General features: G+C 38.3%; 1 protein-coding gene and 1 long non-coding RNA gene across 2 annotated transcripts; both read left to right on the top strand.

The window, feature by feature from the left end:
- Nucleotides 1-36,017: 36,017 nt before the first annotated feature.
- MRPS30 (mitochondrial ribosomal protein S30) lies at nt 36,018-40,762 on the top strand. The gene is made up of 5 exons (XM_071425445.1): nt 36,018-36,753; nt 36,993-37,138; nt 38,174-38,276; nt 38,753-38,929; nt 40,305-40,762. The coding sequence occupies exons 1-5, from the start codon at nt 36,051-36,053 to the stop codon at nt 40,571-40,573; spliced, it is 1,398 nt and encodes a 465-aa protein (XP_071281546.1). The 5' UTR covers nt 36,018-36,050; the 3' UTR covers nt 40,574-40,762.
- Nucleotides 40,763-42,389: 1,627 nt separating this feature from the next.
- On the top strand, nt 42,390-54,418 carry LOC139589230 (uncharacterized). The gene is made up of 2 exons (XR_011678977.1): nt 42,390-52,585; nt 52,697-54,418. It is a non-coding gene; the product is annotated as an uncharacterized lncRNA (long non-coding RNA).
- The last annotated feature ends 17,671 nt before the right edge of the window (nt 54,419-72,089 follow it).

The raw sequence follows: 72,089 nt of genomic DNA, 5'->3' as shown, positions 1-72,089 counted from the left end.
CAAGTTCTGTGATTGTACAGTACCAAAGCAGAAGAAAGAGAGGGAAGAATTATTAATAGAATAAGACATGGAAAGGCTGGAAATCCCTGAACTATGAATCAGAAACATCTATTGATAGATCCCTGCATGACATAAGCCCATTGAGACCCAAAACTCAGTTTGATGGAAACAAACAAACCTTGTTGAGTCATCTGCAAGAGATTCCTGAGAGCACAGTTATACAGTTGCCTGTGCAATGTGAGGTAAATCTGATTCAAAGAAAGGAGAGATGTGGAATAATAATCTCTTATTTAACATGAGTGACTATCTCATATTTTTTCCAAAATTGTGCTTCAGGCAGTTATTTACTCAGATCATTTCTATTTGCCACTACAGGTTAGGTCTGCTGGTATAAATAAGGGATTCCTTTTGTTTGCCCTGGAACAACAGTGAGTCACTCTACAGATACTGTCACACGAAAGAGTAGTTTCCTTAAACCACATACGTTAGATCAGGCTGTCAATGCCCAAAGACACAGAAGAACCCTTGTGCCTGACCAGCCTGTGTCCTGTTACGGGAACCCCACTGAACAGCCAGATGTATCAGAGGGTGTTTCTGGGGTGTGCACTGACTGCCTATCAGAGTAAAATCCTTTATATCAGTTTAGAAACAGAGGCCACTTTCTGGATTTCACCACTCTTAGTCGGCACATTATCAGTTTTGTCAAGTTGTTGACTGTCAGTGGCTGCTAGAGCCCTTGATGAAGGACTTGTACTAAATAGTTTACAGAATAACAGATTTTAGTAACAAATGCAGTGATAATAGTAAACTGTGATAGATTGAAAGATTGATGTTGATAGTATACTGACTGGCAAAAATGCATTTGAGGCAATATACAGACAAGTTCTAATGCCCAATGAAAGCCAGCTCAAGGTAATTATTTAGCATGCATATAATAAGGCTCTTACCCTACAAATGTCCGTGTGGAGGGAGAAGACAGGTACAGCTTGTCAGCGATACCAGAAGTTACAATGGAGTCTCTTTTGACCTCCCTTCCCTAAGCTATATTTATATTATTTTCTTCAAGGGAGGGCAAAGGTAAAGTTACAGTTGATGTATTTTCATGTTTAGGTGGATTTTGAGTGACTTTAGTCATTAGTATTTGTAGAAGCATGAAAATTAATATGTATTTTCAAGTTAATGAAGCAAAGTTCAGCTTTCATTGACCACCTGGCACATTCCTTTGGCTTTGTTCCCATTAGGTACATTGTTTTCAACAGAGCATGATCACAACCCCATTGTGTTGCTCCATTCTCTGTGTCATATGGGCATTGATTTCAACAGAGCATGACCACAGAACCTCTGTGCCACTTCATCCTTTGTTTCATGTCTCCCTTAGAGCAGCACACCAAGCTTCCTGAGTGTTCCTGCTTCAAAGCTGTGTAGACAACTTGCCCCTGGCAATCTATAGCCAATGTGTACACTCCTTCTTGCTGAACTTTGCTTTTCAGTATTTTCCAAACAGTTGAGACACTTTAATTTTCATCATCCTTCTCATTGTTTCAGCGAATGTGGACTAGCTGGCCATGGAAGATTAGCAGTGCACATTAAGAATTGTGTGTCTGCTGGGCACATCTATAAAATGATGTACTGAAAATGAATGACTGAAGGTAAGAGATCAGTGGTGCACCTAACACATAATGAGCTGCTCTGAGAAAGGAGAAGCTTTCTTTTGGTTTGGATCTATGAAAATAAGGCAGGAAGAGATGTCCAAAATAATCTAGCCCTTTGAAGTGGAGGTTTACTATACAAAAAAATAAAAAAGGTTGTTACTGTCTGAGTAACAGATATAGTACTAGTACTGTCTGGTATAGAGATAGTATTTTTACACAGATGACTCCAAATGAGAAGGGCAGCATATGATGGCCTGGCTCCAAAATCCAAAGAGTGTATTTAAATCTGTATGTGTGCAAAGCATATGCCTGTACATGTGAGTACATTCATACAACATGTTTCCACCTCAGCTTCAAAGTCTGAGTGATGCTCTAGTGAAGGTAACTCATGCTTTGCTTATGTTGGTCTGTATTTGAAGACGTTCTATGTGTGCAAAAAATTACACTGGGCATTTTGTTTGAATGTATGGATGAATGCAGATTATAGGAACAACTTCTAAGCTTATGAATCTGAACAAAACAATTTTGGCCTATTATCAGCAGATCAGACCTAGAAATACATATCTCTATATGATGTACTAAACTTCAGATTATTACATGGAAACTTTTTTCCTTTGCTGTTAAACAGCCATGGGATTCAGAACATCAGTTCTTGGAGATTCCTCTCTCCAGGAGCCAATTAATCACTCTCTTTTGCCCACTCACTGAAAGCACTGTATCCTGCTACCCATTAAACTATTCATGCCAAGGAGATATAGCATTAGACATTGAACAAATTCTCCCAGTGCCCCCAAAATCTGATTAGGTGAGGAACAGACAAATCAGCAAGCAATCCATGCCTAGCACTACAGAGGAAGACAGAAAGTCTTGCCTGGCAATTAATTCCTTCACAGTTGTAAAACTAGTAATCTAATTTTGAATGTGTGAGCAGAAGGTGTTGACCAGATGTCCCAGAGAAAGACTTTTTTGCATTGCCTGAGACTAGCAAGTAAGTTAGCAAGTGCTAAAGAAGACAGAAGAAGCTTATTGTAATGTAATCACTTTTAAAAACACCAGAGAAAATACATCTACTCTAATCTTACCAGCTAATGAATGACACCTTAAAGGCTGAGACTTCACTAATTTATTGTTTCCAGGCTCCTTCATGAAACAAGGGTTAAAGTGTGGGGTTTAGTGTATCCAAGCTCAAATATGACTGTGCAGACCAACTCCTTACCCTCCAGAGCCACCAAACTTCTCACAAAAATTTAATGTAAACATGCTTAAGAAAGATTTATATAATAATAAAATCTCCATGAACTGGTGACTTCATCTCCTCTCCTTTTATTCCAACTTCAATTATTTCTGCTGTCTTTCATATTCTGATTAAATTAAAATCTTACTCAGTATCCTACTGATCTGACCATGAGTTTTTTTTCAGCCAGAATGAACAAACCAACCTTCTGGAAACAGATGTGCAAGAACGTATAGTCAAAATTCAGATAATCCCTTAACTGTATGTTTGATGCTCTAGATATACTAAATATCATTATGATAATGACTGTTTTCAAGTTTCTTTAACATTGATTTTTATGTTGTTCTTTTCTTCCCTTACATCTTTAACATTTCTATATTTAAATTAGAGTACCAGGTCTAGAAATGGCACTAATGTCCTAATTTTGATTGAATATTATGACAAGAATTCCTGTTTCTATTGCACAGTTTTATCTTTAAGTACCCAAATATCAATGGAATAAAATTCTCAAATATGACAGCACAAGACATGTCCAAATCAGTTTTATTTACATCAGATTCTCTTTCTTTGTAGATACAAATTGTTGACTTCATGTATGTTGTCTTGCATTGGTATATAGTTAGAAACAATTTAAAAATCTGATCCATTTGAAATTAGTCTCCCAAATAATTATAAATCACATTCATTCAGTTCTTCTGCCCAGAAATTGAATTATTCCAAATCACTATGCTATTTTGAAAATTCTGGGCAACAAAAATTTTTGCCTTTCATCATACATAAAACCTTTTAGAATATCTGAAATAAGGACAGAAACCAGACTTAAAGTTCAGTGGGGCCATTTTTCCCCCATTATTTAATGTCTTTGACCTAATTCTGAGTGGGAATCCCAATAGATGTCAGTACCCCACATCTGTCAGCCGCTCATCTCTGGTGTCTCACCTTTCCTAGTACCTGCTCATGGGAAAAATGTTCTTAAATGTGGGAGCAGGGAGAGAAGCAAAAAGCCCTAGGTTTGCTCCCTCATAAATCTCAATTTCAAGTCATGTTTGTATCCATCCATTTCAAACTTCATTCTCCAATCTTTGGAGAAGCAAAGACTTTGCTCATTTTAAAAACAGGACCATTAGTTCTAACAGAATTTTTTTGTTTTACCTCCTTACTCTTTTGTTGCTAATATCTCTTTGGACCACCCAACATAACTCAGCTATCTTTCCCTCGCATTCAGGCACTCAGAATCCTTGCAAATGTTGTCCCTATTAGTCATTGCTTGGCCCAGCTACAACTGGCATAGTGAGGTTTTCGGAGTATATTTTTAATTTTCGGTCAGCTCCTTTTGACTCTTGGACGTGAGACCAAAGACAGGATATCATACACTAAATCAGTGTAATAATTATCTTGATATATGCTTCTTAATTAGTATAATTGTGATTGGCAAAAAACTCATGTTTTCATGAAACAGGGGTTAATGATATACATAAATAATGGTGATGCTGTCCCATTAGTTGGAGTCCCAAAGCCATCCTTGTGCAGGGCATATATAGCACAGCTATAATTCTCCCAGTGGTCCAGCTCTATGGTGGAGTTCTAGGATGTCAGTAACTTGCAAGAGCCTGGGTGGCCCAAAGTCACCATTTGGGTGGCCCCTGGAGCAGAATTTCACTGTTCTGAGTAGTCATGGTGTGTTTAGACTGACAATGTAAATGAACAAAAGTCCATCACCCCCTAGGTGGGAGCAAGGCACAGAAGATTGGGATAGCATGAATGGAAGGCGCATTGCTCCTCCAGGATTTAAAAACTTCCAATTTAGTACATTGTCTACTTCTAATCCTGAACACAGATGGCGTCAGAAGTATTTGTGCTTAAATTAGAACCAAGACAAGATGTACAAGCTAAGTTAAGGCTCCTGCAGTCATCCTCCATTCAGGGTTGTGGACAGACAGAACTAAATGCATGTGGTTCTATTTCTGCCTCTTCCCTTTGCTAGCTGAAACCCATATGTGAATCACAGTGTGCTTGAGATGTTCTGCTAGTATATATCATTGTTCAAAGTGCCATGTGTACACTTACTTCATTTAAATCTCTGTGTTCATTTAAAAGTTGAGAGAGATAAGCTCCTCCTAAATGTGATCTGTTCAGGTATTTCCAGATGGACTGGCAGAAATGGTAAGCATTTTGATGAAACCTGAAGTCCAGCACAGGCTGCTAGAAGCCAAGCAGATGATTTTCAACTTATCAATGAAATTTGGATCAGACCCTTCATGAAAGACAAACATGCTGTGTTGGTTCCTGGTGGTACTAAAGAACATAGATGTGTTTCTGGAATGATCAAGTAATGCTAAATCAGAACTGGCATTTTGTGCAGAATGGAAATAAGACAACAGGAGATCATTATTAAAAGCAAAGTATTTCTGGCCATTTTCTAGTTTTCAATTGCTGTTGAAAGTAGGAGTATGCTGTTATAAATATGCTCAATTCCTTCCTTCATGTCCTACATATTTAGCATTTTCCAGGAAATGTGGCTTCTCTTGATTTATTAAATTCAAGGCTCCACAGACAATCTCTTTGCTTGGAGAGGACCATTTACTTCCCTTGGTAAAACACATGTCTCCAGAGGACAAAAATCGGTGAAAAATTAAAACTGACAAGCATCATTTATCCATCATGAACTTTTCCTCTGAGGTTACTACAGAGCAAACCAAGCCGTATGCTTGGTTTTTTTGTTGTTTTTATTGTACTGTTTTTCAAAAGCTGTGAATTTTCAGCATAATTGTCTGTGGTATAGTTCTCATTGCAGCAACCCAAAAGATCTGTTAAAAAAAGAAATGAAAGCCAACTAGGCAATGTACTTAAAATTGGGTTCCTATGACTGTGTGGGGTCTTTGAAGTGTTTTAGAAATGGCAAAATGGCAACATAACTGTGTTTCTATGACTGTATATAGGCATTGGCTCCAATTCACAAATCCCAGATTCCACCCAGTTCTCTGTGCCTGGTGTTTTCTGTTGGCAGGGTACTTTCTACAGCCTAGATCAAATCAACAGGAAATATTAGGGCTTGGATGGATTTAAGATGCCTAAATCTGGAATGTACTTTTGTTGAAATTCTTGACCCAGATAACCTGCCTTTCAGTCTCAGGTGTGAACCAGAAATCCATTCAATTCTGTCCCTACCACTCCTGTCTTCTATCTCCTCTTCCTCATTTAGCATACAATTGACTTCCTTCCATGGAAGAACAGCAAGCTGGAGGGCAGTGATTGATATAGGACCACATATAAATGGTGGTCAAGAACATAATAATAACTTTGCTGCTGCTATCAAGAGACTGAGCCAATTAAATGCCATATTTTAATATAAACTTTTGCCAGGACTGTATTTGCTTTATTGGAGTTTCTAACAAGCCTTTAATGTTGCTACAACAGGATATTACTTTTTCTTCAGAGAAAATATAAATGTTCTGCTAAAAAAGGAGTAAAAACCGTGCTATAAGGTTATGTATTAAACAATTTCTGCATACTTCCAAGCACTGTAACTTAATCTTAACATACTAGGGGCACAGGTTTGCTATGGTGCAAGATGTGAAATGTTTACACAAACCACAGTTAAAAGAATTTCTAGGCTCAGTTCAAGAGTTTACACTTTCAAAGTCATTCCACCAGGGCATCCATCATGATCACACAATTGCTTTGTCTGAGTTCTTTAATTCTTTCACCCCTCTGAAACTGTGTATTTAAAAACCTATCACAGGATTCCTAAACAGACAAGGTCAGCTAGGTGTTGTAATCACATCTCTTCACTAAAAAAGCCATATGTAATCAGCTGAGCTTTGGCTCCAAACTGCTGTAAACTACCAACTCATAAGAGTATTACTGGGAAGAGACCTAGTGAAAATGTCTGTGATATCTACTATCTATCTGTGTAATAAACAGAGTTATGTCTATCATTAGCACTCAAGCAAATAAATGCTGGTGTTTTTATGGTACCTAAACAGCTTTTCTCCAGTGGTGGTCAGACCTGTTATCTTGGCCACTGATCAAAGGGCTTGGATATTCTCAGCCCTCGTGTCTGGAGGTGGGTGCTGGGAGAGCAGGAGTGATGCCTTCTCTCCTACAGCATTTAATGTGTTGGGTTTGAGAGGCCAGCTTTGGTAGCAAAGGGGCTGCAGGGGTGGTTTCTGTGAGAAGATGCTGGAAACTGCCTCCATATCTGACAGAGCCAGCTCCAAGACAGACATGCTGCTGGCCAAACAACCAAGTGACAATGTTGGCATGCCTCTGAGACAACATACTCAAGAAAGGTTGAGAACTGCTGTACAAGACCAGTCATAAGAAAGAAGTGAGAGCATGTGAGAGAAAAAGTCCTGTAGATATCAAGATCAGTGAAGGAGGAGTAGAGGAGGCACTCCAGAGTTTCTCCTGATCCCATAATGATGATGATGCTGAGACAGACTGTCCCTTCAACTCCGAGGATCAGCCCAAGGTCTGTGTGTTATTAAAGTCTGAGGTAAAAAAAAAAAAAAACCACCACTGAATGGCTTCACTTTTTCTTCATCCTGATTTGCCAGGTGATCGTCTTCAGCAAATATCCTCCTAACCTTTTCCTAAGACCTCCTTTAAGGACTTTCTCAATGTCTAACACAATGCTGGCAAATCTCAACTCTTAATTGAGCTTTGGCATTTCATGTCTTCTCCCTGAACATTTGAACCACAGCTCGTTAACTTTCCATCAAAAATTCAAAAATTTCCTTCCTGTCCTTACTTCCATATACATAATTTCTTTTCCCTCTTGAGTTTCAACCTGAGTTCCTTGTTCAGCCTGACACTGGACACAGTCGAATTGCCTGACCCTGTGTTTTAAAATGTGCTTCTTAAGAACTGACTGGCACTCATGGACCTATAAGCCCTCAGAGATTCCATTGGGACACTGTGAAGTAGATTGAAGATTGTCCTCTTGAAATCCAGGGTAACCACTCTGATTACTTCTTTTTCTCATACACTGAAAAGTTTCAAATCAACCATTTTGCCATCATTTTGGTGAAGACAGCCACTGATCATTGCAGCCCCCATAAGTCCTGCTTTTATTCAGAAATAGCAAGTTTAGGAGGGCAGCATTCCTACTTGGGTCTCTGGGTGCCTGGGACATAAACTTCAGGAATCTGCCAGACTAGTCACAAAAGTGTGGTATTTGCAGTAGATGTCTGGGAAGTCAAAATCTCTGATAAGAGTTTCTGATTAGAAATTTATCATGATTCTAAAGAACACATCAAAAGATGAGAGAATATCTATTCCCTCCCGAGTATGGAATCAGAAAATCACAAAATGTGTACCTGAAGGAGGAAGTGGTTAACAAAGTTAGAGGAGCTCACCAGGAGTGTTCAGCAGGGCCTATGGCCCTGGAACAGTCACTGTGTGGGATCCCCAGCACCCTACAGCAGGGCAGAGGGGAGAGGAGCACGGGAAGGGGTGGCCTTAGCTCAGCACCCAGAGCTGCTGATCTCCTCAAAGCCAAGACTCAAGCCCAAGCCCAGGGTGTTGCTCAGGTGTGCACACAGTGGGTGTACCCTTGGGAGCCCTGAGCACAGTGTGAGGGTGGAGGCAGTTATGGTACAGGGTGCCCCTTCTCTCTGAGCGTGCCCTGTGGCTGTGCCAGGTTTGCAGTCCTTCCACACCTGTGGTGGAGCCGTGTCATGCTTTAACCCCTGGCCAGGAATTCCATGCCATGCTGCTGCTCACTCACTGCTTGGAGAGGACTGAAGGGTTCATGGTGAGACAACTTGTAGCTTGCAGTTTAAGAAGGAAAGCAAAAGCCACACATGCAATGCTAGCCCCACCCGTACTTCCACACGCACTGCCACCGCTGCTGCAGTGGCCTCCTCTTTCTCTCTCCTGCCTAGTCCCACCTCTCATTGAGGACAACAACAACCCCCAGGGGAGAAAGGTCCCGCTTTGCAGGATGCTGGCTGCTGTCGCACAGCCGTGCCTTGTGGTGGGGTTGGGCTTAAAGCACAGGCTCCTGTGATCATAGGCTGGTGGCCTGAGCAGAAGGGCCTGATGGTGGGAAGTGTCTGTGGTGGGAAACCCCCAGAGACGACAGAACACTTAATGCTGTTGGGGACCTGTGGAGATTCTGATCCAAAATCATTGCAGAATCAGGACTGCCTACAGCTGCTTGCCCAGCCACTTGCTCACGACTGTGAGCCAACATTTTTTAAGTTCTTCGTGCTTGGTGACTCCACAACTTCTCAGCAACCTATGGCAATGCTCAGTCACTCTTCTCATTAACAAATCTTTCCTGCGGTTCATTTGGAATCTCTTGTTTCAATATTTGACCACTACCTTTTGCCCTTGCCCAATGGACACCTCTGGAAAGAGTTTGGCTCCATTATTTCTACATCCTTCCTTCAGACATTTGTAAATCATGATGCAATCTGCCCTGGGCTTGCTTTCCTCTAGACTGAACAGTCCCAGCTTTCTCAGACTTTTCTTTTAGAGAAGGTTCTCCAGTCCATTAATAATCATTGAGTTTCTTTGCTGGATTTCACCTTCAGTCTATCTCCATCTCTCTGGGAAATCCAGCACTGGATTCAGCACTCTTGAGGTCACCACACCAGTGGGGAGTAGTGGGGAAGGATCATTTCTCTTGGCCTGCTAGCAACTGGCCTTTCTTAAAGCAGCCCAGTGTGCTGTTGGCTACCTTTGCTACAAAGGAACAGTCTTAGCTTTCTAACTGGGCACCCAAAGGAAAGAAGTCATGAAAAACCTGGATTAATGTAGTGTCAAACTGCTTTAAAATCCACAAAACATACTTGCTGTTCTCCAGCTCATCCTACTGTATGAAGATACTGCTTTTGTAACTGCCTGAAACATCCAGAGACTAGAGATGAACCCTGATGATTTCAGCACGTGTGCTTTTTTTCCCAGGTTCCATTGGATTTGCATTATCTCTTTTAGGAGTGGATTCCTTCTAACAGAAAAAGAAAGATGTTGCAATTCCTAAAATAACTTTTAATCTTCTTAAATTAAATCAGAGCAGCAACTTGCTTTGAATTTTCTGACTTGTTTAGTCACAGGATTCCCAAATACAAACTCTTTTCCTGGTAAAATAAAAGTTTAGAAATTATATATATCTGAAGCTGCGCTTGACTAAATTTTACTAAGGGTGAAAATATATGTAAGTTAGGAGTCTAAACAAGAGTCTCAGATGGGCTTGAGACATCTACTGTGGCATTTTCACAGTTAGTTTAAGTTGAGGCCTAAAAGTATTATGAAGCTAGTAGCTGTCTTTGGATATTAATTGTAACTAAAATCCATGACTGCAGTAATCCATCTTCCTGGCTTTCCATATATACACCTTGGATTTGCTAGGCAACCACTAACAAACTCTACCAGGTGCACAAGGGTGTAACTCCATGCTCCTCTGGTCAAAGTCATCTCATCTTGGTAGCTATGGGGGAAAGGGATGGTTACACAAGCTGTGTTTACCCAGCCTGACAGCTCATGTGTATTTCTCACTACTACAAGGGACTGTGAATTGTGGCAGTGGGAATTGGTATACTCTCCATTTCTTCTGACTGTGCTGCAGAGAAAGTAATCTGCATTACAAGAGGCCTTGGATTTAGTACCCTCTAGTTCCTGAAACAGCTGGGACAGCTACATTCATTAGTGAGTAGATTTCCATGGGAGTGAGGTGTGAACACTGAAGCTGGTGATTATCATCTCTGAAAAGCTCAGTTTGATGTAATCTGGCCAATTTTCCCCACAAGCTTTTTTTTCATCTCCTGGCATAGGTACAGCTGCTCATCTGTCACCATTTTCCTCAGTGACAGCCATCTCTGTGAGGAAGAGAACGACCACACATGGATAAAAAAGGAAGAAAAGTAAAGCAGAATGAATAAAATAACATTACATTGACCCAATGATTTCAACAGGGTGGGTTCACCTGCACGGAGATGTTTGCAGCACTGGAGCCAAAAATGTGACAAAACCAAGTTTTCCTTGCTTTCAAGTCTGCAGTTGATTATAGAAACGAAAATGGTACCAGAAAGCTGGAAGCAAATTTTGAGGGCCATAATCAAAACCAAAAGATGAACTGAGAAATATTTTAACCTGCCAGAATTTCTGTGCAAAGGTTCTGTGTTTCCTCTGCAAGATGTGATAATATTTTTCCCACTTAGCAGAGGATATTGCAAATATTGGTGTGAATGTAATCAGAAGATTAAGCAAAAGGCAGCCTTGGACACAAGAGCCTGGTCAGTCAGGTAGTGAAGTAATTGTTTTTAATATTTCATTTTTATAGGTAAGATCATAATTACAGACAGATCTTCAAACTTCTTCCTTTCCACTTTTTTCTTCTTACTTTTTCTTTAAAATGTAAACTGATTTTTCTTGTGCTTGCTTTTTTGTTTTTGTTTAGAATCCTTTAATTAAGCAAGAGTATTGTGGCTCGCTATTTCAGGTTATTTAAAGAATGTCAAAGGCAGAAAGATTTTTTTCTAAAATCAGGTGTGCTTTGCTTTAAAGGAGAAAAAGTAGCAAATTTTGAAAATCATACAAGGTTTTTATTTATATTCTTAGATAAAAGCTTTTACATATTGACATTTAGTTCATAAATTAAGTTCTTAATCTCAGGTGAACAGAACCTATTTAGTCCAAATTCTAGTAATTTTTTCATTAAAGAAAACCCCAGCTGATAAAGGTTTTAAAATTTTTTATTACTACCCTATGTTGAAGCACCATATAAATAAACAAATTGGTATATTGAAAATTAGTTTGATGTACTTTTGAGATATTGGACAGAATAAAAATTCCAAATCAGGATTTCTGTATCCTAAGATCAAAAAATACCCAGGAGACTATAAATAAAAAGGTTACTTTGGCAAAAAGTCACTTTTGTTTGAGCTCTCTGGTGTTAAATGAATTTTTTATTTAATAATCCTAAATATTTTGTTTTTCATTGCAAGATATGACAGTAGAACTACTTCATGAAATTTATGACAGTAAATATATGACAGTAAATATATGACAGTAGAACTACTTCATGTAATATAATGACAGGCACTAGATCTATGTAACCAAAAAAAGGACTGAAATGATCAATTTTTAGTTATTATAGTTATTATAGCCTGCCTGATATTTTGAATGATTTTAGATAACTGCTCTTCTGGGTGCTCTTTAAGGAATGAAAAGATTTTTTTATATGAGGTTGGTATATTCATTAACATTAGTTTTCTTCTTCTAATGCATGAATACAATCTCTAATTGTGATGTCAATGTTACAACATTTTCAAATTCATGACTTTAATTCTGATTTCATCTTTGGGTGCCCTCACCTAAAAAAGTAATTGATGTTAAGTCTGTACAAATGAAAACATCTCTTTGGGCTCCATTAATGTCTTGAATTAAATACAGTAAAACAAATTCTATATTGACCTAGAGCCTGCATAATGAAGCCATTCCATAAGGATTTTCCAGGTTGTAATTCAGTATAGAATCTAGCCCGACTTCTTTTAGTAAGATGCATAGAATAAATGTTGGTTTATCAAAGCCATAAATTCTATCTAAACTATAGATGAAGATTTGCTCATATAAGCAAATTATTGCAAAATGTCTAGTTTTAAAATATACCTTTATTTCAATAAATGGGTAGATGGGTGTTTACTGTGCAGAAAAATTTTAAATTAGTTGTTATTTTTTAGTTAGTTAAATTAGTTTAATCTAAACAAAAATAATTGTTTAAATAACAACTAAATAATTGGTTGTTATTTTTTTCTTACATAGAGCTTTTAAGGGGCATTTTTGTACCCCTAATCATGTAATTACAATATTCATATATTTGTAAATATTTGTATGCAGTTTTCTATTTTCAAGATTGTGGGGTTTTCGTATTATTTGCTGGGGTTTTCATAATCCAGTAACAAATTGAAAAATCTTATAAACTTTGATTTTTAGGCTGAGTGTGAATTCTACCCACACCGTAACTGGATATACTGCATCTGTCAGTCTGAAAATGTATTATTTTCCAATATTTTACAGTTTTTTTATAATTTATTACCACCTTCTGCTTTTTTTCCAGATTTTGCCTGATTCTTTTACTTCATGACCTGAATCTTTTACTTCCTAATTTACAACATACAAGTATCACCATATTCTAAATTATTTGCATCCCTAAAATGATGGCTAATGCTCAGCAACTGGATTTTTTAGCACAGCTAAATTTGGCCATTCTACATATACTTGGCATGCCTTCAGTAAAATAGTCACCTATAAAACAGGTGCTTATACTGCATGTACCTCCTAAAATAAAGTATTTATAGAAAAAAACTTCCTGAAAAAAGTTTCTAGGAATTATTTGGAGCTGACAAAGTTTTCAGCAACTGCAGATTTTGAGAGGCATCACAACAGTAATAGTTTGATATAAACAGTGATACAGCATTTGCTGGCTGGTGATCATTTGTCATGTTTCAGATGGAACGAAAGTGTTCCTTGGTTTTGTTTATTCCTTCTAGTTGTAGAGGGAATAGACTGGGAGCAGGACACACTGGCACAGAGAGACACCAAGTGAAGAGAGCTGGGGAGTGTGAATGCAGATTCACTTTTTGAACTTCTAGGCGCCGCATGCAGGACTCTGCTCGCCTTCTCTTCCACACGAGAGGAGGACACAGGCTAAAGGTCCTGAGGTCTGCCTCAGATCATAAAAATAACATGGCAAGTCTCTGAGTCTATGGTGGAGGAATGTCCAAATGTCCAGTGAAAACTGTGGGTGTGACCTGATTACCCCAGCAAACTGTAAGGGACCTCGGACACACGGACAAACATCATGGATATTAGGCTTGAACCATCTAGTGCATTCCCCTGCAACTATATGTGCATGTGTGCAGGACATTTGGTGCAGATAAGTTACCAAGATCACCCACTTCCATACCCCTGCTGTACTCAGCTTCTTACAAAATCCTGTGCCATTCTGGTGACAGTTATGTATTTACCAGAATTTGTGCTTGATTTGAAGGAGCCCTCTGTCCATACTCCCTCAGACCACCCTCTTCCTTCACCCAACACTTTAGGAGCCCCCAGGGAAAGATATATATCTGTGTTCAGCCCCTGTTGACCAAAGCCTCCAGTCTGAACTTCTGACACGTCTGAGGCCGGGGCTTCATGGTGCATCTGCGTCAAAGAAAAAGATTTTGACACAGCATCTGCTTTGCAGCCATTTAACTGTTTGAACTATTCCATGGGCACTGGAATATGAGCCAATTCTCTTTTTCTCAGGGTAGAAGCTGTAGATGGCTGAACCATATTATTCAAAAGCAAACATGCTGTTCACTATTTCATATGGTGAAAATGACAGTAAATTAACTGAAAGGAACATGAAACACATATTGGAAGGAAAACTATGTTTGCAAAGTTACTGTTTCTTGGCACAATTTGGGTAAAAGAGCTGTTTTATTGCCACTGGCTTGTAGAAAAGAGGTCTTCTGATACATCCACCCCATCTAGTATATTTCTCTTTTCTCCACAGAGCTTTTCCTAGAGGCAGATGTGATAGGCCTAAGGAATAGAGAAGGTCCCCTTACTGTGTTTTGTGCACATATGGGCTGAGGCAAGCTACAAATGTGAATTCCTCAGCGTACACTTATTTCTCCTCTCTCAGAGATGAAAGAAGTACAGCTCCTTGGTATTCCTCTGTGCCTGTAATATAATAGATCATCTAGTCTGAACAATTAGCAAAATAACACCTTCAAGTGTAAACAGCATTACACCTGAGAGAATATATTATGTCAGTCTCTGCACCTGTGCCTGACACTGAAAAAACAGTATCAAGGTATTATATTTATGAGGGACAATGCCAGATGTCGGCAAAGCTAAGGCTCTGTTCTTAAGGGATTTGAAAGGAATCCATTTCCTTTACTTGTCAGCATGGAGATGAGGGCTATGGATAAAGATTATACTAACTTTCATTTCCACACTGATAAACCTGCAGGTTTTTATATGCCCTCCCTCATTAAAAACTTCTTCTGCTGAGACCATAAGCACCTCAACCTGACAAAATGGTTCCTGACAGGAGAGGGCATATTGATCTGGAGCAATTTATACATAGTCTACTAGAGAGATAACCTATTACAGAGAAGTTCTGTTATAGTTTTTCCCCTCTTTGTATTTTTTTTTTTGGTTTGCCAAAGTAATTTACACTATGGTGAATAATAATGAAATACAAAACTAATTATTTACAAACCTAGTTAGCTGATTATCCAAAATGGACTACAGCATGTTCAAGTACATGGGCTGAGGAAAAACCACGTACAGTGTTTATGCCAATGAATAATGACTATGAATTGCATAAGATAATCAAAATTATTATAAAAATTTAAAAAAAATTAATCAAAATGTCTGCATGCTAATAATTTCCAGCAAAGCAGCCTCTTTTCCCCCCTACTTTGAATATATCAATAAAGATTGAAAAAGTGTTGCAGGAGAGTAAAATGTTATAATAGAAATTTCACAATATTCTACAACATTTGGACCATTTTAATCAAATGAGACCAAATGGATTTTCCTTAATTTTAAATTAATTAATCTTACTTTTATTTAAAAAATAAGATATATTACAACTGTAATGTATAACTGCATTTTTCCAAGGTTTTTCTAGAGACTCACGTAGGGCTAACCAGCAAAGTCTTCAAAATATGATGTGGATTCAATCTGATGAAATGATCCTGTAAGCCTCAATCAGTGGGAGCTGTCTTGGAAGATCAGACAAAGTCAGTAAATAGGGAATAAGGATAGAATTGATTCACAGTAAAATAGCAATTTTGTGATACTTATATATGCATCTGACTTGTTCTTAATTTCATTTCACATATTGAACCAATGAACTAGCCTCTGGATACTTCCCTCATAGTCCCTAGACTAGAAAGGTAGTACATATACCTTAAGGCTTCAGCTTCATATTCAGGTTTTACAGAACCAAAACTTGGTGAGAAGAATGTGTCCCTGAATGTGAAGCACATAAAATAAACAAATTCAGAGAAATAAATTGGTATATAGAAGAATAAATTAAAAAAAAAATCCTGTGACCCAGTAATCAGAGCATCTAAACCCACAGAAATTGTAGTGGTCTTGTTTATCTGCCTGTTTACCTAATGTATACAGTGACTCTTCAGTTTGCTTATATAGCACATATAATATGTTAAAAGAAAGAGTCCTGTAAAGTATTTTGAGATGACTGGATTCATATTTTACCAAGACAGTTAAAAAGCTAGCTCCCAAAAGGGTTTTAGATTCCAGAAACATTATGAAAACTAAAAAATTTTTGAAGAACATTCAAAATGTTATTCTGAGACTCTGGATAAATAAGAAATGTCTGGCACATGTCTTCGCAAACTTTCCAGAACAATGTGCTGTCAACTCAAGGTAAATGATTATAATATTTTATCCAGTTTTTAACAGTGGGAAAACCAAAATATGTCCCATAATGAGAAACAAGCCTACTTTGTTTATGGTATTCTCCTTTAGCTCTGGTTTATCTTTAGGACAGTTAGGGTTTGCTTAATTTAGAATTTAAGATTTATAAGGAGTTAGTGAAATATGCTTACAAAATTATTATTGGTGAAGTATTTCTATTGCACATTCATTTCAAAACGATACTTGTTTTTTTCTTATCCTACTGTGAAATGAAACCAAATGTCAGAACCTTAAAATATTTCACTATGTTGTTTTTTCCTTATTATATTGCTTCTAATTGCTTAATGAAAGCATGTGGAATTACACCAACAGGATGCTTTAATGGCTCAGACCCAAATGTTCCTAAGCTTTACCCTAGTTCGATATGCAAGAGTATGGGAATAACCTTGTCAGTATCACAGAAGATAAGTGTCCTCTGCCTGATGAGGAGTTGAGGAGCCGAATATGCACTAATGGTTAATCATGGCTATAAGTCCTCCAGACTGAAATGTTTGCACCTATTTTTAATTAATAGGCTGCTTTTTTTTTTTTTTTTTTTTAATGTAATGGACACCTACTTATTACATTATTTTTCAGAGATGAACTTTACTACTGTGGAAAATAAACATGGATGGATAGTTTTTTTGTTACTGTCCTGCTCATCTACTACAGTAATTTCCATGAAGTTGTTTTTGTTAATATTTTCTTTTTTCTTTTCTTTTCTTTTTTCTTTTCTTTTCTTTTCTTTTTTTTCTTTTCTTTTCTTTTCTTTTCTTTTCTTTTCTTTTCTTTTCTTTTCTTTTCTTTTCTCTCTTCTCTCTTCTCTTCTCTTCTCTTCTCTTCTCTTCTCTTCTCTTCTCTTCTCTTCTCTTCTCACTTCTCTTCTCTTCTCTTCTCTTCTCTTCTCTTCTCTTCTCTTCTCTTCTCTTCTCTTCTCTTCTCTTCTCTTCTCTTTCCTTTCCTTTCCTTTCCTTTCCGAACCTTTCCTTTCTGAACCTTTCCTTTTTCCTTTCCTTTTCCCCTCCCTACCCAGAACCTTCCCTTCCCAAAACTTCCCTTCCCAAAACTTCCCGGAACCTCCCTTCCCAGAACTTCCCTTCCCTCCTTTCGTTTTTTCCTTCCTCATGTCTGTCATCGCGTTATGGGACAAACTGCAGAAGTAAATTCTGATTTCCTTGGGAAAAGGTAGCTATGACTTGTTTTGACTGAAGTATAAAAAATTCAGAAGAAAATAAGACAGCAGTTGTCAGGTTTTGCCAAAAGTACAAGAACTCAGGGAAATGAGTACTCTTTAAAGTAAAGAGTAGGTCAAGCCTGCAAGGAACTCAAGAGGAATTTCTTTGGAGATCATAGAAAATAGAAAAGTCACCAGTCAGCAATAAATGCAATTACTACAGAGGAAGGTCAAAACCCATTTAAGACATAGAGAAAATGTTGGACAAAAATCCTATGCCAAAACACAGGAAGGACTGACCCATTTGCCACCTGTATGCTGTGGTCCTGAGAGGGAGCTGACCTCTCTACGTTCTTTTACAATAAACAGAAATGCCTGACATATTTTTGTACCACATAACTTCTTTTTTCTCTCTCATTTCTGGAGTATGTGGTAAATCTAAGCATATTTTTTCATGTGGAATATTTATGAGTGTTTTTGCTCATTTATATCAGCTTGCATACAGTTCTTGGTATTATTTGTTATTTCTAAGTCAGCTACAACATGCAAAATGCTTTGCAGTGTAAAAAATGTACAGTATTCTTTTTCAGGGAGGATGTAATGCAGGAAGGCAACACATGAATAAATTGCAGGAAGGAGAAAAAAAAAGTATGTCATATGTTTAAATAGCGGAAAATATTGTTGGCAAATTTGATCAGGGAACTGTAGGTAAAGAAGATTAAAGCAGATCAAACCACAGAAAATCTTCGCCTTGATAATTTCTGTTGGGTATAAGCATTAGCCCAAGTTTTGTCATGTGTTATTTTAACCTTTATAAAATGGACTTTTAATACAGTATTTCTGACTTCTAACTACAGCACATTATCAAAAAACCCCTGTCCTTTCCATCAAACTTCTAAGAGAGTCTGAACCTTATAAAACTTGGAAAAATCATGCCATGGAAATTATTTGGATAGAGAGGATAGTGAGGGGGTAGAAGGAATGTTGTTGCTAAGTTCCTGAAATGGAAGTTAATGATCCTAATAAGAGCAATGCTTTGTGCTCCTCATATGAGTGTGTTCTGGCAGAGAAGAAAAAAATTTGGATTCAGAGACAATGGCAAGAGAAGAGAAGAGGAAAGGAATAGTGTGGGTCTAAATCAGCATGGGATGAATCAAAAGACAGCTCATTTAAGTGCCTGACTCTCTCAGCTCTGCCAGTGACTTACAGAAGGGAAACAGCCTTAACTTTATTTTACAATGCCAAAAGGATATATGCAGAAATTTACAGGGAAAAAATGAATGGGTCCCTTCCCTCCAGCTTCAGGCCTTCTCAATTAGAAAGCTGGAGGGACTCATACTATCCCACTTGAGGCACACAGTTTAGCCAGCTACATTAAGCAGTCTCCCTGAGCTCCCTCACTAGTAATGGGAGACAGGTAGTTTTCTGTAAAGCTAAGGCAACATGTTTAAGTTCAGTGCCCAGTTAACAGGAGTCTCAGGAACCAGTTGTCTAACTTAGCAACAGCTTCTGGTGGTAATATTTCTCCTCTGAACTGAAATGCAACAGATTTTATGTTACTGGATATACAAACAGGCATTTTTGAAGCTGAAATCAAAGATTTTCACTCTGGGGTAAAAGAGTCAAACTAATGAGCTGAGTAGGGCGACATAAAAGGAATCTGTTAGAAATAGTGACAAAACACACCACTAAAGGGTTTAGAGTTCTAAGACACTCTAAGCTGTAGAGACTATTAGTAATGTAAAGAAATTAATAGTGTGACAAAACACACCACTAAAGGGTTTAGAGTTCTAAGGCACTCTAAGCTGTAGAGACTATTAGTAATGTAAAGAAATTAATAGTATGACTTAATTGGATGCACTGATGTGAGGCACAATTACACACTGAAAATGCCACAGCTGTGCCACTAGATCTTTCTCTGTGGGAGGTAAGTGCTACAAATTACTTCAGAACAGAATGCCACAAAAAGGATGACATGAAAAATCACAGTCTAATAGCAGGTTACCTGCCAGACTGTCGAAACTGCAGACTAGGTGCTGAATGCATGCCAACCATAAATTCTATTTATTTCATAACAGAAGCCTGCCTTTAACTTTAGGGATATAAATTAGCTGAAGCTGTGACATCCAATCTTAGTCTACTTCCCAGTAAACTGAACTAATCTCAGCCTACAACTTTGTTTTCAAGGGATAGATTGGGCCTTTGCTTTGTGCCTTCAAAATCTTTTATAGAATATAACAAAGCAGACCCAGCTGAAGCTGAGAACCAATATATTAGAAACTATAGAGTCTGAATTCTAGTTTTGATTTTTAATGGAGCTTTCATGGGGACCTGTGCCAGCAAAATTCCAACGCATGTGCCACATGTCATAATTACTTGTAATCTGCTTTGAAAGAACAGAAGATGATACATTTCCATTCTATTTTCAAGTGATCAAAACCTTGTGCCTGTGCCTTTGATCCATTTTGGATCTGTATGTCCTGCAACTGCACAGGAGACAGCATGCATCTCCCCAGTAACAGAATGACAACCAACTGATTCCCAAGAAAAACATTAAGCTGGAAAAGAATACAAAGGAATCTTTAACATTTAAGATTGGAGCTGCAAAGAAATACTTCATAACCACAGACATGCTTGCTTAACATAAGGGGGAAATAATTTTTTGCACTGTGTGCCTGGAGATGATAATAGAGGAGCATAAATTGCTGCCACCTCCCCTTGCATGTAGCAACCACAGTGTACACTGTTTGAGCACGACCACAGCAGGGGAGACTGCGTTGTTTCCTTTCCTAGCATGGGCTCCTGCAAGAGGACACCTGTCTCAAGGAGTACAGGATTTATTAACACCTGAGTAGAATCTGCACTAGTAGCCTGCACAAGATCAGCAACAGGCTGGGCACAGACTGGCAAAGACTGGTTGGTGCAGCACACAATATCTGGCTTTCATTTGGGCAATATATTAAATTTCACAGGTCAATTTTTCCTTTTTTTTTTTTTTCTTCTTCTTTGTAATAGCAATGGTCCTTTTTCCAAACTCATTTATGGCCCATGAATGTGGTCTTTACAGCTCCTTTCCCTTTGCACCTCTCAGCATGCTATACAGGAATAGGCATTCATGACAGAATGACAGAAGCCTGTCTGCCCTCTAAGGGCTGGCAGAAACTCCACCATCACCACAGGCAATCTATTCCTGCATCACTCAAAAATATGTGAATACTGGAGTTTAGAAACTGCACACCGTTCTGTATTCTCTCGATAAATCCATACAGATTGTTAGTCCTTTCTCTGTTTCCTTTGCAGATGACCATGAACACGTTTGTTATTTGCTCCAGTATTTTCTACTAATTTAATTGAAGCAGAAAACCTGTAAATCCATATGTTGTTTTCCCAACTTTGGAAGACTAGCACCAAGTTTCCCCCTCTCTTCATATGCTCACCTTTTTTTTTTTTTTTAATAGATGATTGCTAATGCCTGGTAAGTTGTGTTTGGTGGCTCTTTGGTAAAGAAAAATGAAAATGAAATTTAGGAGTTCTTGATAATGAGAAAGTATTTAAGATGGTCTATGGTCTAGTCTCATTTAAAGTTGAGAATTTTTCTCTGTTATGTTCTTAATTGTGGAAACATTATTTGTTAGTGAAAACTAGTGCAAAAAGTATTGAAGGTTATGGTCTCCTTTATCTAACTCTCACTGATAAATCTGACTCTTTGCAAGGCAGCAGGTCTCTTTTTTTCCTGGTCTTTCCCCAAGTATAAATGCCCATATGGTTCTCTGTTTTCCCTGATAAATATCACTTATTCCATACTATTTGTTTCTTGACTTTTTCCTGTTTGTTTGATTTACATATTTACTCTGGTCCTCATACTCTTCAGACAAAGTCACCCAATATCCCAAGTTCTGTTTACTCCTGCAAGTTTCTGTTGTGAATCTTAAAGCCTCTTAGTTGTGTAGATGCTTTTGTGTGTCACCAAGGCTAGAGTTTCTCCTGCCACCATCACAGCATAATAAGTGTGATCTAACAGCTTTCCTCCTAATTTGATCCTAATTTTAACAGACGGCTTTCCCATTAATCTCTAACCTTTGGTGGCTATGTTGTTGTTACCATGCTGTGTGTGGAATGGAAGCTTTTACTTCATTCTGGTTTTAGAGAGAACAACAATTTCATATTTTAAACCATTGGAAGTATACAAAACACAACTGGAATCTGCAGCGTACCTAGGATGAGTCAACTTTAACAAACTTAAAATGTGTCTGTTACACTTCTTCAACATAATTCAAAACACAGACACCTCCCCATATAGGGACACACCTTGTCTCAAAGTGCCACTGAGATTTAGGCACAGAAATAATTCTGGAAATCTGGACTCTTGATATTTTGCAAGTCAGCAGGCATAGTACACTAAAATATTGATACAATATCCCTTGACTTTGTGCAGTAGCACACACACACCAAATCTCACACTACCAGCAATATTTTTTGGTAAACTGTACTATTAATGCAAATTAAATTAGGCTGCATGACATTAAGCCACTTGGGATTTCTCCAGGGCATCAATTTAGCAACATGTGCTTTCAATCTCTATATGTTCTGTTCCCTTGGAAACCAAAAAAAAATCCCAACCAAAACCCAATAAATTAAACATAAGCTGCAGCTTTTGTGTGTGTATGTGTGTGTGCAGAAGTCAGGGTTAATTTTCTTTTTGACAGTCAAGGGCTTGCCTTAATTTCAAATATTATGCTTGTCCTTCTGTCAATGACAATGAGGAGAATCAGGAGTGTGCAGACAATTGCCTGCCTGCTACCAAAGCCATCATGTATTGCTCTTTGTTTGTCTCTTCCTTTTTCCTGCTGCCTTCTATGCTTTTTCCTTGCTCCTCCAAGTGCAAAAGTCTCTTGTCCACCTTTTCTTTCCCCCCACACCTATGGATACTTCTGCTCAGAAGACAAATGCATTGGAACCTCAGTCTCAAGGGAAACTAGGTTCTATTAGCAGAGATTTGAGGTCTCTGGCCACACAGCTGTGGCAAGCCTAGACTCCTGTGAAAATAGGCAACTGGATCCAGATGGAGTCCAGATGTGTCAGCGTACTGAGGCATCCAAAGTAGTAATCCATTGGACAAGAACGTTAGTCCAGGTGCAGTGTCGGTCTGACATTGCCAGACTGTACTTGGACACGGGCTGGCTTATGTGCAGCTGTGTCCAATAAGTCCAGTTTTGGGGTCAGTGACAGAGGACAGTCTCCACATTTGTCAGTGTAGTGGTACTCCAGCACATAAATGATGCTGAACTGGGTCATGCAAACTCTGATTCCTCACCCATTCATTCAAATGGAAGTTCAATTTTCTTGGTGCCTCACGTTGTGAACTTACATGTCCATTCCCTGATCAGGTCCATGGCTCTCTTGAACTGACCTTTACATAACAGATATCTTGAAACTACCACTGTATAAGAATCCAAAAAACCTAGGAAATTTGAGTTTCCCTAGAGGCTCAATTGATTAGTTGTTATTAGAATGTAAGAGGAAAAAAACCTGAAGCACTAAAGGCTTTTTCTTTTTCCCATAACATTTGAGAATAATTGGAAGAAAGAGGGGAGAGGAGAAAAGAGGCTGCTATCTGCAAACTGTGAAAGTTCATGTTTGGGGTTGCGACAGGGGACTGGCAGCAGCAAGGAGACTTATGGCATGGCAGCACTGATGTGGTTGTGTACATCTCTGAGGTAAACACAAGGAAAAACAAGCTAATCAAAAAAGGAAAATATCCTGAAGCAAGGGAAGAAATTAAGGAGAAAGAATTGTGAAAGCCTGTGATTTTCTCATTATTCTTGTTATTTTTATGTCTTTTTTTTTACTACCCTTCATTTCTTCAAACCTTCTGCAAGTTTTCAGTGAAATGTAAGATTTAAATAGTTGCAAATAAATGGAACTCTGTTCCCATTCTCCCTGCAAAACAACTCAAAATCCAAAAGACCATATAAACACATTTCTAATTTAGATGTTTTTGAAGTGCCATGTTTTTTAAACTAATTTTATTACAGAGAGGGAGATGGTGGGCTGGCACATGAACTCTGACTCCTCTATTCATAAAAACTAGTGCCTCACAAATGGCAGTGCTTATAATAATGAAAACTTGCTCACACTGACACACACATGCCTGCACATCTGGAAGGTGCTGAGAAAGTGAAGCAGGGATAACAAAAGACGACAAGAACAGAAGAAATGAAGGATATTCCTTTAATAGGCTTTTACAGAAAGCTTGTTTAATCTCATGCTTACATCTAAGTTAGGGGTGATTTGGCTGTCTCATGCAATGCAACCTCCAAAAATGTTTCCAGAATGTAGATGGCAAAGGCAAAACACAACTATGGGCACCGCCCCTCAACATTTCTTTGTTTAGGCTATGTCCTTTTGAAAAACCTGTTAGGTAATTTGTAACCTTTTGTCAGTGTTATCTTTGAAAGTGTCTTTATTTCACATTTTGTTTTAGTAGTTAAGAGGACTGTAGCACTTTTTAAGTCTCTATTACTTTATTTTACTTTTAGGAACATATTCTTATTAATCAAAATCATCTGTTTGGCTTCCAGTCTGTTTTCTTTGCAGAAGTGTTTTTGGAAGCTTAACAGTGTAATTCCAGGGATGATATCGGCCCCAGTGCTTTAGAATCTGAGCCTACAGCGGGACTTTATATAGCTTTTTGGGAGGAAGAACTTAACACTGCCAAAACAAAGCTCTCTGCCAGAATTAGATCCTGATTCTGTAAACTGACTCCATTATCTATGGTTCTGCCTAACTAAGCATGTGCACATTAACATGAATTTTAAATACTTGAATTCCTTATAGTTGAGGCCCACAGAAGACCATACTAGCTCAAGACTCAGAGGCAGAAGGACTCTGAATCTATGCACCAAGTAAGGCAGGTGATAATGTGGCACTGCACTGCTGCTCAGAGACCACACTCTGTGTGCCATGCAGCTCCACCTCATACGCCTTCCTTCACATGAAGAAGAGGCAAGGAAAAGGAAGAGGGAGTTGGCTGCACAGAAGTGTCTTGTTAAAATACTGTGGTAGCCAAGAAATGGGCTAATGTTGTTTGCAAAGTTGGGTAACAGTCATTTTACCCCAGAGAACTGGGGGTATTCAGCCTGGAAAAAAGGTTGCTCAGAGGAGACCTTATCACTCTCTGAAGCAAAAAGGTCTGCAAAGAGGCTCTATCCAGGTGGGGGTCAGCCCCTTCTCCCAGGTAATAAGGCAAAGGACAAGAGAAAACAGCCTCAAGTGTTTTAGATTGGATATTATGAAAAACATTTTTACTGAAAGTGTTGTCAAGCACTGGAACAGGGTCCCCTGGCAAGTGGTGGAATTGCCATTCCTGGAGCTATATAATAGATGTTTAGGTGTGGCACCTGGGGACATAGTTTAGAGGTTGACTTGGCAGTGCTGGGCTTTTGGTTGGATTTGCTGATCTTAGAAGTCTTTTCCAACACAAATGATTCTGTGAATCTAGGACATAAAAAGCCTTTGATGTTACAAATCTTGTTCTTGACATGAATATATTCTACCATTACACTGCCCTCCCAGCTGAAAGAAATGAGTGCAGGTTCTGGTGTTATTCACACTATCTTTTGACTTTGTGCTGAAAACAGACATCTATATCTAAGGATAAGTCTAGATATGCTTGTAGTAGTAAGGAAGACCAGGCTTGCAGCCCACCCTTAGTACACCTATACTTCCTTCTGTTTGAATGGGACTTAGACACTCAAAAAGTAAACTGAAGTTTTCAAAACTATTTTTGGGAAATCCCAAAGAAGATATATCTTGGAGAACAGAGATAGACTTTTTCAAAGAATAGAAAGTAGAACTAGAGTAGAGCTAAAATAACCACAGAAAAATATGATTTTTTTTAGCTTAAAGATCTAAACCAAGCTGTTAATTTGAAATGGAAATATTTTACTGTGAAAGAGAAATATAAGAGCAATAAATGCTATAAATATTCTATCCTGTGCACCATGTTGTCAAATAAAAAACAGAAAAATGAAGGACATTTTCTGGTTCCAACTGCTGAATCTACTTCTTTTGGAATCAAACAAAAATATAATTTGTTGATATATAACAGGCCATGTGTGACAGCAGCACGATTTTAAAAGTAGCTTACTTTTATGAAAGAAACAGGGGAGTGAAAAAAGCAAATCAGACTCCGTGTTTAATTTAACATTTGAGAAGAAAAGAAATGGAAAAATTGTTGAGGGGAAGTGTAAAATACTGGACAAAAAGAAAGGTACAGTAGCGGCATAAGGAAGTCTATCAGAGAGGAAAATATTTCAGATGTCATTCTAGTAAAGGCTCTAAATTTATGGGAAATGAGGTATATTTTCCAACAGGAAAATACAATTTGTTGAAACATTCTCATTCTGGACGGGCAAGAAAGTTGGGTTTTTTTGATGAAAACTAAGTGTATTACAGGAAGTTTCTGTCTCATATACTTATGGAGAACTATAAAAACAGTGTGTTGTGAATGACTCCAATGTCTCAAATTTTTTTAGTTCTCCCTTCAGTTTTGATAGCTGAAACCTGTTTTATCTAAATGCTTTCTATTAGTTAATATCTGATCAATGAAAACAGTCTTTTCAGAAACCTGAATGATCCCCAAATCTTATTCAGAATATTGTCAGTGAAAATGAATACTTTCCACTGCTACCTATAAGTTTGGGCTGTAACTCAGCACTACAAAGGAAAAATTCCTGAATCTGCACAACTGCTGCAGCAACAATGACCCATCTTCTTCCTTTACATAAATCACAACCCCAGAGGAAGCCAGATAGCGTGGGTGGCTGTGAGAGGGGCAGAGGCATACAGAGGAGATTACTTAGGGGACCAGAACATTCTCTCCAGAAAGCGAAATACTGCCTTTTTCTCTAGCAGAAAGGCCTCATTCATGTCACAATAATGCTTGAGTTTGCTCACACGACTAAAACACCTTGAGCCAGTTTTTGTTCAACCCTGATGTGTCAGCTGCAGAAATTGTATTCCCTGTGTAAGTGATCAGGGATGGATTCAACTCTGATGTCTACCATGTGTGTCTGCTGGGGTGGCTGGATGTATAATTTCCCATTTCACAGAATAGCTGAGAGCCTACTCAACAGAATTAACGTAGGTGTCCACTCCACACAGAGAGAAACTGCCTTCTGGACTCCACTGACTCTGTTTACTAAATATCCTTGGATGGCATGTGAAGCTTGTACTCTTTAGCTAACCTAAATATCTGCTTAGGCGTAAATACAAATAAATTGAAGAGATTTACTTCACCTGAGCTCTCCTTTAAATGGCTACATAAAATACATAATATGCGAACTTTAAAACTGCAAAAAGTAGAATATGTTCATGTTTCTATGGTTAGCCCTAGGGGTTGCCCACTGAATATCTTATACTATGGTTTTAAAAACTCTTTTAAAGCTTACAATTTCTTGACAAAAATCTTATAAAATATTAATTTGAATATTTAATCCTCATCTAAAACATCATACAGATACGTTCATGAACTTTATCACAAAAAACTATGGAGTTACTCTATTTTGAAAGTATCCCTTTTAAGGTTTTAAAAATACATGCCATATCTAGTATTGGAATATAAAATTATTGCTTTGTTCATTTGAGATTATGTAACATTAAATCTGTCTGTTTGCAAGAAAATTATGTATTATAGGTTGTGATTTTATTTACATGATGCCTATTATAAACTGAAGTACGTGAAATCTTTTGCAGGTTCGTTGCTGTTTTTTCTGCAGTCTGTGAATTGTCTTCCATCCTGTGCTTCATTCCAAATGGGCCAGCCTCTGGGGAACAGTGCAGACTACTACTTTGTGTTGTCACCTAGTGTGCTGACAGGATGAAGAAAAGTGTTTGGCACAGCTTTTCATTGGTAACATATACTGATAGACACAAGCGTGTCTCAGTCAAGCTGTTCAACATTTAAATGTGTAATTAAATATAATCACTATCCATATTAGGGTTGACAGTTTATGGTCTTTTTATAGTAACCTTTGTACTTTTGCTCATCAATCACTTTTTGTTTTTCTAGTAATTCATACTGCAGTAGTACTGGGACGGGACATTTGACTCAAAAAATGCCTTTTTTCCCCTCAAATCCAAAATATGGTATTCCCATCAGAAAGTTAAAGTAGCATTTCATGTTTGGAGTCTTACCTGCTCATATCTGACAATACAGAAGTTCAACTCAAGGAGAGAATCAGTGCATGAGTGAGGAGGGACTGCCAGTGGGAAAATAAGTGCTTATGGGATGCATGTTGAATAAATTCAGTTGGTTCTGTGGTTGGAGCATACATGCTTGATTTAACCTCAGCTATGGTCTTGTCTGCTCTGGATATTGTCCAGTTACTTTTGTGTTTTTGTCTTTGAAGCACAAAAGCATGGAATTGAATAAGGTAAGAAAAAATTTGAATGCAGGGAAGACATAATTTGCTCCATCCTCATATTACAGATGAAAAATATGTACATATGCCCCATTTGGACCTGAAGGTCCAAATAAGCAGATCTGCCCATAAGAAAAGAAAGGTCATGTCAATGAGACATTTTTACAAAGTTCCACCTAAATGTATTTCTATGAAAGACAGTGGTGAAAAAAATGAGTAGGAAACCTCAACCTGGATCAGAGAAGATAAAAGATGGCTGGCCTGTCCAGGAGATAAACTGTATTCAGCTTCTATCTATATCAGATAGGATATTAAAAACTTAAACCTGAATGCAAGGTGATGTTACTCATTGAGTAAGATGAAAGGGAGTAGGAACTGATGACTTCAGATATCGCATACTAAGTATACCCAAAAATTCCTCTAACCCCAGCCTTGACTCCAGGGAAGTTTCAATCACTGCTGAGTATTGGGGTAATAAGTAAAGTTAGATTAGGGAATTAATATGTCCCTCCAGTATTTTTCTCAGCTGGACTTAAATACCTGGGGTTAGTTTGACTCTTTGTGCAATACCTGTCACTGAATTAAGATAAAGATGATCCACAAACAACATTGATGGGGTTAGTTCCTGTGCTGAGGAAACTAGGGTTTATAGTAAACTGCAAACAGAAAAGCTAGGGTGAAATGACTTGCCAAAGTAATACAGTACACCAGTAACAGAAAATAGGAAATAGGATCCTGACTTCATACTCTCCAACAATCCACTGTCAAATGGGTTGAGCTGCAGCAGCATTATTTGGGTCAACTTATCTGACAGTGTTTCCTCTTAGATTCATGAATCTGAATGAACCTCAATCCCAAAATCATGTTTTCACTGTTTTCATCTCAAAAGTAGGATTTTAGGATGATCTAAACACAGTGCTACCAGAAATAAATGATGCCACACAGATTTTGACTGAATTACAAAGAAACCGAGCTGGCAAAACATGAATTTAAGACTTCATCTCAGCGTGGTGTTGGTGGAAGCAGGGGTACATGTAAATCACATCGGGCTGGTCGCTGATGAGTTTTTGGTGGAAGGATGGTGACATCTAGTGGTGCTTCTCTTCTCACAGCCCTTCACGTTATATCTTGACGCATCAGCTATTTATCAGTGTCCACCTCTGAAAATTTCAAACATAATTTCTCCTTTATTTGTTAAATTGGAAAACAAGTGTTGTCATAAAGGAGTGATTCAGCAATCTGCAAATAAAGCTGGATCATAAAGCGTTGTAAATATTGCAATAACAACTTAAAGTTTTCTTTCTGAATGCATTACTTAAATTCAAGTTACTAGTCTCAGAATAACGTGATAGGCTCTGTTTCAGTAGGGACCCAGGAAGCGAGCCAGGGAGTGACTTAATCCTCAGCTTAAAAAAACCCCCAAACTTAAGAAAGGATGTAACAAATCACACTTTTAGGTGCTTTTTGCTCTCTGGCTGGGTAATTATTATAGTCTAGAGGTCTAACTGCAACAGTTGAAGTTGTTGTTATATTATAACAACAACTATAAAAAAGACCTTAATAAAGTCTAATCTGCTCAGTCAAAAAACTGCTAGAAATGTGTCTTAGAAATTTGCACAATAAAAGACAAGAGATACAGATATGTAGAGAAACCAAATTATTATCTATAACAGAAGGTTGATCAGCACCAGAGTTTGTTTGCTCAAATATATGTATTATTTTGCTAGACAAGCCATGATCTGGACTGCTTGAGGTGGCTGCTGTGCATGGGCAGAGGACACTCCCAAAGAGCTGCACAGCACCCTTGGTTGGGAGCTAGAACAGGTTCATTGATGGAGGTACCCTCTCCTGTGCCAGATGCTTTACTACAACATATGTAACCTGTTATTCCAATGTGACAGGTATCAGCAAGATGCTCTCCAGCTCCTAGATGCCAGCAGGAAAAAGGACCAGCCTGGGCAGAACAGGAAGTTTTTGCAGGGAGTTGGGGGAAAAAAAAAGAAAAAAAAAAAGATTATTTATGCTCTTTGGAAGAAGGTGCAGGTAACTTAGGAAGAGTATGAGGATATCATGAAGTCATTCACAAAGGTGAAATTACAAAGGTGAAAGCCCAGCTAGAACTCCATCTGGCCAGCATAGCAAAAGATAACAAAAATGTTTTAACAAATAAATAAATAAATAACAAAAATAAGGCTGTGGAGAGTCTCCACCCTTTTTTTCGATACAGAGAGAAACGAAGGATGAGGAAAAGGCTGAGGTACTTAATGCCTTTTTTTGCCTCAATACTTAACAGAAAGACTAGTTATCCTCAGGGTACCCAGCCTCCTGAACTGGTAGACAGGGATGTGGAGCTGGATAAATCTCCCATAATCCAAAAGGAAATAGTCAGCAACTTGCTGTGCTACTTAGACAAGTGTATCATGTTGGGTGGGATCCACCTGAGGATATTTATAGCACTGGCAGAAAACTTTGCTCTTTCCATTATTTGCCACCAGTCCTGCTTAATCAGGGAGGCTCCAGATGACTGGTGGCTGGCAAATGAGATACCCACCCCCAAGAAGGTGTTCTCAGAGGGAGAACAAGCTGGTCAGTGTGCCCCCAGCGCCAGGGGTTATGGAGCAGGTGATCCCGAGAGCTATTTTGTGTGGTGAGTAAAGGACAACCGGGGAGCAGACCCAGCCAGATGGGCTTATGAAAGGCAGATCTTGCTTGACCAGCTTGATCTCCCCCTGAGACAGGGTGACCAAATGAGTTTATAAAGGAAAGACAGTGGATATTGTCTGCCTAGACTTCAGTAAAGCCTTTGACACTATTTCCCCCATGACACTAATTCCACCTTCATGACAGCTTTCATGAACAAACACCACCTCAGCAGTGCCATACTGTATTATTATTTGTATACAATTGCTTTATTTTGCAACACTTGTGTTCTACATCCAGTTCTTCCATTATCATACTGAGCCAAATCTACTCATCAGTCCTCCCTCTGCATGATCTCCTGAACACTATAGCTGGCTCCACAAATTTTCTCGTAAAAGTGTATGTTTTTCACCAGCTGGATATTGTAACTGTGCAAATGATGAGCGCTCTTACTGCAAAAGTTCAATTGTCACTTAGCATCCAAACAGCTCTACACCTTTCAAAATGACAGCATATATTTCCTCCAGTCAATCAATTTGTTTCTTTCAGAAACTTTTATGACTGATTTCACAATAAATATTTTTCATTTAGCTCTAAGTTATCTCACAGAGTAGAGGTTAAAATTAGATGGATTTTCTGCAAATAAAACACAGACCTTGGGAATAAGTGTATCCAAGGGCCTGAAACAGCCCGCATAGAATGCCCACTAGATAGATTTTCCCCAAAATGCATGGGGAATGTGTGATTTATTCTTTTGTAACTGCAATAATAGCATGAAATACTATATAAAACTGACTACAAATTCTAATTTTCCCAAAGGATTTCTGGGTTTTTTTAGCTAATGGGCATCAAGGCAGTGAAACTAAGCCTTGTCAAAGCATGTCTTCAAGACAAGCTTTTATCTATACAGCAGTATGAAGCCAGAGTGGTCTTAAATGTCATCACCACTCTGAAATGCTCTGCTGTAATGGCATGTAAAGCCACAGCAGGCAGAAAGTGCCTGTGCACCTTTTGAATTCCCAGTTGGAAGGCTCCTTGCTTTGAAACAAGGGGCTTTCGTTAAATTCATTTGGACTTTAGGCTTTCACATGAGAACTAGAAAGTGGACCAACTTTGAAGTTATTTCTTTTAACTTGTTTTCCTAATTAAAATGAAGCTTGGGCCAGAAACATATCTTTCTCCCCCCTCTACCTCCCTCTCTCCCCTCTTATTTCCATAGTCCCGCAACAAAGGTGCTTTGATTTCACTTTAAATGGGAATGAAGGCTGGCGGTGGGTGGTGGTGAGTGTGTGGTGTGATCTTTGATCTATAGATGAATATAGACAACTTTAGCCCACAAGGAATTTGTCTAAGGAACTGCATTAAAATAGCAGTTGAAACATAATGCAAACCTAATTCTAATTGATGCTGTTTGGAGCGCTGTGCAGTTCTAGAAGTACGTAGATTTTGAAGGATGAATAATGGAAGACTTCATTCTGTGAAATGCATTTTATATTCCTACAAAAATATTGTAAATCGTGTAAGAAATATGCTTTTATCCACAGATATCAATTAGAGAAGATGATAATGACTTTTTCCTACTGCATGTACCTGTGCTATGAGTTGCTTTATGTCATCATCTGACAGCTGTTGTTGTAATAACAACAAGTTAAGTCATAAAATAGTGAACATCTCAATACTTAAGACTGTGTCTACTGCAGTATGTGGAGTTTTACATGGAGCACACAGCCCACTGATTTTACCTAAGCTGAAAAAGGCAGTAAAGAAAACAAAAAAAGATTCTAAACACAGAAATTTCATCTGAAGCAAGCATGAAGAAACTGACATCCTCTCTTTAGGCATTAAATCAGCCACAGAGAACTACTGTCAGTATGCATATGACACTGTATCTCCACTACATGATCCCTGTGATCCCATTTGGGTTGTGTCTTCTGGTGAGGGTTACTGAGGAAGCGTGTGCACTTAAGCAGCTTCTCTACCTGCATAAAGGAGATACTGAGCTTGCCAGTAACCAATGTCTATGCAATCTCATTTCTGAGTGAGTGCACACAGTCTCATTTCTAAATTTCAGAAACAGAGTAACTACTCCATTGTGGTAGTCTGTCCTGGAGAAGACAAGCTGTGAATCAACCACACCACAGGTAACACCACAGGATCCTGGAAACTGAGATGCCAGGATAGATAACATCACTTCAGGTTATGGTGAGAGGTGGGGGAAAAGAATGATAGGAACAGTTACAAAAATTAAGTTATTCCTTAAGGTAAAGTTCTGAACTGGCCCTCTGATAGTTTCCATACAAGGTATTGTTTCTGTTTCTTTGTTCATTGGTTCTCTGCCCTCAGTTAATGTCTATATGAGGTTGTGTTTGCCTCATTTAGAGTTCTTCTGGAGAAGCTCTATACAATGTTTTGTTGCACACTGATTGTTAGTGTACCTTATTATTTTCCTTTATTAAACTTTGATTTTTGGGCACTCCAGTCATTCCTGAGCTTTTTTATTTAGTGCCACTCTCCCAGCTGATCCGGTCCCAGAGTTGCATGCAACACAACAATCCAGCTCTTCCTATGGACTAGTTTCAGTAAGATGCACTGCATTACCTCCTGGACTTCAAACTGACACTCCCCAGCGACCTTCCTGCTGGAACTGAGATACAGCTTTTTTTTTCTTTTCACTTTCCATTTTAGAGATTTAAGGCTGTGACATTCACTTTAACATTTGTTCTGAACATTTTAGGCAGGGTAAGCTTCTTAATCCAGGCTCTTTTTAAGCATCCATTTAACCATGAAAAAGATGCTCTGGGTTTATAGATTTGAATGTGCCAGGTTATCTCAGTAAAGAAGGAAAAATAGATCCTTTTTGAATGGTCAGCTTGCTTCTTCATTGGCTGCATAATACACTTCTACCAAAAGCTTATGACAGAGCTGGCATGCAAGTACCTTTAACTAGATTGTATATTGGGACATTTTATCCAAGCCCTTGCTGCTCCTACCTCAAGAAGAATGATACTAGAATATATGCCAACCAAATAAAATTAAACTGTGACAAAAACATCAGTAGCTGAGGGTTATTAAGCGCAGGTTAAAGTGTAGCACTGGTTCTTGACATCTCTTATCTAATGTTACAGTTGGTATCAGCTCTTGAATGAAGCAGACAAGATAAAAACGGTTCTTTGAACATTCACTTACTTCATCACTTATATTCAGTTTCTGCATTGAACTTCTTGAGGGTTTAAAATATCCCATGCAAAAGTTGCTCACAGTATCATACGGCTGCAAGGCAGGAAATTCTGATTTGACACATGATGAGAAAGGTTTTTAAAGGTGGTAAAATGCTAGCAATCCTAGCATGGCTAATACAGTGCCTTGTATGAATAAATGGGTTCAGTATGGTTACATATCCCTGAGACAAATGCAAAACTGCAGGAAATGCAAGGAAGGGCTGTTAACATGATCAGGGAAATGGAAATCTGCCTGTGTGAGAAGAGCTTGTTCAGTCTCTGTCAATAAGGACTGAGAAGTGATATGACTGGTCTCCATCAATATTTTAGAAGGTCAACACTGAAGAGAACAAAAAGCTAATTAAACTGAAGGACAATGTTGGCATAATGACAAGCAGGTATAAATTGACCATGAATACATTTAAGGATGAAATTAGACGAATATTTCTAATCAGCAAAGTAAACATGTTTTGAAAGAGGAGATAAAGGAACAAAATGCCTAAGAACAGTACATGGTGATTTTTCTTGACAACTTCTGCAAGTTGGCTGGCTGTGATCACAAGGGAAGAGATTTTTTCCATTAACAGATCTGGCCAGTGTCCTTTTTCAATCAAGAGGAAAACAGGTTTTTGGAGGCACTTGGAGACAGCAGTGTGCGAGGTGAGGAAGAGTGGTTGCTTCCTAAATGGTCAGTCATCTGACCTAAGGCCTTTTCCCTTCACCCATCCGATGAAAAAAGTGTATGCTGGTGAAAAAAATGTATGGATTCAAAATTAAGAAAACCAAATTTTAAACACTTGATGCTAAACTTAGTTGTAACTTAACATTTAAGTCTGTCTTTTATAACATTCCTTATGAATTGTAAACTAAAGAACAATTTAGCTATGGATTAACAATAGTTTAATTTCTATTTAACTTTCACCTAATTTCTGAAGAGAACAGCTTTATATTCTACATTCTTTGAAAATCTCATCCCAAACTCTGGGTTTACATTTCTGCCATTTACTCCAAAAATTCCTCTATATTCCAAAGATTCCACCACTTCAGCAGTGATCATTAGTTCAGCAGAAAGCTAAGCAGTTGAGGCAAGAAAGCTGATTATCTGGGATGTATGTAACGTGTCTCCTGTCCAAATCCCATGCATATTTTCCACTCCCACTCTTAGTCATACTTCATGGAAATACAGGAAAAAACAACCAATCTCCCATGACTACTGCAAATAACCAACTTTTAAAAAGTAATGACAGAAGAAAAGTTTTAAGAATAAATATTGAACTTCATCTGTCCACTGAAGAGAAATACCCTAAACTTTTCCAAGCATCTCTAAGATAAACACGCAGTGACTGTGGCATTCTTGCGGTGTCGGTATGCCACTTTTAGCTCATTTCATTTCACAAACAAAGGCCGTAGCGGATCATATTTTAGTACAGCTTAATTCCTTTATTAAAGCCAGCCGCTGCAGGCAGCGATGTGTCTGGCAAGGAGTCATTCCAGTTTACACGCAGCGCTGCGGGTACCCGCACGGCCGGCCCTTCCCTGCCGCAGGCACAGGGAGGCGGAGGCGTTCGGGCGGGACCGGGCTCCCAGCTCGGGACACGCCGGGAAAGCCGGCTCCAGGCTGGGTCCTCTTCCCCAGTGGAAGCAAGGACGCTCCGCCGAGCCTTTTTAGCCAGGAACAGGACGGGAGAACACAGCCTCCCACTGCGCCAGGGGAGGTTCAGCTTGGACATCCCGAGGAGTTTCTTCACGGAAAGGGTGATAACCGCCCCGGGAGGCGGTGGGGGTATTTAAGGAAAATACTCCCGTCCCTGGAGGTATTTGAGGAAAAACGGCGTGGCACTCAGTGCCACGGTCTATTGAGGTGGTGGTGCTCGGTCACAGGCCGGACTCGATAACCTCAGAACTCCCAGCCCGGCAGGTTCTGCGGCTCCCAGCGCCACACCACGCTCCACACGGGGGCCGCCTCCGCCTGCAGCGGGGCGGGGACACTTCTGGCCACCTTTCGCTAAGCATTTTGGGAGCTGTAGTTCCCGCGCGGGAGAGGCCATACTGCCGCTATTGCACATGCGCAGAGGCTCATTCTCGCCACGCCGCGGGGGCGCTCGGCGCCCTCAAGCCACGTGATTCCCAAGGCCCCGCCGCTTCCTGCCCGGCAGTTCCCGCTTCCGGAGAACCCGCCCGTCGACCGGAAGACGGGTTTATCACGTGGTCCCCAGAGGCCAATCAGTTGCCGTGGTTTGCGGACGCGGCCCCGCCGCTCTTCCGCAGTTTCGCGAGATGGCGGCGCTGGGCGCCCGGAGGCTGCTGCGGCCCGGCCGGCGCTGGTTCTCGGACACGGTCCCCAGCGCCCCCTCGCCGCCCGCCAGCCCCCTCTACCCGCCCGTGGTGGCGTCCATCACGGCCAAGAGCAAAGCGGCCAAGTCGCGACGCCTGCAGCGCTTCAACCAGCGGGTGCACGAGGCGGCCACGGTGGAGGAGAAGCTGCGGCTGTACGGGAAGCTGCAGCGGCCCAAGTACACGGTGTACCCGCAGACCTTCGCCCTCAACGCCGACCGCTGGTACCGCAGCTTCACAAAAACCGTCCTAGTGCCGGGAATGCCCCCGAGAGCCGCGGCCGCCAAACCGCCGGTAGCGACGGCGGGAGCGACTTCCGAGACCGGCAGAGCCCCGGAGCCGAGAGCGGAGGCACCGGGGCATGCGGAGGCGGCGGGGGAAGTGGAGGTGGCGGCGAATGCGGAGGCTCCGGGGGCCGCGAAAACCCCGGAGCCCTCGGCGGGAGTGGCGCCCTGTCCGGATATAGGCGAGCTGCGCTCCCTCGCCTGCGACGCCCTTCTCCAGGAGAGCTTCTACCAGAACAAGAAGCGGCCGTTCCTCTACCGTGACCAAGATCACACACCCGGCCCCTTCCTCACGCAGCTCGTTTCCACCCTCGCCGCTTCCCTGTCCGGTCACAACCCACTGCTGGCTGCTTCGTCCCTCGGTATGGAGCGGGGCTGGCAGGGAAGGGGACTTGGGAGCCTTTGGGCGATAGAGCCAGTCTGCGAGCCGGCACGAGTGTCGCTGGTGTATCTCACCTGTTCAGACCATCACTAGTAATTTGTTTCCATCGTTCTACACAGATTTTGGGTGTTTCATCTCACTGCAGCTACAGAAGAATTGGGAGGGTTTTAAATACAAGAGGCGAATCACTGGTTTTTTGTGTTTTTTGTTCCGTTTCAGATCTAAACCCTGAGGTTAACTATTACTGGCATCATGGTAATGAAGTTGTTGTTCACGGACATCGAAAGGGTAGAGTTGATCCTGTGCGATTCCAAATAGATGATAACCCACACCTCCAGATCCGTGTGCCAAAGCAGCTTCCCGAGGTGGGGATGTTTTCAAAAGCAAGTTAATACCATGCATTTTCACTTTCTGTCAGCCATTGAAACAATGAAGAGGTGATCTGTGGAGTTAAACAGTACGTTGCACCTTTGGGTATTTTTTGAGTCTTAACACCCTTTCTACATTGTGGAAATGGCTTTGTAGGTATTGAGCTTTGTAGCTTCTGAACTTTTGATCCTCTTTGTACTCTAAATGGCGTGTTGTTATATTTAATGAAATTGAATTTTTAGCATTCTGTGGTTGGAAATGGAGGCAAGAACAAGAAATGTGCTGTGGAACAATATCACTGGAGGAGAATAATAGGAGTGGAGGAAAAAAAAAGAAGTAAAAGCACATATAAACTGAACGTGAGCATTCTTGCCTGTTGATACTGCTTGGCAGTTGTTTTCTTGAATGCTCAAGTTCGGTGGAAGTATGTACTGTTTCAGTATTGTAATGTTTTTCTTGTAGGTTTATACAGTGGTAGTTGTGTAGCCACTGAAGGTCTCTGTTGTCTAGTTTCCACCCCAAACAGAAAAGTATTGTGTGTTCTGTAAACGTTTATGTTTACAGAAGTTTTACGGCTGACTGAGTTGTACAATTTGCTTGTGTTAGTGTCATCAGATGCTACAAACCTTGGCATTTTGGAAGAACTGTGTAGGCAATTTAAAATGTTGTGCAGTAAACCAAATCTGCAAACTTAGTCTGCAGGTTCAAGTTAGTTTATTGGCTGCTGCTAGAAATGAGTTTTACTCTTTCTCTATGGAAGGTAAAAGATGGTGACAAGTGGCAGGCTTTTTAGCATTACTTCGCATTTTTTGTGTTATGGAAAAATTAATACAAGATGACTGTGCTAACACACATCACAAGATGAGAATTTCTCTTGTAAGACAATGAATTTTATTTAAGGCTGTCTGTACGATGTACGTAAGCAGGACTTGCACTTTCTGTTGTCTGACCAGGAAGTGGTGTGTTACAGTGGACCTGATGTCAGAAACATATCTTACATGATGGCTGTTCTTTCTTCTGTTGTCTTCAAGGTTGTACCCCTGGAGTCAGATCTTGGAGATGTTCCTGTTATTGATCACAAGCCATCCAAACTGCCATTGTTCAAAAAACAGTATGAAAATAAGGTATTTATAGGTAAGAGTTTTTAATTGTGAAATATTAACTTTTCTTTGGTAAAAAAACCCAACAAACCAATCAAACAAAGACCAACCCCAAAACTAATGCCACCTTATTCTTTCTTCTCCCATGACCAGAAAAAGTTCTGTATTTTTATTTAGAAGTGTACTGTATAAATATATATAGTGTATAGATCTCTATTGAGATTTCATGTCAGTTAGGCAATGGTGAGTAGCATTCTCCTGTGCATGTGGTATTGTGTGTCCAAATTTGCTTGAAGAAGTTTAGTTGAATTGACACAAAATTTTGAATTTTGATACATCTCCAGGGAAATTCTCATTTTAGGATGTGGACTCTGGCCTTTTGGAAGTAGGCAGCTCCTCACAGATCTGCAGTAGGGGTTCTGGCTTTAGAGTCTGATGGTGAAGATGTGTGTTTGTAAGTGATAAAGAGTGTTCTCTCTGTGACTGATAGTTTTGTTTTGGGGAGCGCAGGAACAAAGGTGGCAGATCCATGCTGCTATGGACATACCCAGTTCCATCTCCTTCCTGACAGACTGAAGCGGGAGAGGTTCATAAAGGAGCGTCTCGAGGATCAAATCGAAGTCGTTTATCGATCGAATGGAATTGCAAGTCTCTTTGCCTGGACAGCAGCACAAGCAATGTATCAAGGTGAGATGGTCAGCTAGACAAATCTTTCCTGGTTATGAATGCCTACTGTAAAGTTTTTTAACCTTTTCTCCCCAACACCTTTTTCTTGCGTTTCTTTTTCCTGAAGACTTTCTTTTAAGTAATTGAATTTACAGATGCAATTGAATTAATAAAAGAGTTAGTTAAGACTTGGAGTACTTTTATACAGGGGAATTAAATACAGAGAAAAATATTTTTCCATATATAGCAGTAAGCTTATGCAAAAACCTCAATTGCTTTCACTTGCTCTTTCCCCCTTAAGAGGGAAATGTGGTAGACATCAAGCAATTTTAGTTTTTTTCCTTCTGGAACAACCATGTTTCTTAGCCTTTGTTTCAGTAATTTCCATTCCATGAAAATACTAGGAATGAAAGAAAAACGTTAGCCAAAAACATCCCAAACATTACATTGGGATTTTATGCCTACATTTTTCTAAAAAAGTCCCAGAATACCTGGATGGTTAAACCAGATCAGTCTTTAACTTCTTCTCATAAATACAATTATTGTCTAGTGTTAGTGTAAGACACCTGATGGCTTGTAGTTCCACTTGAGAAACAACACATGTAAGAAAATTCTTTGACTATAGTATATACTACTGGCTCTGCATCAATTTTTTTTTTAATGTAGTGGGGTATTAGAAAGCTTCCTTTGTGGATGTAAAATACTGAAGTTGAGTGAGTCTTGTCTTCAGAGCTGGTCAGCTGTAAGCACATCATGAGTTGGAAGGGCAGCATTATTCAAATCTATGACTTTTTTTTCTTTTGTAACAGTTTCTAGCATTGTGGCACATAATAGTAATATTCTTAAAAAATATCTGTGTATATACTAGTGCATATGCATAAGCATGTAAATATTTTTAGCATACTGTTAGTGCTCAGTAGGGTTTGTTTGAAACACTAACACTTGGTGTCTGGTTGGTTACTATAGTCAGTTATGTTTGTGCATATATGTGCATGCTTTTGTCATGAAACAAATGCTCACTGCATCTTGAGAGCTGTGAAATAGTAAAAAGATATTTTCCCTCAGCTCCTTTGCAGGACTTTGGATTCATTACTAACTTAACTGTTTTGGAAAAGTCACTTGGCTGATGAGTGAGTGATTTTAATTAACTGTTCGATAGGGAACTGTACAAAATGCAAGCATGCCTCTGTGCCACTGATCTTAGACATAACCTTTATTGGTAATTGTGTTTTGATTAGTCTGTATAAAACATGCTTGTGTTGCCAAAGCAGACAGGACTTTTTCCTTACTAGGTAGCTGCTGCAATTCCCGGAGTTTTTCTATGTTTTGGGACTAGCGTTTACGTGTTTGTGCTGATAGAAATCTCAAGTCCTTTTCTATTTGTTTTATTTTGTAGGATTCTGGAATGAAGCAGATGTGACCCGTCCTTTTGTATCGCAGGCAGTAGTGACTGATGGAAAATATTTTGCTTTCTTTTGCTACCAGCTAAATACTTTAGCACTAAATGCAGAAACTATTAAAAACAACCCTCGAAAGAACATTTGTTGGGGTACCGACAGTAAGCCACTGTATGATGTTGTGGAAGATGGTAATGTGAAAGGCTTTAATGATGAAGTTCTGCTTCAGTTGGTTCATTTTCTGCTAAACAGACCAAAAGAGTTGTAAGCCATTAAACCAAACATAAAGTATGTGCCTGAACTTCATTGTGACTCCATGAAGTATAAGGTATGCTGATTTAGTCAGGTATTTGTCTAGCAAACACTATATACATATTTTATGTTATTTGGGCCTTCTTTCTTTTTTCTTTTTTAATGTATACTGTACACTGGCAAATAAATAGCTGGAATACTTAAAGTCTTTTGTATATTTACTCTTGAAAGCCTTCTCTGCTGATTCAGTGTCATGTGAGCATGTTTTTAGCAGATCCACAGGTCCATGTTAAACTGTCACAAAAAAGTATTAATTCATATGACCAGCTCTGAGTATCACTAATATGAGTATCACTAGGAAATAGCTATCTTGATACTCAGCACTAGTGATAAATTTCTAATTTTGTACTTAAGTTAAATGCTTATTCAGTCTAAGGAGAAAGTGAGCTCAGAATAAAAAGTGTTTCTTAATGAGTGGTTGGCAATTCACTTACACAGTAAGAGAAATCTTTAGGCGTGTTAGTACAGACATGATGGAACTTCCTTCCAAAGATTGTGTTGTGAACATGCATACACAGTTTTAAGCTGTCACCTCCAGAACCACGGAGAGGACTCTCAAATGCATTTGGAACCTACAGTTTTCCCTTTAGCCTGGATCCTTGATTTCAGCTGTTGGTATCTTGAGTTTTCATAGCTGTTACTTGGATGTCTTAGGAGTGTTAATAGACCACGGTTGAGCCCCAGCTAGATGATGTCTGAATCATTAAATACAACGTTGTACAATCATGCAGTAGTTTGGGTTGGAGGGACCATTAAAGGTCATTTATTTCAAGCCTGTAGTAAGCTGGGACATCTTCAGCTAGATTAGGTTGCTCAGACCTCTGTCCATCCTGACTCTGAATGTTTCCGGGGATGGGGCATCCATCTGCCACCTCTCTGAGCAACCTGGTTTTACCATGCTCATTGTAAAAAACTTCTTAGTGTATTTAGCTTGGATCAACCATCTTTTAATTTAAAACATTACCCACCTTGTCCTATTGAAACACACACTGCCAAGACATAATGACTGGTTAGGGGTATTTAGCTATCAACAAAGTGTAACTGGTTCTGAGGTAACTAAATGTGCCTAGAATTTTATATAATTTCATCCACTCTACTTGACCTTTCTGGAATTTTCCTGTGTTCTCACAAAGAGGCAAATAGTTTGTTGTTAAAGAGAATACTGAATCATTGAAATACTGGCCTGCCCATTCTTGAGTATGAGCAACAACCCACTTTCTGTTGTAAAGTGGCCTACAAAGTATTTTGTTAATGGAAAACCAAGTAGTTGTAGACCTTTATGTGACTGGTACTTTACTGGGTTGGAAAGCGTTGCCATTATCTCCACCGTCCAGAGATAAGGTAAGTAAGATGTGTACAAGCACTGTTATTTTTTAAGAAGAAGTCCTTAATTGCTCTTTTTGTCTTAACAATGCATGACTGTTACCAGTTCTAATAATTTCTGATCCTTGGATTACATAAATGTTCCTTTTAGTAATAGAAAATAAGCTGGTGGGTAAGAGTGTTGATTATAGAGAATGACCTGTGACCTAGCTTAAGAGGGAGTGGTTGATACTTGTCTGGTCTGATTAAGGGATGGTACAAAATGAATGAAAGGATATGAAAAAAAGCAGTTGGATATTTAGACCCTAAGGAAATTTTTACAGTTTTAATTTTACATAATGTAACATATTACAGTGTGTCATGTATGTAACATATTGCAGGTGTAATACGTTCCTCTCTTTGGCTTGAGATTCTCTTGAGTTGCATACAACTAGTGGTTGTGAAAACCCACAGGTACAGTCAAAGAAACTCCTGCTTCCAGGGTTAAAAACCACTAATTCCTCTGTGATTTGGCCTTTTGTCTATCCTGAGGCTTCAGCTGTAGTAGAGCAAGTTCAAAGAATTTTCCCTTGTGCAGCTTTCCTAGCGAGTGAAATATCACTGTTGATGTGTCACCCAGTAGTAAAGCCCAGTGTTGGGACTGAGGGAGGAAGGCTGAGCATGAGCTGCCGCTCGTGAATGTGAAGCACCAACGTAGCTTTCTGCAGCAAGGGATACTCTGGAAAAACAGTGGGTGGCACTGTTTCACCTTCTACTGGGAAAAAACTGACAGGCATTGTTCTACTTTTTTGTCACTGACTAAGTTGAGACATTGTAATACATGCAGCTTTGTACAGCAATATTTCATCTTCAAGGCCAGGTTGGATGGGGCTCAGAGAAAGCTGTTCTAGTGGAGCGTGTCCCTGCTCGTGGAATGTGGATAGGAACTAGATGTATTTTAAGGTCCCTTCAAACACAATCTATTTGATGATGCTGTGATCTGGTGCTTATCTGTACAGGGTGCTTGATGCTGCCTTACAGTGATAAAGTAAGAAAAAAGAGAAAAGCTCTGTTTTTGTTTGGGCTTTTTTAAAAAGTAGTATATATCTATTGAAAGCTAAAAAATCAGCTTAGAAGCTGCACTATTCCTGTTCTTCAGCTTTGCTACCAGAAATCTCCCGTGACTGTACTCCTCTAAGTCTCATGGGAACATTGTTCTTTAGCACTTTTTATATAGAGTTTGCTGATTAAAAGAAACAAAAAAAAAGGCAATTTGAAATCACAGCTTGGAAATCTCCAAGTTTGGATCCTTTTTTCTGTATTAATTTCTGCTCAGGTCAAGTGGAGTGTAACACAAGGGAACATAAGATAGAATCTAAAAATAAGATTGGTTTGTGCATAATGAGGCAATTTTCTGTTGTACTGAACTATTTTGCTTAAAACTTTTATCACCTTCAGGTGGGTGACTGATCTACAAAATTCTGCTTGCATTGTTTCATATTATGAGGCTGCAAGTAATGACTTGGTATGGAAAATTCAAGCAGAGAGGAAGAGATGGGGAGCCCTACTCAGGGTCATGTTGCACCAAGTTTTTGGGGAGATAGTTCTGTCCTTTCAGACAGGAGAAGGAGCTGCAACATTTGTAGCCTGCTTGGTCATGTTGAAGTTTGCTGAAGTTTCTCCTGATATTTCTTCTGTACTCAGGTTTTCTGTTGTTGGAGAAGACGCACACTCATTTTATTGCAGACAGAGATGAAGGTTTCCTTCTGGAGTTCCATAAAGTGGGTTTTTCCTGAGACAAGAGCAACTCTTGGAGTCAGCTGTTGGTGACAGAGTCTGTTGACAACTTGACATACTGGCATTGTACCTCTGGTGGATGTAATGAAAGTAGCTTTCCAGTATAGTATTAAAGAAGCCCACCCTGTTCTCATTCTGGAAATACTCATCATGAACTGTTGGAGGATGTTAGTAAATGGAGGCTAGTAATGGTTATAGGGGTTTTTGCCTTCTCTAGTATACTGAAAAATTGAAATTTACTTGGTAAGTACACAGTAAAATAATTTTTTTAGAACTGAGTTTCTTGAAAGATCTGGCTGTCCTACATGTAGAAGTGGGTTGCAAAGAGTTACAAGCTACAAGAAGTAAGTATATGGCAACTACTAATACATTTATTAACGCATGTTGAGGTGCAAAGGGAAGAAGTTGTGGACCTCCCTACATACTCCTACTGGACAGGGGTTTAAAATTAAAGGGATTATTTGTATTTAATTCAGAGTGAAGGAAGCCAGTCTAAAGCCATACTGTTCAGCTGGGTAACTAACCCATTGGTCTCAAAGCAGGAGTTTGAAGATGTGATATTAAAAATGGTTTCCTTTGCTTTGAAGATAATCTGGGTACCAGTATTACCATTGGTGACAGATACTTTATGATGAGTTCATTCCCAAACACTTAGAAAAACACTTGAAGAAGGCAAACAGGCAGAACACTTGACATGCACTTTTTTATGTCTCTGCAGGACTAAATGCCCAATAGTTTATGCTATTATGACATAATTCTTTCATGCAGGACAGACAGCAGCTTTATGGTGTCTGCTCAGCTATATTTACCCATAAGTATCTGCAGTAATTTTTATCTATCCAGGTTTCTGCATAGTTGGAAGTATTTTTTTTAGCTATATAGTCTATGAGTGAGCATTGATTCATCTTTGATAATTCTTGTATTTTAATAACTATTTGAAGCTCAATTTATTGAACTAAATATCTTACAGAATCTTCTCTGTATTATGTTTCTCATTCCTACTAAGTTAGGCCTGATTTAATTTCTTTAGAACAAAATTCTTGATCTTAATGTGTCCCTTTAAAGGAAACCTTCTATGTATTTCTTTCCTCTTTTTATGCTTTCAGCATTCCTCTAAACCAGTAATCAAGTCACTACACTTTATCACTGCTCTCAAGGGACACAATATAGGATTGCTTTCACTATTGGAAAGCAGAGCTTATAACACAAGACTGTCTGCACTGCAAATATGCATGCTTTTTTCAGTGAGATGTCCCAGTGCAGGTTTACATTTCAACCTCAAATTTCAGCCTCTAAAGGCTTTTTGTTTGGTTGGGGTTTTATTTTAAATCAGTTTCTGCACCAACACATATCTCTAGGTAATTGGAGGTGATTAGGAGTTGGAATTTTAAAACTCAGGTTCTGTCATTGTCTAGCTTGGAGAAGAGAAGGCTCAGGAGAAATTTTATCAATGTGTATAGGATGGAAAGAAGTGGAAGAGATTTAGCTAGGCCTATTTCAGTTGTGTCCAGTGAGAGGGCAAGAGGAAGAGGCCAGAAACTGAAAACCAGGAAGTTCTATTTGAAAGTTTTTGTTAGGTTGTTTTCTTTCTATAATGGCAATTGAACTCCAGAACAGATTGCTCTAAGAGGAATGTGGAGTTTCCATCACTGGAAATACTTCAAACCAGATGGCTCAGCCCTGGTCAACCAGTTGTAGGTGACCCTGCCCTGAGCAGGATGAGGACTAGACAACAGGTGTCTTCCAACTTTTCTATTCTGTAATTCTGTGGAAATAAATTAGTGCTCACCTTGTAGATCAGGGTCCTACACTATGTGTAGGAGGAAACCATATGCAAAGATTTGGGTAAATAGTGGATTTTGACCTGGACCTTCTCTTTTCTGATCTTTGTGTGGCTGTCCATGTTTATGCATTTATTCAGCATAAATTTTACTTGACACGCAGCTGCAAATGACTTACAGTACATCTTCCTTTCTTGACAGAGCACTGACACCAAGAATACATTTAAGACTATACACTGAATTTCTGTGTCTCCAGCTTTACCCCAAGGTATGTTTGTATCTGAGCTTCTTACCAATACTGTACTTCCTTACATGTGACCTTTGACAGGCACAGATATCTTCCCCATTTCAGAAGCCAGCATTAGGCAGTGGTCACTTGGTCCCTGTTGTCTGTATGGGAGTGCTGTTTTGTTCTGCATACAAGCATAGATAGCAAATCCAAACATTTCCTGAAACTCCCAGTGGTAACTGCCAGAGTAGGACACCTCTCTTTCTGAAGGTATGTAGTGTTTTACCTGTGTGATTAATGATCCCCTCTAATCCAGTTATGGCTAAGAAGCTCATGTCAAATGTTTTACTGCTGTTTCAATAGAGCAGATATGCCTACTCTCTGGAAAATCCTGTGCAAATACATAGATAGAACTTGCTGTAAAAAGCTTCTCAAGTTGATAATGAAAGCAAAGAAGAATGGGGAAAACAGCTATGCCTGCTTCTTGGAGAAATTATCCAGTAGCATAAAGATAAAATTGAGGTGGAGTTAAGAGTTATTATCCTCTTTGGTAGGATAATAAGATTTAGGTTTGTAACTGTGTTTACACAAGGGATATGCACTTAGATGGCTTTATTTTATAACTTTAAAAGAAATAACAAGGTATAATTTTATGATGTTTCTTAATGACATATTAGTGATTTGGAATGGGCTATTTTCATTATTATATGTTATTCTTACTTGGATCTGAATATTTTAAAAGGCCAACTTATATACCTAATGTTTCAATAATGTAGGCTCCCATGGGGATTTTTTTAAATATATAATGATTCCTAAATCCTAGTAGTAATTTCATTCCTAAATCCTAAATCCTAGTAGTAATTTTAATTGAATTTTATTATAGATTTATCAGGTACATAGATATTTTGATGATTTTTGTACTTCTAAAGACACTAACCTGCTTTTTGAAAATGTTCCACCAGATTTCATTACAATACAAACCTAAATAAAGCATTTGCTTGGACTTGGCAGTACAGAATTTCTGAAGCGTGCTGCTTTTCCCTCTTGTAAGCATATTGTTATGCTGACCATGAGCTGAATTAGAACACAGCCAGCCTGGCATTCAAGAGGTACTAAACAAAATCAACATAATGACTGTGTGTTTGCACAACTGCTGTCTCTGGAGATACACCTTTTCTGAAAATGTCATATGTGCACAAAGAATTATGGCTTAAATAACTTAACTATATTTTTGTTGCAAACCATTGGTTTGAATCTCTGGATGAATGGAAGGAATTGGGCTGAAGTTTCAATGTCAAATGTGATACTGCCATTTTACCTTCCATTTTGAGAGATCCTAGGAAAAGGCAGGATGGACTGAAGCACTTTTAGTACAATTTGAGTTCAGTACTGTAAGGAAAACGTTTGGGAAGACAGTCAAGTCACCAATAAGCAAGCTTTAAACTATGTGAAGTAAGGGTGAATTGTGCATCTTGCAACTGTAAACAGAAATGTCTTTACAGAAGAGGATAGATTATTTACAAGATCTAAAAGTTACCAACTTGAAAAATATTAGCTAGAGGGATTAAACTAACGCAAAGTGTGTGGCTCCATTGGTTAGGTAATAATATATTTGTTAAATATGAGATAAAGTATCTCTGGGCTAGACATGTTCTTACTAAAGTTCATGATCAAAATCCTACTGACGCCCACCAGGGAACAGATTGACTGAAAGAGGGGTCTGCTGTCAGGTTGTGTGTTGTGTGTATGTGTTCAGAGACAGGGGTCAGAGTCCAGAGCATTTGGATGCTGTGTGTAGAGGAAAGGGTATGCCTGGGAAGCCTGTAGCAATCAGGTGAAGGATTCTTAGAAAAAAAGCTTTTTTTTCCACCTTCATCCTTCCTACCCTCAGGCTTTCCAGCCTTCAGGATCCTCCTTGGCCCTTGCCTGTCTTCCCTCTTGAGAAAGTACACTCTAGTTCCCCCAAAGTCCTTCTGTTCAGATGCTTTTGGGTGTCTCTGAACTGCACATCCTGTGTTTCAGCTCAGGTGTGATAGCCAGGGCAGCAGCCTCCCCTGCCAACGCTGACAACTCAGCCTCACAAATCCTGCAAGGGATCTTTGCTTCTCTCTCTTGTCCTTTAAAGGTACTTGGAAGTTTAGGTAAAGAATATGGTTGCTAAAGCAGACTTCAGAAATATTCAATAGAGAACCAGAGATGTATCTTACCTAATAAAAGAATGTTAAATCAAGCATAGGTGTCTCATGTGTAGTAGTTTCATACCTTTTGGAGTCTGTGGAGGGAGAAACCCCTCTGAAGAAAAATTCAGTCCCGAAATTTAAGGTGTCTGCCGCTGCTTGTTCAAAATAGTATTGGTACATTCAATTTTCTTCTTTCATCCAGTGATTGTAGCTTTGATTCTTTCTTTCCTATAGGTCTTAGTTTATTGCAAGTGTTCTGTAATGCTTAAGACATGATAGCATGGGAAATAGATACTTTGTGTCCTTCTGAGCTGGTTATCCCAGTCCTTTTGAACTGCTTCAAAAGGAGAACTGGACTGGGTAGTCAAGCTGGCTTTCCCCAGGCATTCATGCAGACGTTTCTGTATCCTTCAGAACATAAGGCATTGTTGTAAGCAGAAGAAATATTAATTATTTATAAAGAATCATAATAGCATCTGATTAAGTTTTTTTGGCTTGGTCTCAGCCAGGAGGAGAAATAGACTTTTAAGTGTTCTCTTTTGGATTTTTTAGTTCTGTTTGTTTTGGTTTTGTGTCTAGGGCTTGACTGTGGTTTTTTTTAGTTTTTTTTATTATTTTTTTACTTTTTTCCCTTGGCACGCCTGTGCTTTTTTTTTTTTTTTTTTTTCCCTTTGCTTGGCAGTCTTCAGCAATATTTGAAGGAGTGGGACTGTGGCATACTGAAAGCTTGAAAGCTATCATGCTTGGGAAGGTTACAGAATTACATTAGGGAAAGTCAAGGAAATTTTTAGCTACATCCAATACTTTAAAATAAATGTGCTCAGTTCCAGTCTACAAAAATAGGGTATTTAATTTCAAACCCATTTTGAGGTAAGCAGTTTCAAAATCCTTTAATGTTGCAGTTATTGTTTCCTGTGGAGAGTAGAATAGTTGTTATGGTATATAATCTGTTTGGCAGAAGAGGATAAATCATCACAGGATGAGAGAGAGCATATAAATGGTGTACGGGCTGGAGCTGAAGTCTAGAGGGATGCAATGTTGACATCAGTGACAGAAGATTTAAAAGAGGCTGGCAATATTTCCTTGGAGCTTTTACTGCTAAATTTTAATTATTAGTTATTACTTCATAACAGTTTTTCATGGTATTGCATACTGTTCAAAGATAACTCCCTAATGTTTGGATCTGATGCAGATTCTTCATTATGCGTAGCATCAACAAAAATTGAGTAAATTATAAATTACTATAAATTGTGAATTTATATTTTTTTATAAATTCAGGTGCTTTCCTTTATTCTATATAAATGTTAGAATGGAAGAAGTGTTTGCAACATGGCTTTCAGATGAGAACCTATTGGAAGGAAGGCCCCTCCCATGGGCAAATGGGTAATTTTTCCTTCAAATAACCACCTACTCATTTCACTGTCCTCTGGGGAAAAAAGAAAAATAAAAAATTGGAATAGGAAAATATTTATAGTACTGTAGATACAATCAAGGAGGTCATGTACAGTTAGAGCAGCCTTATGTTCTTTATTTCACTGTCACTTCCAGGAAGATATTCTGAAAAGTCTCTGCTGCAGCTAACAGCATGGAATTTGTAGTATTTCCAAATGGGTTTGCTCTAAACCTGTATTTATGCCTAGACATGTCTTCTGATTACAGTAGTACAAGAAATAAATTAGTAATAGTCATGTTATTCATGTTTGTTTCTTATTTCTAAAAACCAGGGGAGCTCAATGCTTTGTATTAAAGAAAACCCCACAACAATAACAAAACCAAATAAAAACGAGAACAAACGAACCTGAAGAAAAGAGTAATAAATCATATATAGCCAACATCAGTTGAAAAATTAAAAATTGCCACTTCCCTTTTTCTTGAGCATTAGCGTATTCTGTCATGAGTTGCTTATAAGGAAAGGTTAGAATGAGAACAGAATGTAATAAAGCTTTGAATTTAGCCTGGCTTTGAGTAGAAGGTTGGACTAGATTGCCTCCAGTTGTCCCTTCCTATTTACATCCATCTGTTCTTTTACAAGGGGAAGGAGAGTGAAAGTGAGGGTATATCACTGCTCCCATGAGTGAGACCTCTCTTCTGTTACCTCTCAGAGAACGTTTGTATAGTGTGGTTTCCTAGATGATGTATCTGAAGCATTTCTGCTGCAGAACTGTAAAGTTATGTAAGTTATGTAGGCTTTATACAGTGCTGGCAGTATTTTTAGGGGAAATATACATTGTTAATAATTGGGATTGAATGTTTAGATAATAGCTCATTTGCTCACTGAAATTTTGAAAATTTGTAGCAGAGGATGGATGACCTCTTCAATATCTGCTTGGGTAACTAGTTGTTGCTCTCTAAAAGAAACTCTAGTCACCCTGTCAGGAAGGAAAACTAATCTCTTTGATTTAGGCAGCCAGTCACGCAAGGGGCACACGGGCAACAACACAGTTCAAATGTACTTTCTGAAAAGAGCCCCATGTACTGAAATAATTTGGGATCAGCTTTTGGATGTTTCATAAGCAAAACCAAGGTTTAACTTCACCAAATAAATGCTTCACAATGAATAATGCACCCAGCTGTAGCGGTAAATGCCATTTGCTCAACTGCTTAACTATTCATCCTTCTGACCAAGGTTTATGGTGGTGTGAAATGCAGCTTAACTTTGCAAATATGGAATGTATAGTAAAATTATCCCCTTTTGTGAAATTAGAAGGAATAAGCTTCTGATGGGTGTTTATGTACTGCGCTGACAGATTATAAAAGATTAAAAGGAAATTTTAATGAAGCGAAAAGCAGCCCTTGCAGCTTCTAACCCTCATGATTAGAGGAGCAGAAGCTAGGGGATTTAGGAGGATTTAGCAAGATGAGGTAGATGGGGCAGGGAGATTATGACCTGCAATTGGAACCAGTTGCTTGTCTAACTCGTGTTTCCTTAGATAATGCATTTAGGGCTCCAGTTCTTTCAAAAACAGCAAGGGTGAAATGGGCAGAAGACACATCATCTTGAAGTGGTTTGAGGCTTATTTTCACTAATCAAGTAACAAAACACAAAAGGCAAATATAGAATCAAAACAGTGTGTCAAACAGAGAAAAATGCAGCATTTACTTTTCCATAAAGGGAATATTGCAAGTCACAGGGCAATGCATTTGTTTTGCATATTTTTGTGACAAAATCACCAAAAAGAGGCCTAAGACAATGCTTGGTCTGAACTCTTCATTGTATTTTTAGTACGTTGTCATAGTTGTAAACAACTATGGGCATATATTGTATAAATTATTGAAAATGAAACATACAGTAGTTATGCAGAATATGTATTACCGAACACTGAAAGCATTTGAAGAATCCAAAAGGATATTGATGAGCAGCATTCGTAATTGCTAATGAATAAAAGTCATTTGTAAAAAGCTTAGTCATTAGAAAAAACTTAAAGTATTACTGCCATGATGCAATTTTTACGAAACTGCTGAAGGATCACAAAGGATAAGTACAGAGCAGTTATTTTGCTCCCCATTGTTATATGGATTATGCCATTCATTATCCATCTCAAGTTCTGGGCAAATGTCACTTTTGCAGATAGGCTTATTTTCTATCCTTGTAAAAGGCCTGCCACAGCAATAACCCAGAATAACTGGCCTTCCTCTGTCATCAGTGGAGCTTCCCATTTTCCTGCAGTCGCAAGCTGTCTTGGGATAAGGGCTCTGTGGAGAATTTTTTGACATTGTGCTTACTATTTTCCATTTAAAATCTCAATATTTTCCTGGAAACAGGATAGATGAAATTAATTTTTATATTATGCACTCAGTAAAATAAAATTTCACACCATGTACTTGCACTTTCTTTTTTGAATTATTGCAGCTATTTTTTTTAGTTTTCTCATTTCATACTCTGTCTCAATATAATCTATTCTTCAAACCCTAAACAAGAAAAACTATCAATAAAAGAGAGTTTAGAGGTCCTCTTAGGTTTTTCCATTTGCAACAATCAATACAAACCATCTTAAAGAGCAAAGCATTAGCATTGGAGCAGATGGATTGTTCCATTCAGGCATGTGGAATGAGTAGTAGGAATTGGTTTGGACTTCTATATATGCTCCTCTTGACCTCAGTTAGACACCTATGGTTTAGGCATCTTTCAATACCTAAGTGACTAGGTGTTTGTCATTAGAACCCTAAATTCCCAGCTCAGCTGATGGCCCTGGAGTATCAGCCATTCAATAGGACAGAGGTAGTTAAGGACTGAAGTCCATGCAGGCCACTTGAGAGCCATATCTAAAAGCAGAGACTTAGAGGCCACCCTCAGCAATTCTCATATTCACAGGCATTCCCTGGTCTACTGTGCACGTGAAGACAGTCCTGGAGAGATGCAACAAAATAGAAGTGGCCTTTTCTGAGGCAAAAAAAGATTAACTAGAATTTCCATTACTTTACTCATGGCTAAGGAATTTTCCAAGAATGCAGAAGGCCATTGCTGAAAATTGTGCTGACCTGGGTTTGCAGAAGAGTTTTAAATCTCTGTTTTCCAGAATCTGGAGAGATTCTTAACCATTGACACATTGATTTTGAGTTTTGCCCAGTTATACTTTATGTAACTTCAGAAAAGAAACTTGAGCAATATCTTTTGGGAAAAAAATGAAACAGTGTCAAGAAGGCTCACCTCGAATAGCTATTCAAAGCACCAGTTTGGAGTAAGTATATCAGATATTGAATGGAGACAGTCTTGCCATGGTCTAATTGCAATTATCTATCCTACTCTCCGAGTGGATAGATAATTGTAGTGACTTCACTTCTTATTTTAGGAAGGTGAGTACCCAATTTTCAGGACTGAAGAGACTGATTAACACAGACAATGTAACAGAGGGATCTCCTTGTGGCCTTCATCTTTGTAAGTAACACCATCCCACACCTCTCCTAATTGTTTCACTCCTGGCTAGTGTAGATGACTTCAAGTCATCTGGGCTCAGATTCCTGGTTTTGCTGAAGTTAGATGGAAGCTGTACATCTGAACACACCTTTGAATTGGAAGCAATCAACTAACAAAATCTCCACTGTTCCAACTTTCATGAAAACTGAGAATCTTGGTTTTAGAACCTGAGACAACTGTATTGTGTTTCCTGACACCATCTCTATTGTAAATGTCAAATACTGAATATTAAACAATTCCTTAGATCTGCTGAGTATTAAACATGCAGTTGTTAAATCTGGTTTTACAGGATTGAAAGAGTCAAGAAAATTGTGCTTAGTGCTGGAGGGAGTTATAGCTCAAGTTTTAATTTCTATTCATTGACAGTCTAGTGAATTATTTACCTATTTACTTTTGAAATGTTCTGTGTAGGGAGCTATCACAAAACACTGTTTTTCACTCATCACAGCTGAAATTTGACAATTTAACAAGAGGAAAACATAAGTATGCACTAATGGGAACTGGCTTTAGAACCATGTTGACCAAACAACTTCTTATAGGAAGTTCCCCTGAACTTTAGGCTTCAATCTTCACAGTTGTTTGAGGGATATTTAATTCAGACAACATTGCAGATTGGAAGAAGTGTTCAGAAGCTTGTCTAATCTTATTCTGGCTAATTTTATATTTTTTCTCTCAAAAAAATACTACATATCTACAAACTTGATCAGGTTACATTCTTGCACCACCCTGGGTGCAACATTATTATTATTATTATTATTATTATTATTATTATTATTATTATTATTATTATTGCACTTTTTCAAGTAATGGAGAATATATTAATAGCTGTGATATTCTCTGCACTTTAGTCCTGGAAGAATCAATATGAATGAACTTACACCGATTTTCATAAAGTTGGAGTGTTATTATAACTAGTATTTTAGCTAATTTGTTCACTTTTTTGTTGGTGTCTGTATGCTAAATCTATATATATTTTGCAGATGTGTATAAAATGAAGTCTTTTAATTTCTGTCTGCTGATACCATGTATTATACTTGAGCATTAAAAGCTATAAATAAAGCTTGATTCAGTCAATTTTCCTTTTTTGTGTTCAAGTACCTGATATTAGAATTTGGCACAAGTTCTTTTTGGTTGTGCATACTAAAGGTAAGGGACATAGTGTGCTGTTAAGGGCAGCAATAAAAATAATTTATGATTTTGGCTCAAGGCAAAGTTGAGGCTACCTTTGTCAGCTTCTTTTCTATGAGACATCTATAGGATAAAATGTTAGGAGACAACTTCTAGAAAAATCCATAACAATATTCTGAACAAACTGTGCTTGTACAGATAACTGAACCTCATGAAGCTTCACCTGTTGGGTGTTCATTTTGTTCCTCTTTATCTTTCTGTTTTCTCTGTGAGATGAGTTTTGGCTTTGCAAATTGGGAACAATGGGATCGTGTTGAAAGTGTTGAAACTCCCTTGTTTAGACATTTGAATGTTTTTGATGTTATTGTAACCTTCCCACTGAATCAGATGTGCTACTGGCCCTTCACTGCTTTTCTTGAGGGCTTCTATAAAATTACTGAAATAAAGATGAGCTGTTGGTATTCTTTTCTTCCTTGATGTTTAAATGTCTTCCTTGTGCACATCTCAAGCCTTTGAAACCACCCATTTTGCAATCAAAGTAACAGTCCTGTGCCAGCCTGATGTCTTTTGTCCACCTTTGAGGAAGATGAGGAGAGTCCAAAGGTATCAGTAATGCTTTATCAGGAATGAATGATACTTGAATGGTTTTCATGTTTGTTTCAGTCACAACTGTATGGTGGTGTGATACTATGAAACAAGTTCAGGTCTTGGTGCTGTTCTCCCCTGCATATCTTGCATACCATTCATTATCCTTCTGACTTGCTCTTTTTCCTGTAGTTTCCCCCTCAGGATAACTTATTCACACAGGAGCTACAAGATACTTGTTAGAGTTGCACATGACGTACATCAAATTTTGAAATCAAGCTGTGACTTTTGACTATGAAGAGCTTATAGGATGGTTTAAAACAGAAATAATTTTATAAGACAGTGAAGCCATGAGACTTGGACACATTGACATATTACATCTGGATTTTTTGCAGCTGTTGAAAGATTAGTTGTAAAATAAGTGGAATTGACAAATTTGATTTCAGCTCCTGTTTCCACAGTAGTTTAACCAAGGAATTACTGGGATGGTATAGTTGAAACTATTATGTGATTAGCAGTAAAAAAGCAAATGGGGAAATCCCCTCTAAATATGTTTTATTTAAAAATATGTAAAGATCTCTACATGCATCAGCCTTGTCACTGTTGTTTCTCATTTATAATATGAAGAATGAGGGTTTTTTCCATGGTAATGAGCCCTTTGGATCTGATATTTAAGTTCAGAATTGTGCTAAGACCTTGGGGGAATTAAACTGCATCAGAACACTTTGGTTTTATCTTAGAGCTTGATGAAGTTCTATGACAACATTAAACAAAGAAAAAAAAATAGTTTGTGAGGCTAGAGTGCTCAGCATTGAGAAGAATATTGTCTTGCAGGGACTTGGATTCATCAAAGATTTAGGTTCTTCAAATGCTAAGACATCTTCTTGCACAGAGGTGCTTTTTACTGATGGTATTAGGGAAGAGACAGCATCTCTTTGGACATTTGGTATATGTAGGAAATCTGTGGATGAAAGAGGGCATTTCTGCCTTTTTTGAAAAATAGGGTGCTAATTTCTCCTTTCTTGTGAAATCAAGCTGCAAATTGAGAGAATCTTTCCTTTTACTCCTGACCCATTTTTCTAGATAATAAATGGTTATTGCTATCTGGGAGAAATAGAGATACTAAAGCTTCCTATAAGTACCTAAAAATGCTAGGAGGAAAATTTAACCTTTCACAATATTTATATTATTGTGATTTTGTAGATGTTGTCATTCCAATAAAAGGAAAAGAGAAAGCAGTAAAGCTTTTTGGATAGGTTGACAACAAGCTCATTCATTAAACAAAACCTACACAGAATTGGGCCATTCAGAGAGATGGTTTTACATCTTGGAAAGCAGAATTTTATTATTAGTTAGCATATAGTGTTCAAAATGATCTATAGCCACAATTTGCATTATACTGAGTGGCTTGGATAATTTTGATTTCTTGAACAACGAAAAAAACTCCGAAAAGAAAACCAAAGGATAATGGATGTTTTTCTTAAAGTGAAGAAGAGGGAATATGCCCTAAGCATTCATCCCTTCTTGCCTTAATCCTATGGTTCACAAAGAAGGAAGGCAAAAGAAAAAAGCTGGAATAATTATTAGCTATATGGATAAATGTTATTTTTTTCATCTAATATTATGTCTACAGTACTTGCGATTTATAGATAATTCCATGCAGCATCAAAAGAAGCTAAAATAATTATTTGGTCAGCTCTAGTTAAGCAATTGTTCATGGTGCTGGGTATTGTGAGGACAGTGATATATTAGTTCCAGGAATTAAGTCTTAAAGCAAAACTGCAGTCAGCCACTGTGCAAGCTGTTTGAAGGTGCACGGGATTTTTATTCAAAATCACTGCATGAGCCTTTCTGGTGCAGATTTCATGTTTTTATCCAAATTAGAGGGAAGGTCAGTGCTCAGTCTTTGCCACCAGAGGTCTTCAAAGAACATATTACAGATTTTTTTTAATGGCTGAAGATGAGAGGTGTATCATACAGTCACTGCTGACAGAAGTAGTTGGAAATAATTTACTCAAGTACTTCAAGTCATTTTTTTGTCTGAGACAGAATCTGTGCCTGTCAAGAGTTGCTGCTGGAAAATTGAAACAGCTCTGCTTGCTTTTCATCTCTGACTGGATGAGTCGTTTTCTACTCTCCTGCTTGATATTACAGAGATTTTAATAGTGATGAGTTAACAAGACCTGATTATCTCTTGAACACATGTAACCAGAATGGATATTTTGGCAAGAAAAATTTTGTATTCCCTCAGTTGGTTACTGAGGGATGCTGTGGACAGCAGTGAGGGGACAGGACAGAGGTAAAGGAGGTTCTCCCAGGCCAGACCTTCCTGCAGCACTCACAGTGCAGAGCCCAGCTCTCAGAGGAGATTTTTCTGGCTTTGATCTGGAGCCCCCTCTCTGGGCTAGGATGCATAGCCTGGTATTTTGGATCTGCCTTTTTGAATACTGTGGGGCAAACATATATCTCATGCACCCTTTATACCTTTCCTCCATGCTTAAGGAAGGGAAAACATTTCTGGCAAAGTAATTAATTTTCAAAACTAGGTTCTTCCATTTCCATTAGCTTTGTATTAGCATGTGGTGATCTTTTACAGTACAATGATGCAAAAAAGATACAATTGTGTTTGATATGAAATAAATTCCCAGTGATACTGCAGGTCTTTTAAGCTCATCTGAATAAAGTCAATATTTCAGTTGAAAGAAAGTGTTTGCTCATGTAAAGATGTGGCTATAACTCGTAAGTAATTCCTTTTTTTCATAAATGAAGACTCAGATTCTGGTTCTTTTTTTCATTTTTAATGAATGAAAAAGCAACAGGGAAGGAACAAGGGAATGTTATGATTCTGCTTTCCATTTTTGGTCTTTGTGCTGAAAATGGTCATTATTTTGTCTGTGAATATGATAGGGTATCACTGAGAGTTTATTAGAGTAAGAAGGAAAAAAAAAGGATGGAGCCTTGATGCTGCTTTGCTTGGTGATGAGGATATCCTGAAAAAGAGGACAGTTGCTGTTCCCTTTCTTGGATGTGGTGTGGTGTGATAGCCTTTTGTAATTTAGTTGTCTTCATTACTTAAGGCAAAGGCTTGCTTGTGGTATTGGCCTTACGTTTCCTATCCTTTCGTACTGGAAGAGCTCATCGTAGATAGAAACTGACCTGGATTGCTCTGGCCTGAACTCAGATCACGTAGGACTGTTAATTGTTTAATAGTGATGAGGAAGGTGAGTACCCAATTTTCAGGACTGAAGAGACTGATTAACACAGACAATGTAACAGAGGGATCTCCTTGTGGCCTTCATCTTTGTAAGTAACACCGTCCCACACCTCTCCTAATTGTTTCACTCCCGGCTAGTGTAGATGACTTCAAGTCATCTGGGCTCAGATTCCAGGCTCCAGTTTAGTTACAGATGAGAACAACCTCTTTACCTCTCTCCCAAGTCTCTGCTTGACTCCTTTTAAAGCCAAATAAATGCCACTTTGTAGCAGTGGGTCCTGCAAGGGAGGAACTTCTAGGGAAGAAATGCAGGCTGGACAATAAACTTCCCTTATGTGGCTGTCTTCAGCCAGCATTCCCTCTGCACCCTAAGGAATGTTAGAGATGTCTGGGCACAGGGCACAGCTGTCCCTGTTCCCATTAGGGCTCTTCATTTTGATTTTGCTGGAGAAATGCTGTTCTGAGCCAGCACTTCTGAATATCATTGGCTTCATGTGAGGCTGTCATGCCATCACAGGGCAGCAGTTCTACTGTCTGATTTTTGGAATTTGGGAACTTTTATATGTCACTTACATGGGTTGCTACTACTGTAATGAAAGCCTTAGAGGAAGCATCAGCTTCAGCTATAGAGCTGGCACATTTTGGAGTTGGATGTAGTCCTTGATAAAGAGAAAAGTCAAGCAAGCTGTCATACTGTAGCTGAAATTTTTAGGTATATTTTTCAATGTAAGTTTGGGGAGGGTTCCTCACAGCCCAGGCTGTTCATGAAAATACTGTCTGTGTATTTTATCCCATCGATGATGGGATAAAACACTTAATTTAGTACTGTAAACTGAGAGCTTTAAAATGTGTGGTACCCACAGATATTTATTTTTTAAAAGAAAAAGCAAGAAAAAAATTGTGCTTGACGTAGTGAACAGTTAACAGCTTTAATAGAACATACCGAACAGTTAATAGAACTAAGTAGTAAGTAAGTCGTTCTATGAACTACTTAGTACTACTAAGTAATACTAAATAGTTCATAGAACATACCAAAAAGTAATAAGAACATATGAAGAGTAAGGCCATTCCTTAGGTTGCTCAGCCCAGCAAAACCCAAGTCTGTCTCTGATAAGGTAAACAAAATCTCAGATCCACAAATACCAGAACCACAATGTGCAAATGTGTCTTCTGAGCAAATCTACAGAGTCTGTCCTTAAAAGACTTATTGGTAACAGTCAAAACCCAACATTTTCCCTATGACAGATATTTTTAGACAGCTGTGACAGCTAAGAGTTCTCTGAAAGCCTCAAAATTTACAACGGCTTTTAATTGTATGTGACTGGCATTCTGTAAGTAAAATATTCATTTTTCTTGCCTGAACTAATACTGCTGAAAACAATCTGGCTCCTGGTGTCTTTTTTGGTGATGATTTTTATATAGACAGCAGCAAAACCAGTAAGTAAATGAGATGCTAAAATTTGGATAATAAAATTCCAAAAACTATTCGCATCTGTATAGAAAAATAATAAATTAAAAAGAAAGCTACAGAGTGTCATGTTTTCAATGTATCTGACTTGATAGTAACTCTTAACACAACTTTATGATCATGTAGTTAAAAATAAGACACACAAAGCCAGTGAATATTTCAAAAAGCTTAGGCTGAAGCAGGTCCCATCTTTCTTTCTGTTCTTGGCTCTGAAAGAGTAAGCTACCTGGTGAAGGAAATTAGAAAGAGCAGGAGTAAAATGAGACTTGTGTATAGTGAAGCTAAGTTTAGCCCTAAAAATGAACCCAAATCGAGTATTTTGCATGTGGGATTTTTGTTTGTTGTTTGAGGGGTTTTTTTTGTTTGTTTTTGGGGGTTGTTTGCATGTTTGTTACGGGGGGTTGTTTGTTTGTTTGTGTGGGGTGGATTTTTGTTTGTTTGTTTTTGTTTGGTTGGTTTGGTTTGGTTTAATTTTGGTTTGCTGGGGGGTTTTTAAAATTTTTTTTTCCTCCTAGCTACATGCAAAGACAGCAACATAAAAACAGGCAGTGTATTGGGAAGCAAGGATGGGCCATGACTAAATACACTCTAGACAGGAAAATTTATTGAATATCTGTTTTTGCAAAAATGAAAGCAAATGTTAGGGTGAAGGTGGACAAGTAAAGGACACAAAGCAGGGCATGAATTTTACCTATGTGTGAGGGAAAGAGGGGTTTGAGGGGCTGAGGAGAAGAAGGGAACCTGATTAGCTCCATCGCAAAAAAGTAAGGGATATTGGGTTGTTTCCAGCAGCACTATTGTTGTTTAGGACCCCAACATCCAGATTAAAGTAAAGGGTAGAGAAGTGATTCAGGTATTTTACTTAGTTGTTATAATATTTCAATAGTTTTTGATAAAAATATTGCAGAAGATAAGAATGAATACAAAGAGATCATAACTGATTCCATTTTCTCTTTACCAAAAGGCAGGTTACTTTTCACTTAATGCTTTTAAGCTTGAAATGGTTCACTGAAAACAAGAAGCTTGCCTACATTTCATTCAGTGATTGACATAGTAACAGTTACGATATTAATTGCGCTAGAGAAGGAGGAGGTTAGTGAGGAACTGTAAGAAGGAGGCTTAGGTTAACATTGTTAAAAATGAGCCTTGGGTGTTGATAAGATCTCTGAAACGGATGTGTGCTGATAGCATCTCTGAAATGGATGTTTGGTGTGAAAGACTCAATTTTTCTCTTTCTCTTATGGTCAGTCATTAATGATTAGCATTGAAGGGCAGAAGAATTCTAAGGATTTTTTTAGACAAAACTGGGAAAAATCATTAGAGAAACCAGTATCTGACATGGGAAATACTTAGTGTATTTGAATACTGAAGTTCCAGAAATAAGATAAATATTGTTAATGTAGCTTGCAACATTTCACACATAGTTGATGCCATAAACTGAGGGCTCATAACTATAAAGGAAAACAGTCCCATGGGAAATATTTAGTGTATTTGAATACTAAAGTTCCAGAAATAAGATAAATATCATTAATGTAGTTGCAACATTTCACACATAGTTGATGCCATAAACTGGGGGATCATAACTATAAAGGAAAACAATCCCATCTGTTTGTCAATCACATACTGACTGTAAATCAGCAGTTGCCTGTTGCTTTTGTAGGGAGAAAACAACATCAAAAAAAGCATGTAAGTGCAAAACACGTAGCATGATGCCTTTGCATATACTTAAAGGGAGAGTATTAGAGATTATTAACAGCAGTGCCCAAGCCACTGATAGTACTTTGGAAGACTGCTGTTGAGTCACCTGTATTTGCAAAGCATCATCTCAGCCTGGGACAAGTGCAGGAGAAACTGAAGGATTTTGTTTAAACTGTCAAAACAAAGGCAAATAGTTACACTGCACAAATTACAGAAAAGGTTGAAAGCTTTTACACTTGAAAAAGCATTCTGGAACTGGAAATAAAAATTATGTGCTTTCCCCAGATTAGTCAAGAATTCAAAATGTTTTCCAAATTTCATATAGATGGTACTGTTGTTTTGTCTGTGTTCACTAGGCTTGTGCTTCTTACCAGCACAGCCAGTGAATTCAAGTAATAAAGATGGCTTTCAGACAGGAATTGAGAATTAGGTTATTACAGAATACTGTTACTTTTAGCTGTCTCTGTCATTTAAGCACAGAAGTATAGTTCCTACTTGAGCTGACTGGACATAATACTAAATATACAAATTAAAGATGTAGCTTAAAGCAGCATGACTTTTAACAGATTAACATTGCTATATTATATGGCTGAGCTATAACAAGTATTCCTCCTCAATTTAATGCTAATATAATTTGCTTCTGTGCCTTTCACCCCAAAATGTGTCCATGTTTTTGGTCAGTGACCATTCAGCATTTTCTAAGGTGAAAGTCTAGTGGTGCAGTACTGTTAGGTCTACAGGACAGCAGAAGTGAATTTCCCCAAGCTGCATGTATTGACCAGAGAGACAAAAGCCAGGAAATGGAATTGGCAGCATCATAATTGAATGAGGGAACAGCCTCAATTTCTCAGTGACTAATAGTGGCATAACAGCTGCTAATTTGTTAAGGTTGTACGTGAAATGACCTTATTTATATAAGCGTGGTTTTTAGGAAATTTTTATGGAACAGAAATATGGAAATTGGAAATGTGTCATTAAATAATAGCTAAAATTTGGCATAGTCAAAGTATTATTATTTGAGAGGCAATAAAGTACTCTGTAGTCTTACAATCAAATAGCAAGCATGAGTATATATGGACATGCTTGAGCTGTAGAAATTTCTGAAAGACACTAAAATAAATCGAAATGTTTTAGTAATCCTTTCTTCTGAAAGTGCAAGTCCTTTCCAGGGCTTTGTATAATTGTTATATTTATCTTTCTAATATTCATCTTTAATGCCACTTCCAAGCACACCTCAGATATATACATATATATATATATATATAATTAAATTAATTCTTATCTAATTCTTATCCTGTTTATTCAGCCAACTTCTTTTGACATGGATAATCCTGTCATTTTCCTATACCATTCCACTTTTTCATTTTATGATAAATCTATATTATTTCTGTTCTCTTAGTTTCCCCTTAATCCTCTGAGAAATGCTTAAGAATCTCCTTTATCATGTCTTCTTCCATATTTGAATTCTTTCACATGTATCCATGGGTCCTGCTTTCCCTCTCTTCTCCCTTCTTATTTTTAATGTTTGAATGATATAAAGCACTGTGAAAGCTTTTGCTAGCTTCTCTTTGCAGGCAACTCCCAAGCTTACCTCTTCACCCCATTCTGTCTCTCTCAATTTAGCTTCACATTTCAGCCTGTCTTCCCGGGTGTGCTGTTCTCAGTTCAAACCCAATATTCTGAAAGTGAACTATCTTTGGAGGTTTTTTTTAGATTATCAGTGTTGCTCAGTTCTTCATCTTAGCTGGTAGTTTAGTTATTTCTTTGGTGATTTAGATTGTGGCATGTGTCCTTTTTCAGCTGCATTTGTGCTGACTTGAAGAAATTACTGTTATCTGTTCCCAAACCACCTCTTTGCTGAAAGCATTTGTCTTTCCCACATCCAGTGTCTCAGGACTTTTAGAACAAATCATTTAGTCCCAGTCAGAATGAACCAGGATATTTTTAAAAGTGAATTTCAAGTTTATTTTGATGGAACTGTGTTGAGGAAAAATCACATGAATGTTTCCTGTTGATGCTAGGCTGGTCTTTAGCACCTTTCGGAGGTCAGTGCCAGGCAAGCATGGGAATGTTAACTGTAGCTAGTAGCAATCTCTATGTTAAACTGCATCAGCATCATATGAGGATAAAGTTTTTCTTTTATTTCTTTTCTTCACTCTTAGGATAAGATATGTGTAATGGCTTCAATTTTATTTATGAAGAAATTTAAGTCTAAATTTCTTTTAAGAGGAGGAAATAGAAAAAGAGAGACACAAATGGAATCCACAATCTGGAATAAGGAACTGAAAGAGAGGATTCAAAGCTTTCCTAACCTAGACAACAGGGAACTCTCCAGAAAGGGAGAGTCCTGAAGATATCAGAAAGCTCTTTGTTTTACACTCCAGGACCACACTTCTCTCTCTGTTTGCTTGCAACACAGGATTTTCTTTTGAAGCTAGATGTGTAAGATTTGTCTGTGCAAGAAGTTGAATGTGGGAGCTGATCTCTTTCAAACTGTTGTAAAAACCTGGCAATCTGTTCTGTGTATTTCACAGCTCGGTAGCTGAAGAGCTCTCCCATGTATGAGGGTCCTACGCTCAATTCTCCTCTGATTTAAGAGATTCAGGCCCCCATTTCTTGTTTTGTCCTGACCAGCAGATGGAATGTGTTTTATTCTTAAACTATGTTATGGATAGAGAAATACATCTTTGCTTGGGCCAATAATGAACTGCTTGGGGACTTGGGCAAGCAGTGCACTTCATGCTCCATCTATTGGTTGTTTTAACCCTTCCTTTAGAAGGCCAAGAAGGAATGTATCCAGTTTTTTCTCTCTTCATGACTGCTCTAGCCACTGGACTGTTTAAAGGCTAAGAGAGTATGTGAGATGAGGAAGAAGGGCTGAGGCAACATCAGCTGCATGTGTCTGTTGTCTCTGTTGTGAGCTTTGAGAGAGCGCTGTCCAATTCACAAAGAATTTCTTCACTGACAGGGTGATTAAGGAATGGAGCAGGCTGGCCAGGGAAGTGGTGGGGTTGCCATCCCTGGAGATACTCAAGAAACACCTGGCATGGCACTTAGTGCCATGGTCTAGCTGGCAAGGTGCTTTTCAGTGAAAGGTTGGACTTGATGGTCTTGGAGGTCTTATCCAACCTAAATAAGTCTGTGATTCTGAGATTCAGAACAGAGGGAGAGAGGTGAGTTGCACACCTGTGTATATTCAGAAGACATTTAGATATGCAGGGTACTCCACAAAAACAGTGGTTAATTTTAAGCATTGTAAGAACTATATATAATTTGAGCATGGGTGAGCCTGTCTGTACCAGACTGCACCAGATCAAGGAAAACAAGTCTAAAGAATACATTCTGTGATATTGCATGGTAAGGGAAGCCTGGGGAAGAGTGTAAGAATGTACAGTCACACGTGTTTTCATCAAGCCAGTGACGAGTGTCTTTGTAATTAATCATCTTTATTGTGTTATTCCTCAATAAATTTGTCCAGTTGGGGTTTTCTTTAGAGACACTGAAAATTTATAGTGTCCACAGCGTGCTGTGGAAAGGATTTTCCCCATTAGTTTCCCACTGTGTGGAAACCACCTTGCCATACTTGTTTTGAACTTGTCCTCTGCTGTTTCCAGCTGATGCTTACTGGAGCCTGCGAGAGGGTTCACCCCACTACCATATAATCTACCATGTTCTCCATAAATGCCTGTGCCATTGACTGAGATAACCTAAACCTTTTTTTGTCAAACCGGGCTGTTATATTTGGGAACAAGCAATGCCAGTACATTGACAAGATTTGCTGAAAGTTAAGTGAAATGTTGCTGTAAAGTAAAAAAATGCTCATCTTCCTTCCAGTATGCCCTTATGCTTATGCTGTTGGTATGTTTCCATCGCACATCTGCAGCTCTATATCTGTAACAGCTAATTCTTTCTGAGACAGAGAGAGTAGAACTTCATACATTTTTCCACATGGAAACACAAAATCAGTTTATATATAACATTATTTTAAGAGCAGAAATGCAACTAGTTTTCATATCCCGTTTCATCTCACATTTTCCAGAGAGTGGACAGTTTTTATGGCTTGCAGGTCTGAATCAAAAGAGATTCAAAGAGGGATTTGGTGGTCCATTAACATTGCTTCATGAAAAGATGTTCATTGCTAGAACCCTCAAGCCATTATGTTTCCCTTCACTTGAATCTATGTGGTTTTTTACTCTTCTGCACAGCTGGGTAGTATATTGCTGGATAGTATATGATTTTGATGGCCAAAGGTAGTCTAGACCATCTGTTACACATTTAGTTCTCTGAGCCTTGGTATGTGAGCAGCTGGCTTTTCCTATTTGTCTCATGTTTTCAATGATTTTTTAAAATTTTTATTCTGTCTGTGTTACAGCCATCAAGAGCCCTCTGCTTACCATGGCTCTTTAATAGCACAAGCAGGGCGAACAGCTCAACTTACACTAAAATTAACAGTAGCTAAAATACTCAAAGAAAGGAGTAGGAGTTCAAATATTTTAATTCTGAAAATGGGGAAATACTTTCCATATGCTTTAAGGACTGAAAATTTTTCTTAATTGTTGATTGAAGTAAGAAGATATTGGTAAAAAGTTACTTATAATTAACATTTAATTAATGGAGTTTTCACTTTAACCAATACTCACATGATATCTAAAGGATGTAATCTAACTCTGGAAATGTCCGGTGCAATTATCTTCACCATTATAGGTGATAATTATCTATAAAATGATGTTTTGCAACCTTGGATTTGTGTGCCTAAAGTTTTGTTCTGTGTCTAGCAGTTGTAGCTGTCTCTAACTGTAGATTAAACTCTTTCCAGCAGAGGGTGATGGTACATTTATGCTCAGGCAGCTGATTACAGTAACTTGAGAACTGGGCTGTTTTTGTACTGAAGAGGAAGGATATGGACATGCATGCATTCAGTTAAATGCATTCCTGGATCCTGGCCTGAATGGATCCAACGCAAAACATTGCCTAGGATCATGGGATTTTATTACTGATTCAGATATTAAAAAAGTAGATCTGTGAACACCACAACTAAAGAAGGTTTTCATGTGGTGTCCATCCATTCATTGACTTCTTAACTGAATTATAGTATGATTCTCTGTTGAACTTATATTTATCTACTAATTTCTCTTCAAGGGCAGTCCCCATCAGTCATATGTGTGTCGCTGGTTTTGACTGAAGCAGTAGATCGAAAAAAAAATTTTTTTAATGTATGTCCATATTTCTGCTTTTTACAAAGATTACAAGGCCTTAACTAGTCTTGAGACCTCATTGCCTCTATAAAGTTCAGGCAGAACTGTCAAAAGATTGCATGTCTCATGTGGGAAGGACGGGAACTGGAATCACAGAAAGGAAAAGACATGATATTAAGTCTTGTTTACACAGGGAAAAAAGCTATTGAAAGATAAATGTACCTAAAAATTATGGGTATTTAATCATCATTAATACCAGCATAAGGTACATTATTTAGTAAGTGCTCTGAGACATCTGAATAAAAGATCTGTGCAGAAATACTGCAAAGGTTGACTGAATGAGAATCTGGCATGGGTTATAAAAACAAATCACAAAAAATCCACTGGTCTACACAAACATAAAAAGCAAAAGACCTATAAATGTGAAAAAATGTGTATCTGCTTTTCATCATAGTGAGGCTATTGATTTCATTGTCATTTACTGTCATTCATTAGTTCCAGTGATTTCATCATTAAAACCCTGTCTGTTTGTGAATGGCCCCAGATATTAGTACTCATGTTGCAAATCTGAAATTGATCTAGACTTTTGTGTGTGGTAGAGTCAGTAGTTCAACAAATATTAGCTGCTTAGATCTTCAATACCTCAATGTATTAACAGAAAAATAGACTTGAAGATACCTTTAACCAGAAAAAGGTCAAGCTAATCCTGAGAATAACACATTTCTGCATGTCCTTTCAGATCTAAAAATTTATAAAAAATACTAAATATTTTTTCACTCACTTGAAGTATTTTCTGGTGTTTTTGTTTGATTGTGGTATCTATGTCTTTAAGTAAGTGTACATCTGACAATGTACACAATCTAATGTTTGAAGTAGAGAAATTCTCTTTTTTGCACACTGTTTAGATGAAAATCTTTTTCAGACTTCTTAGGTAAAGAAGACTGAGTTCTGGAACAGCATCTCCTTGCAGAAAAACATGTATTTTCTCCTGTGTGAAAGGAAATTGAAATCCAGAATAGAGTGCATTTGGGAGAAATCTGTAATTGTGGTATGATGTTAATGTAGCAGTAGAATGAAATAGTCACTGCTTTCTGCCGTGTATAAACAATAGCAAAAATTTCCAACATTTTTGCATACGTACTTACAGAAGAAGAGGTGAAAAGAGGCTAGGCTAGACCTAACTTTTACAACAGTTGTCTGCTGGTTGATTCTGTCCTTCAGCAAGTCTCACTTGCAAATAAGTAGCTGGAAGGAATTGCAGTAGCAGATGCTGCTGTTTCTTCACTTTTTTTTGCGCTGCTAACAACCTCATGGCATATGTAGTAATCTTGATGTTTCTAATGAAATTATTTTGGATAAATTATTATTTCATACTATTACATCTGTTTAAGCACCTCACAATCTTTTAGTAGAGAGCTCCTGGAACTCATCATATATTATTGTAATGGTTGTCTTCCTTAGTCTTCTGGTTACAGGGGAAAGAAATCTAATTATTTATGGCCCAAATCTTGAAATAGTTAACCCAGTGCTTATATTTATGCTGTGTGGCTACAGGGCCAATACATATACATATGTGTATATGTGCTTATTTGGGTTACATTATTAGATTAACCCTCAATTTTACAAAATGAAAACTTGTGTTTGCAGACACTGAATATCTTATAAACCTACTGAAATTCTGTGGCTGTCTCCATTACAACAGAGGACCAGAATTCCCTGTGGAATCTCATATTCCCTGTTGGGCCATACAAAACTCATGTGCTGATTGAGACATGCTCAGGGTCAGCACTCCCCTGCAGGCTGCAAAAGTGGGGTTTTTTTCTTGAAAGGATTGCTTTACCTGAATATTTTGACTTGATTTGAGAGTGTCTGACTTTTTACCAAACAAAGTTTTCTTTCATATATATTTTAGTCACTGTTGCTTTCATTGAACAGAAGGCTAGATTATTATATTTTTAGTATTGAAAAAAAAAAACAAACAAGGGTATATAGGTCTCAGGAAACAGAGACTCAACAGTCAACAAAATCTAAAGAAATTACTTTTCTAGATCCATAGAAGAAAATGTTTGATTTACATGCCTACTATCAGGAAATTGCTACAGGTTTGGGTTTTTTTGTTTTGTTTTGTTTTGTTTGGTTGGTTTTTTGTTTTGTTGTTGTTGTTGTTTGAGTTTTTTTGGTTTTTGGTTTTTTTGCCTAGGTTCATTTAAGTGGTCTCAATTTTCCAGGTGTCTGAAAAGTCTGTGAGATGGGAAAATTGGAAGACATTCTCAGCCACATAAACCACAAAATGTGTTTTACAGTCATAATGCTGTGCATTGTTAAAAAACAACATAAAAAAGCCAAAAGCAAAAATGCAAAGAAAAGCCAAAATCCAAAGAAAGACATCCCCAGCTCTACAGGCCCACCTTTTAATAGTGTTTTGGAGATGTTATGAGGCCTTTTCTGACTGCTTATCTCTGACTGCTTATCTCCAAGTGCATCATAAATACATAAATCATATGTATTTATGATACACTTGGACTTTTTAAAGTACTTTAGCTGTGCACAACATGCAGTAAAGCTTTTCAGTGAATCCTTTCATGGGAGACATATTGTTACTTTGCTCAGTATCTGACTATCTATTCCTCTACTTCCTTCTTTGTTTTAGTGGCACACCCTTGTAATTAGTTTGAGGCAACCATAAGATTGCTTTAATGGTGAAAGCACTGGGCCGTCCTTCCTATCCTAGAAATACTTTTAATATCACAACAATATTGTTTGATTTGGTTTTCTGTGTAAAGGGAAAAAATGGGAAGGAATTCTGGGCAGTTCTTGCTAATTGTCATGTATGTGTGCTAAGAAGATTTTATCTATGCTGTGCTAAGAAATACTTTAAAATTTTATTACTTAATACTTAAAAAGTTTTGTAAAATATGTTGAAAATACCAAAAGCGCATTTAGAATTTAAATGTGAAGGCATAAATAAATAAAATAAATGACTGATCTAAAAAATATTTTAGCAAGCAGAATACATGGCATTTGGTAAACTTCACAGAAAAAAACATACAAGAAAAGTATAATCTGACTTAAATTTGTAATACATTGTAATACCCCTAATACAGAGGGGTTATATGGAGTGTACTCCATAGACTTGAATGTTTTCAAATGGTACAGTTCATATCAAAACCATTTTTTCTTGTGAGCAACTTCTGAGAGAGTCTCTCCTTTAAATTCAGGCCCCTCAGGTAAACAAACCCATATATGCATATCACTGTTTACTTTGAAAACTGTTGCTTTTCATGAAAGCACCTTTCTGCATTCTTTGGGTACAATAACTTAGCAGTTTGTAATCACTTGCAGTTGAAGAGATGTGAAGGAATAGAGGTACCTGAGCTGGCTTTGACCTGTGGTACATCAGCAGTGTGAGCAGGACAGGAGCTTGGCAGGGCGGCAGAGTTCAGCTGGGAAGTAAAACAAACATCCAAGCTGTCAGTTTGCACTGAGCTCCAGCTTGCCATTGCAAGCTACAGTGATATTTGAACACTATAATTTAAAGTAAACAAAATATGCCCCTAGTGGGCTGCACTGTAACCTCTTTGATGGTGAAAGACATCAGAATAAAGGAACTTTTTATTTTGCAGGTGCAGGAGATGAAATGAATCAGCAGTGGCAGTGCACTTTGCGTTCCCCTTGGAAAGAGTGTTGTCTTACAAACTGCATTTTTGGGAACAGGCCTTTTCCATCTGAATATTTTTTTATTTGACTGAACTTTGAAATTGTATTATTTTATATGAAAATCTGCAGGGGGAGTGGAAGGAGGGCAGGAAGAAAGGGGGAAGGCGGTGTCAGCCATCCAGGAATCCTGTGTGAGATTCTGCTGAAAGTGCTGGTGTGAGAAGTTTTTGTGGATAAAGGTTATTAATGCCTCTTTACTCAAACTCTTTAACAGCCCATGTTCTAAATCTTTAATTCTGTTTTGCAGCATATATTTTGCATTGAAATACAACATGCTGGGAAAGAATCATAGGCCCAGGAAACAGCCTGAGAAAATGGTGCCTGGCTGCCTGAGCTGATTCTCTTGCTGCCTGAGATGAGCTTTTTCTTTAGAAACTTTTACTGCTTAACTCCAGCAGTCACCACAACTAGGTTACAGTCGTGCAAAAGGAAGGACACTTGGAAAACGAGGAGCTGGAGAGACTCAGAAAATGGAAATAGGGCAGTTCATTAAATTAAATATATCTTATGAGAAGCTCATTTTAAAGTTTGTGAAGAGAGGGAAAGAAGATTGGAATTGCAATGGGAATGTCTATTGGGGTCAAGAACAGTTACCCTCTCTCAGATGCAGAAGGAACTGTGGGTCCCCCAGTCTGACTGATAGACCTCACTGGCCATAGTTTGGGGAATGTTGTGATGAAGGCCATGGTTGTAGAAAAAGAGGACATGCTAATGACCTCAAAAATATTTTTTAAAATTATATGTAGCCTCATTAAATATCTTCAGCATATTTAAAATTTACATAAATTTCTTAATCTCCATTGTTCAGGTAATACTAAGTCAGCACATAAGTGCAAGCTCAGAGTCTGGGATCTCTGCGTAACGCTGCAAGGACACAGATGTTATCCATGTCTCAAGTCCTGATAAGCACTGCACTGTTGGGCTGGGTTCATGTGGAAATCAGGAAGGTCCCATTTTGTTTCTCAGGTTCTTCTTGTGTAGAGGCAAGAGCAGTGCCTCAGAACAACACATTTAACTCTTCTTGGGCTTAGTGGGGCCATCGGTTATAAAGTACCTGTTTATCAAGGAACATGGAACTGAGGGCGGGTTTGCAGGTCATTGAGTTTGTTTTCTACTACTGCATACAGCCAGGATACTTTTCAGAAGCTAATCACACATTGTCTCAGAATTTTAATTGACCTCCTCATTGCTTTCTCCTAGGAACCCAATTCCTTTTAGGATAAAATATTTTCCTTTTTGGATAATAGCCAGAATGCTGTTCTTTGCACTACTTGGCATAAGCATAAGACAAAGCTCTTTTCTTTGGTGCTTGTGGTTGATATACTTCCTGTTTCTCTTAATTTTCTTTCTGCTAGATTTTACCCAGATTGACTGCTAGGACTTCTCACTTTCCCTTAAATTTTCTTGTCTCCAGGATGGTAATCATTATCTATTCTCATTATTTCTCTCCTTGGTTTATTATCTGCATTCATCTGGAGGTGAGTATCTGTCTAGCTTGGTCAGTAATCCTTTCCCTTCAAAAACTTTGCCTTTTTTTTTTTCTTTTTCCGAAAAATGGAGGTACTGATAAATCTTGATAAATCTGATAAATCTTGCATCATTTACATGATATAGAATTTAGCCTAATTAAACACAGTATTAGCTGCCAAGAGTAGATAGTGCTCTAATGTACATATATGCATATATATTACTATATATGTTATTACTATATTATTATTTCATAAGGTTGGGTTCATTTCATGCCCATGCTTCTATGAGCTCCACAGTAGAGATGCAATGGTCACTAATGTTGATTCAGACTCAGGAAATCAAGTCAGATTATTGCTGAAGTCTTCGTTTTGAAGATATTAAAATGCAGAGTAGAAAATACAAGGCTGTTCTGGCTCTGGGAATTATTTCTTATTAAAAAACCATTGCCTGGCTGTCCAAGAAGCTAAAGCAGTATAAGGTTCCCCTCTGCAGCTATCTTGTATTTTGAAACAAGATGTGGTAAAGAAAGTCTTTAAAGAAGAATGCTTCTTCAGCATTCTTCTGAATGCTGCCTTGTTTTCCACAAAGGTAGGCAGGATCACTTCCCTGTGCCCTGAGTGCAGGAACATGTCTTTGGTTCTACTTCCAAAATGTTGTTTATGAGACTGTATAAAGCTGAAAGCAGTTGGTGCTATACAAAGAAACCATGTGTGAGACAGAACATTTCACTCAGAATGTTAACAGTCTGTGGATATTTGATATGGTTCTGCTGTTGCAAACCATGTTTATTTGA

Source organism: Agelaius tricolor, unplaced genomic scaffold, assembly GCF_023055355.1.
Source record: "Agelaius tricolor isolate 1412-34295 unplaced genomic scaffold, bAgeTri1.0.p SCAF_4, whole genome shotgun sequence".
NCBI lineage: Eukaryota > Metazoa > Chordata > Aves > Passeriformes > Icteridae > Agelaius > Agelaius tricolor.
This window is presented reverse-complemented; position numbering and strand designations above follow the sequence as displayed.

Bases quoted from the DNA above. Each gene is read 5' to 3' on its own strand.
- MRPS30 (XM_071425445.1), top strand. From the start codon at position 36,051: ATGGCGGCGCTGGGCGCCCGGAGGCTGCTGCGGCCCGGCCGGCGCTGG. The intron at 38,277-38,752 runs GTAAGAGTTTTT...TGGGGAGCGCAG, and splicing joins TGAAAATAAGGTATTTATAG to GAACAAAGGTGGCAGATCCA. The intron at 38,930-40,304 runs GTGAGATGGTCA...TTTATTTTGTAG, and splicing joins AGCACAAGCAATGTATCAAG to GATTCTGGAATGAAGCAGAT.